Raw genomic sequence first — 72,089 nt, forward strand, 5'->3', positions numbered from 1 at the left:
GGCCCATTCCCACTGGGCCACATAACAGATAAAAAAAATCTCTTTCTCCAGATATTTTTCCATTCAAAGTGGATGGTAGATACAGATAAAAAAAAAATATCTACCACAGATATTTGCCACAGATACTTTTATCTGTGGCAGCTATTTTTTTTATCTGTATCTACCATCCACTTTGAATGGAAAATATCTGGAGAAAGAGATTTTTTTATCTGTTATCTGGCCCAGTGGGAATGGGCCTTTAGTCTCCTCTTTGCTGTCGCAATAGTAATGAGTGATGGACGAAGGGAGATTACTTGCTTTGGGATCTGGCTTTCAGCAGTATAAAACCTGCCATGGCCATCTTAGATTTCTCCTTGGCCTCGATTCAGATATTCAAAACAAATTATTCTGTGCTTTTATGAAGGCACACATTTCCTGATATTATATTGTATTGTCAGTGATTTATTTTGTGAAATGTTTCTGTTCAGTCAATTTGTTTTGTGAAATACTGCCGTCAACCAATTGATGTTTTAAAAGAGGTTTTAAACTTCATAGCCACCAATAGTACTGCATGTCCCTTAAGCACAATATTAGTATAGAAAGATATTTTGTGGTGAATTGCTTAAAAGCTTATGCAAGTGAAAACACAACGCAAATAACAGGGTCTATTTCTTATTTGCCAATTGTGACTTTCTTTAGAATAGATCAAATTTTCATGTACAAGAGAAGTGATTAGCACAAGTAGCCTTTTCAAAGAAATGTCCAGTTTCTTTATTCAAAAAGAACAATTAAGATCAATACAAGGCAAACTGTACTTTCACATCTTAAAACAAAATATTAAACAAATATTTAAGGAAATCAAGTGCTCTAAGTCCAATAAAAAAACGAAATCAACACTCAAGTTACAGAACGGTCAGTTATTTTCAAATCAGAGTACAACATTTGGAGAAAAAGAAAGAATTCAAAGATCACAAAAGATACACTGTACCTTTTAACATCTAGTTACATTTGAACTAGTCAACATCACTTAATCCTAAAAAAGTGTATCTTAGCAGGGCAGAAATAACAAATAATTGCAAAGTACATTCACTTGTGAAACAAAATAATGACCTCTACTGAAGCATGTATGCTTTGTTCTTCACTCTTTTTTCTCTTTCTTGTTTCCCCACTTGGCCATTTTGTTATTGACAGGGGTCTTCATGAATCTGCTCGACTTCATGTAGGCGGCAATCTTGTCCAAAGCCTATTTAACAAAGCAAATGTGTTACTTGTCATAGGCCACATTCTCATAATATAATTCGGTTTAGTCGTGCAAATGGGAGGGGTGAAGTTGCCACATTCTTGCATATTTAATTGATACGTTTGCGCTCACACTGCACTTTGTCATCCGAAACAAGGTATCACTTAGAACAGGGGTGCCCATACTTTTTTGACTGGAGAGCTACTTTTAAAATGACCAGCTCGACATGATACCCCAAAAAAAATTACCTGGGGGGCTTTGGAATAGTAGTGGCACTGGCGGTACATATAACTAAAAAAATGGAAGTCATACAACAACACGCTTGAAATGGGAAATGAAGTGATACAAACACACTTGAAATGGGAAATGGAAGTGATACAAACGCACTTGAAATGGGAAATGGAAGTGAAAGGTTTTTGGGTTCTTTGTAATGCTACTGACTTGAAAGTGGGGGTTTTCCTACTTTATAAGCAGTGAAGGGAGCTGACAGGCAAGTCAAGTCACCTTAATTCAAGTGACAGATGCCAAAATGAGGGGTTTTGTGATTTTGGTTTATAATCGTTTCCCTTTATATTAGGGGCATCAGGCATGTTATATGGTCTACCTGCACAGCCTTTGTGATACTGGTAGATCACGATCTACCTTTTGTACACCCCTGGCTTAGAAGAACATGTCTGTCCACGGGACAAACATGTACAGTATGTATGTATCCAAGCTGCATAATAATGCCTCCTTCAACTCACAATGTAATCGCAGGAACCCCGCAAAATTGCGGCGCAGGCGTTAGCCTATTTATCTCGGTCGGAAACGGGCGATCAAAAAATAAAACCAGCGGCGGCCGGCGGGACTCGCCCCGCAAAATCCTGCAATAAATCAGACAGATGATATAGAGCTTATACTTAGTTTAGCAAGATATGAATGTATATTCAACGTCTCTCTCCCTGTCTCTCCTCTCGCCCTCCCTCTCTGCTCTCCCTTTCTCCTCGCGTAACCTCGCATCACCAGGCTTTCTCCGCACGTAAAACATCTCCATTTGGCACATGATTTGGCACAGAGAGCAAGAGAGAGAAAGCGAGCGAGGGTGAGAGAACCACAAATCTGCCTATGGCTATATTATATTAGGCATAGCCTATATAGGATACATACAATATTTCTCCTCACTCCAGTGGCTCTTTCCTTTTATCTGACTGTGAGCAACTCCTCACAAAATAAACTATGCGCGATCGAGGGAGCGGTGATCAGAAATGAAATCATTCACTGAGGGGACGGCCATGGGCCGTAGGCTAATGGTCAGAAATCTAATGGGAGCGGACGGTCGGGAGGGGGATTTAACTTATTATATATAACTATGGATTTAACCCGCACATGTCTCTATAATCTACCACAATGTTTCATTGCCTGTATTTGAGACGGATGCATTCACACCAACAGTGAAGCGTTTGCTGTAGCGAATCGAAACCAGATTTGCATTTGTTTCTTTGATTCGAAAAAAATACGGATGCGTCTTCACACATGCCCAAACGTTGTGTATTTTCCGACAATACGTTACAGGATTCGTTTTAATTGCAATAAAACGTGCCTGTGTGAATGTCGCCAAAGTTAGCTGTACAACCACCACAACGTGGTGTGAATTCTCTTTACCATCCACCCTTGCATCGATAGAGATACTGATATCGTACACATCCCCTTAACCCATTTAGACCTGCTGCTACCTATACATTGTTTTACCTCTAAGGCCGGGAGCGACGTCTGTGTCACATTAGTATTTGCTATATATATAGCAACAACATTTATTTTACATTTTTTGAATGCAAATTTTAAGGTTTTCAGAAACCTTAGGTCAGGTTTTAGGAGGCGTTTTTAGAATCGGCCTTAGGTCTAAATGGGTACACATTTTATGTGCATTTGAGGAGCACCTTCTAGACGTGACAGAGCGCAGAAGGCAGGTCCAGCTCTGGCATTAGCCTGTGTCTTTGTGTCATGGAGTTCATTTTGTCATTAATGTTGATACTGTATGTTTTGATGAAAAACCATGACTGATGTGACTTTGATATGATGCTGCTGTAAATAAGGAGTAATTCCTTTAAAAGCTGTTGTCAAGACCTGTACTTTGGATGAGCAGAACTTGGGTCATTACATTATTATTATTAGCCAACATTTACACCAGGTTCGGTCAGGTATGCATAATGTATAGGTAACTACTCTTGGACAGACCGGGTTAGGTTAGCATGGGATATGAACAGAACCATTTGCACATCTATACTATAATTTTGCGAATGTCTGTCTGAGTGAGTGTCTGTCACAGCGTTTCTCCTCACTGGCTGGAGAAATTGATCTGAAATCGCATCACCATTAGCATATGAACACACCTGACATAACTGTGAAGCCCGTTTGTCACTTTCACAAATCATATGCTGTATATTAGCATTTTCATGGTGTAACTACTATCTATTCTGCATCTAGCATGAGGCATATCTATTCTGCATCTAGCATGGGGCAACATGTTTAACCAGCTCTGTGTGTGTGTGTGTGTGTGTGTGTGTGTGTGTGTGTGGGGGGGGGGGGGGGGCAGGGGTGGGGGGGTGTTGGCTGGCCCTCTTTCAGATGTTGTCATGTAGATCGGTACACAGTATCTCTGTAGCCTTTAAACGAAACGGGTATTTCTTAAATTGATGCTCCTACATATTATCATGCAAGCACCAGAAAGTTACTTTCCATCCCTCATATACTGTGTGCACAGTGCACACCCCATAACCCACACACTGCACATCATTTCGGAGCTCATATCTTTGAACGGGTAAGGACTAGTTCAGTATAAATATAGGAACACTACTGTACACTGCTCTTTAGAATAACATTTGTACACTGCTCTTTTACATATGTAAATGGTCAGTAAAATATTTTCCTGTCAAGTTCCATTTGGATCATTATTGCATCCAAACTTTTGTGTTTCTGAATTCCCAGTCAGGCAGACAAAATGTCAGCAACAAAATGTCGGATCAATACAAAATGTATGGTCTCTGGCCTAACTAAACAATAGTTATAAATCTCTTTGTTCAGAATGCCTTTATTTGTTGTGCATGTTTCGTGGTGAAAATGAGTTTATAATTGACAATTAAATAATACTATTTTACATAAATCAAGCACATTTGTTGGTCTAGGTACTTACTGTGTGTCAGGACTAATGTCCCCAAGTTCCCAAAAGAAAATTCTCCATTTATCCTTTATCTAAGAATGTGATAGGATCTAGACTGTATAGATCTAGACTGGATAGATCATTTTGTGAATATAAATGCAGAGAGTTTCAGGGCACCAGACGCATACCACTTAGGCATTGATGCCTGACAGTGTTGCCGGTTCGATTCCCGATCCGGACGACCTTTGCCCCATGTCACTCCCCATCTCTCCCCAAATTTCCTGTCAGTCTACTTTCCTATCAAATAAAGGCATAAAAGCCCCAAAACTAATATTTTAAAAAATATATATTTAAGTTTCTAATGAGTGGAGTTCTAGATTTTCCACATTCAAACAAGGTCTAAAGTGTAGTCATTTCTATTTTCCTCAGCGAAACACCTGTATGTGTCTCATCGAGAATGTCTCACCTCAAAACGGTCCAAAAGATCTTTGAGGTTTTTGAAGTCATCCAGGCATTTAGGCTCAAACATTCTGTGCTGGTCTAGTAGCTCATACATAACGAAGTCCACAAAAGTGATCTGAGTGAAAACACAAATATGTACATGAAAGAATGTAAAATTAAAACAACAAATGCTAAATCAAGACTTTAAACACGATTCATCCATGACAGGAAACCTTCCATTGGGTTTAGAAAATAAAGCACCTTGTCACCCGCAAACCACTTCCGTTCTCCCAAAAACTCAGAGAACTGTTTCAGCACGCCAGGCAGCTTCTCCATGTACTTTGGCTTAATCGTGTCCTGGTATCAAAGAAAGTGGGGTCAGCAATGATGCAGTTCCATAGCAAAGAAAAGATAATGCTCAGGTGTGAACAACTTCTAAGATTTTGTCTTACAAAGTCAGTGTAGCACAACATGACAAAGCCATTACGGAAGTCCATCGCCTGGTTCTCCAAGATGTCCACTCGCACCTTCTCGTCCTCACTTTCTCCACCTATCATTGAATGAGTTGAAAGTAATGCTCAATGAAGAGAATGAAATCCTAATTCTAAAAGCTTATGCACAATGGACAATTTAGTGTGTTGCATATAATTGTTTGAATGTGTGAAATAGCCTTTGTGCATCACATTCCCCATGTGTGCCACTGCCTAGACATACAGTGTAAAGTTTAGGTCCCTCATCTGTGGGAACAACGTGTACCCTTGTGAGATGAAGATCAAATCCAACCCACTCACCCACCCTTTTCCCTATCAGCGTTTCCTTTGTCCGGGTCAATAATAGAATAAACTAGAGCGGAAAGACTAGTCCCCTCTTCTGTGACAATTACCAGCAACACACACAGTGTAGACAGCTTGTAGAATTCTCAACATAGATTACTTACAGAGATTGTTCTTGCGAGCAACATATCTGATGATGGCATTGCTCTGAACTATCTTCCTATCACCATCCTCAAGATAGGGCAGCTATGGTCAAAATAAAACAACAGAAGATTATTAGTCATTGGCAGGACCACCTTTCAACTGTAATCAATACAAAAAAGGTAGATTGTCTTACATTTGGGAAGTCCATCCCAAGTTTCTTCTTCTCGTCAAACCAGCAACTTTTATCATAATTTGGAGCTGTGTGTGAGACAAAAGCATTGCACAAAGTAGTAGCTTCATTCATGACAATATACAGTATATCATCCAATGAAGTATTTTTGGTAGTGTGATAAGTTTTATGTACCTTCACCACAGACATAGAACTTGTCTTCATATTTTGTGCCACTGTACTCCAGCAGCAAACGGATAGGCTGGGCAAGCTGTATACAGGAGAAACTGGTTAGTTATCCGACATGCTACAATGTACTTTATTGTCCCTGTGGGGAAATGTATCTGGGACTCACATGCTGCAAAGTGCACACAGAGCCCTAGACCTAGGCTATCACCACGCGCCCAGCCTCGGGCGCGTGGTGATTTTCCGATGGCCTTAAAGTCCGAGTCAGGCGGAGAGGCGGCTGTGAGGATGCCGACGCTCGTAGCTCACACACAAGTATGTGTGTGTGACTGTGAGTGTGTGTGTGTGTGTGTGTATGTGTGTCTATATTTTATACAGTCTATGGTGTGTGTGTGTGTGTGTGTGTGTGTGTGTGTGTGTGTGCGCGCCTCAAATCACAACCACAAATTATACGCAACACATATTAAGCATTATTTAAATTGTAAGTAAGGTAGGTAGTAGGCAGAAAACCTGCATTAGGGAATCATCTGCCAGAGGGCAAAGCCCGAGTTATATTTTTGTGCTTGACACAGCACGCAACTTGGTATAAGTCAGCGCCATACTCAGCTTGAAGAATTATAAAAGGATCATCAGACAATATTGAATATTCTCTGAACAGACTCCTCAAACATTGACCAGATGGTCTGGTGTTCATTCATTCCACCCCACCTTCATGACAAGCAAGCTTACATTTTAACTTTCTGCATACTGCACACAGTGATACTGCAAACAATGCTGGCATAGCCAAACCTGACTATGCTTATAAGTCTGGTCTGGCCAAATAAAAGCATAATCCTCTGATTCATCCCATGCACAAAAAGCCTATGTAAAACGTAGGCTATAATATCTGATTTAAATGAGAACTCAAACAAAAAAGGGACTTTCCAGCTAAAGATGTTAATTATTCAAAAGTGAACACCAAGGCTCTTTGTAGGAGCATTCATGGTTGACTGGCTGAATCATCAGGACCACTGATTTGATATCCCCACTGATCTCCTCAGTTCCCCCTCACATTTAAAATGAGATTGCCATCATCACCACTGCACAAAACTCAATTTCAGTTATAGTTTGACTTGAAGGAACTGGGTGGAATGGGAGAGCTTGCATAATGGCCCTGTGCTGTGGCACACATTCTATTGTTTGCTAAAAAAAAAAGAACCTCATGTCCAATTTGAAATTATGTAGGATCAACACTTTAAGTAAAAACAATAACCATTTTAAAGGGAGGAATACGTCGTTAATTTCATTACCTCAGAAAACACTATTAGAATTTCTGCTCGAATCATGTGCGGGGTCGATTTTTACTGTCTGGTCTACTGTAAAGAATACCATTTTGTTCAGAGCGAGCTATAATTATACACGTTGTGTGCACACATCTACACCTAACACAAACTCAATCTACAAAAGATTTTAAAGTCTTTATCACTGAAGCTAGCCATTGAACGAACGAACACGTGTACGCAAACCACCGGCGTTTCGCTGTTGCATAACTACTCTTTCTTTCTTTGATAGCATTCATCAAATCACAAAGCGCACAGATTAGGTTTATTCCCAAAGAATCTAGCAAGTTTGCGGAAATTATGCCAATATCTTGACTTTGTCAATAATGCAAATCGCATTCCTTACCCCACGAATATCCCAGTAAGCCAGTTTCATTGTCATCTTGGAGCAAACAGCAAATTGTTCAGTCCAAACACAGAAAGAGAATAGTTCCAATCCACAACCTGCAGCCTGCAGACAGAGAGCAGAGAGCCACGGTTCCAGCATCAGCCAATGAGCCCTATTCGCTCACGGCCCGCCCCGCCCACTCAGCAAATTTCCCATCAACTTCCTGGTGCTGACGTCAGTTTAGAAGGGGAAATGAATACAGAAAAACAAATCATTATTTCGAACGGTAAAGTAAATTATAATGCTTTGTGCCTTTTACTATCTTGTGTTCTTGATCATGTTAGCCGTATTTTATACTTTACTATTCGGAAATTGCATTAAATTTGCGATTTCTGTGTTAACTCTATGGGCTTTAGCAGGGTTTTACCCTTCAAAACGTGACTTCAGCACCAGGGGGATGCTGAGTGGGCGGGCCGTGAATAGGGCTAATGAGGGAAGCCTGATAAGCAGTCAGCAATGGTGGGCGTGTATGGTCTGGCGAAACACAGATTATTAAACATTTATTGTAATCCGCCATACTTAAAGGGATATTCCACTTTCAACAGGGAAACAATTTATGGGCTTCTCTCCACATACACACCCATTGTAACTTCAAACTTCATTTTAACCATGATAGATTCATTAAAAACACCCATTATTTTTTCTGGTGACTCATACTACCCTCCAATATGTGATCAGGCTGTGTTTTATCCATAACTTTTTTTTTCATTTATTTTTAATAATTATTTTTTGTATTTCATTTTTTTCCATTTTCCCAAATAATTATTAAAAATAAATAAAAAAAAGTTATTGAAAAAACACGGCCTGCTCACGTATTAGGAGGGTAGTATGAGTCACTAGAAAAAACTATGGGTGTTTTTGTCATGGTTAAAATGGAGTTTGAAGTTACAATGGGTGTGTATGTGGAGAGAGGACCAAAAGCTTTTTTCCATGTTGAAAGTGGAATATCCCTAAGTAAGTAATTAATTTTCTTGCAAATTTCTGCACATAATAACTGCCGCACAATTTACACCACCCCCGCAATATATACATAAAAACGTGCAGCTCAGCCGGGAATAGGTTGCTATTACTTTTCCTTCCGATCCGCGTTACCATGGCGACGTAACTTGCAAAAAACGATGCCCAAAAACCTTGGCGCCACATTACTCTGGCATACTTTTGCCTAGCAACGTGATTTAAACTTTAAAACGCTCACACGACTTTGGACTTTTTCTGGCCAATAGGGATGAGCTGTAATTGATTAAGCCCCACCCCCTCTGTATTCCTATTGGCTGGGCTTTAAACAGCCATAACTCCACACGTTACCGGTCTCAAATTCGGTCAAGAGTGAGTCCCAACGGCTAACCGCTAATGCTAACCACTACTTCCGCTAATGCTAAGCTAAAAATGTTAATGCTAATGTTAAACATGCTAATGCTAACAAATGCTATGCTAATATTAGAAATGCTAATGCTAGCTAATGGTAAAAATGCTAATGTTAAAATGCTAATGCTAATTTTAGAAATGCTAATGCTAAAAATACTAATGCTAATGCTAGCTAATGTTAAAAATGCTAATGATAATGCTAAAAATGCTAAAGCTAATGCTAAATGCTAATGCTAGCTAATGCTAAAAATGCTAATGTAAAAAATTCTAATGCTAATGCTGATGTTAATGTTAATGCTAAAAATGCTAATGCTAACACCAACCGCTACACAATGTTGCACACTTAGCGAGCTGCAGGCACACTTAAAATTACACTTAAAATGTAATTGAAATTTTCTTTTCTAGTAGTTTGATCTAAACCCCTGTTTTGCTGCCTGTGCAAATACTTCAAAGTTGGTCAACTGTTGTTCGGCCGCTGACTTGAAAACATAATCTTTGGCACAAGATTTGCCAGTTCAAGGGTAGCTGAGCTGAACTTTGAACTCAAATTCCTTGAACTTGATGTTGAAAGTGTCCAGTAATAAAGGTTCAAATGTGAAAGCTCTTGGACTTGAAAGCTCAAAAAGTGTAATTTTGTCAGGCTAAAGCAAGTGATGATGATAAATAAATACATTATTTGAGTTGTTACTGGGGGGAGGTTAATAAATATTGTAATCATTTGCGAACATGCATTCCACTGATTTGTGCAGATTTTAGTATTATTGGAGATTTTTTTGTTATTTCAGTGAATGCAGCTATAGGCTACTTGCATTCAGTATAAAAGCTGGGCCTACTAGAGTTTATTTTGTAAACTACTCACGCACACTGACCCTGGTCAAGTGGCACAATATAATGAAGCAGATAATGAATACAATGTAGCCTCTGTTCATACTCAGCTTCTGTTGGTGTCCACTGTCCAGTGATGAGACCGTAGTTGGCATATCCACAATCAACAGTCTAACCAACCATCCTCTGCGGGCAATATTGCCCACCTCCCCTCCCTCTCTCCCTGTTCTCCCTCTTTTACACCCATATTCCTTTAAAATAACCAATAATATCACAATGACACGTAGGCCTATACATAATTGTAATTTGACTTTAAATAACATTCATGCAGACCTGCTAATATACAATAGAAATGACTTGGAAGAGATTTTTATTTTTTAAACATGTTACAAAACAATACATCACCAAGAGCACAACAAAAATCAATGGAGAATATAGGCTAATACTTTTGAACAGCATTAAGAATTTATAATTAACGCCAAACAACAAAACAAAACTGTGTAAAGAGAGTGATCCTTTATCTTTGAGATGTCATGTCTCAGGAACGGTAGGAAGATCTTGCAGTGTCCCCCCGGTTGTGACAGTGGTTGAACTTGTTTATTGATTGAAACAAGGATTAACAAATCATGCATGCCTTATTCACTGTGCTAAGTATGGATCAAAATGGTTTTGATAGTTGACATCAATATGTGTAGTTGACATATTGAACTCCAATGATGCATAAAACACAATGATGCTGCCAATCAGATACACAGGGCACAGGGTTCAGACATCAACAATATGATAAAGTTACTTATTCAATTACTACCAATAGTTTTGAGCCAATAGTAGCAGCATTGCACAACAAACAAACAGTAAAGTGGCTGTATGCCACGCAATTATAACGCCATAAACACAGTGAAAGAATAATGACATAATGACCAGAAGTGGGCAGGCTAATATCAATGGAACCAGTTTTGAACACTATTCAAATATTGTGTACAACTTTTCAATATACAGAAGGCTTGATTATTTTACTGTAGGCCTATATTAGGATGTCAAGTAGCCTTGGCCTACAACAGCTGTTGGCAGGATGATATAGTGAGTATTGTACCTGACTTTAACTGACAATAGTTGCAGCCAGTGGTTTTAAAGTAACAATACCACAACGTAGAAATACTCTGGTACAATAGAATCAAGAGTTTACTTGAGTCTTAAGTTACTTTCCACCACTGGTTGCAGCTTATTTATGCTTCCTGATTATCTTTGCGTTGAGGTCTGTCATTTTTATTAAAATGGGGTGAAGGTAGGATAACAATATATGGAATCACCCTGAAAGGTCCACTTTGTACAGAAACACAGATGGGTTGTGGTCATTTACCAAGATCATGATAGCTTTGAAATAAACCGATTGAGACATGAACATTGTGACACTAAGAATGAATAAAACCAAAGATACAAAACAAAATGAAGACCATGGGTGGCATATAAACCTAATAAAATTGAGGCTATATCCTCTCTTATCGCTCACACTAGTGACTTTCACAGTCTTTTGTAACAGTTTCTTCAAAGATTTCCTTCCAAAGGTGAGATACCTCAATATACCTAGCAGGTACCCAGCGTGGCCCAGTGTATATTGCACTGGAGAAATAGGCACAAAGTATTTGGAGACAGGCTAGTAATGTAATGTAATGTGTAATGTAACTATTTCTGCAGGAATCTCCAAATTTGGGAAAATGTACTGTAAGGCCAAGCCACCTCCTTCTAGAATAAAATAAATGTGTAAAAAAGTTAAATATTAAAGTAAAAAAGTAAAAAAGGTAAGTTAAAAAAAATGTTGACTATGGAATTAAAAGATAGATCTGTGTCTGTCTTTTATGTATGCACACACCCCAGGTCGGAGTAGACTGAAAGTTTCGCTAGTCCCTAGCATGTCGCAGGGACTTAAAGGGATATTACACTTTCAAAGTCATTTTATCGTCTAATCAGGCTTTTATGAACACCCTGAACAGTTTTTAATTTGCTTGATTCAATATTTAGATATTTGATGTAAATGTTACCAGGCCCGACACGCCCAGGCCCTCTCCACATACACACCCATTGTAACTTCAAACTCCATTTTAACCATGATAGATTCATTAAAAACACCCGTTGTTTTTTCTGTTGACTCATACTACCCTCCTAATACGTGAGCAGGCCGTGTTTTTTCGATAACCTTTTTCATTAATTTTTAATAATTATTTGGGAAAATGAAAAATATTTAATACAAAAATGGATTATTAAAAATAAATGAAAAAAGTTATCGAAAAAACACGGCCTGCTCACGTATTAGGAGGGTAGTTTGAGTCACCAGAAAAAATAATGGTTGTTTTTAATGAATTTATCATGGTTAAAATGGAGTTTGAAGTTACAATGGGTGTGTATGTGGAGAGGGCCTGGGCGTGTCGGGCCTGGTAACATTTACATCAAATATCTAAATATTGAATCAAGCAAATTAAAAACTGTTCAGGGTGTTCATAAAAGCCTGATTAGACGATAAAATGACTTTGAAAGTGTAATATCCCTTTAACCCCAATCCAATCATTGATGCGGAGTGCAGGCAGCCATTGGGTAACATTAGCCTTTGGTATGACTCGGCCAGGGATTGATCCCAGTCTCAGGGAGGACACTCTGCCACTGGTGGCCTCCAAGTACATTATACCTAGTTTCCCCTCACAATAACCCAAACAATACATGGGTACCCTGCTGCTAGTTCTATATACTGTGGGCACTATTTTCATCCATGCCTAACTCTTTTCTCCATTTTTTACTATTTTGTAAAATATATATATATATATATATATATATATATATATATATATATATATATATATATATATATATATATATCAAATAAAGGGAATGCGCATGCCTAAAGTGAATAGCAAATCGAGTGGCAAAGTGAGTTTAATGTTATTTAATGCAATCAGATTTCTAGGATGTATGGGCTGTCAAGGCCATAAAGTAGTTTTCTTTTGCCACTCAGTAGGCGTTCCGACATAACTTCGTGTATGATGATGATGTCACGCACATACCCTCTATAGCTGATCTACAAGCTCACAACATGTCGATGTAGACCGGCTATTTTTTTTATGTTTTCAAAATAGTAAAAAAGGCAAAGAAGTTTAGGGATAGGGAGTAAGGCATGAATATAGCTCTGTATGTTTACAAATCCTTCCAAAGTTGAGTTGTTTAAAATAAGGAATTTATGTTTCATTAAATTAATTTTGTCATTGGTGAGGTAGCTTTACTTTTCTACCTGTGCAGCTCCCATATACAGACTCTCCTCTTCCTCGATGGTCCCTAGCTCATCTGTGCGGATGGCTTGTGTGATTAAATTCAACTCCTCACACAATGTCTCGTAGCGGTACGCCACGCGGATGTCAGGGACATTGGTGCGCCTGATGTCGTTGCTCTCATGGCCCTCTTTGATGTAGTGTGGACCAAGCCAGTAGCTCTTAAACTGTTGGAGAAGAGATGATAAATCTATATTTGAATACACACACAATAGATAGTCAATTAAAGCTGCAAAGTAATAGACTACTAGAGCATGGCCTGTCACAGAATGCTTAGGCTGTGATAAGGAACATATTCAAGAAAATAATCATTTCATTTCCCTGACAAAGAAATAAAATTGATCAGATCTCCAGAATGGTTGTAGAATAGTAGAATAAAATCTTACAGTGGGAAGGGGTTGTTAGTGTGAGATTGGGAAGAAAAATCTGAGCTTTGTGTGCAACTTGACAGGTGCAGAGTGGAAGAATACCATGAATACCAATAGCATGAATAAAAGACAAATAAGCTGCACAATTTGCTACTTAGTGTAGCAGTTTAGTGGACAAGGTTTGCTTAGATTTCACCAGGCTACTAAACATGTATCAGCATAATTTGTCATAACCGCTAGTGACCGATCCCTAAACATTCTGTGACAAGCCGTTGTTCTATTAGTATATATGATGTGAGGCTGTATTTGTAATGCTGTACCCTATGAGAGAATCCGCTCATTAGCACACTGTTCCTAGCCAGTTCACACATGTCACAGGAGCTCAGCTTCCACACCTGGGCTGCAATGCTGTACTCTTCCATCAAGGGCTCCTGCAATGTAATGTTAACGTCACACCCACTACTGAATATAAATATACTGTAGGTGTGTTATTTACATTTAGAGTAGCCAATTATTTTTACTCTCCTTTTCTCCCCAATATAGTCGTTATACCAATTCCTTCCTTCCTACACATTTCTGTGTTGCCACTGCTGTTGTACTCTACTGGCTCACCTGCCAGTGAGGAGCTCCCACCAGGAGGACGTAGCTGTCTCCATCTTATTCCTCCAATAAAGTGAATGGCAAATTGTGTGGCAAATGAGTTTAACATCGTTTAATGCAATCAGATAGGTCTTTTCTGTTTGGATGTATAGGATGTCAAGGCCAGAAAGTAGTTTTTTGCCACTCAGTAGGCGTTCCCGCATAACCTTCGGGTATGATGATGATGTCACGCACATACCCTATATTCAACACCCCCCACTGACTGGAGTCACCTCAATCTGTAGGAGTATGTGCAGTTACAAAGATCACCCTCCCCGCCGGGCTTCCATGGCCAATTATGTTTGTGTAGATGCTCAGCTGAGCCGGATTCTGTTCTACGAGTTGTTAACACACAAATTGCTTGTTTTACTAAGTTAATCGATATCATATCCATCTAATAAATGATCTACATGATATTAATAATAATAATGTATATTCATAATAGTGAGTGAAGTGAGTGCACGAGCCTTGGTGAAGTGAAACTGCAGGGGATCATCAGTCGACAGGGAGACCATGAGGCCTCTGGACAGATACTCTGGGAGCGGGTTGCGGTGGTAGCTGAGGAACAGGCTGTTGTTGCTGAGGGGGGACATGGCGATGCCAATCTGGGCCAGGTAGTACAGATATTGTAGTACAGGAGCCTGGAGGTAAGGAAGACGGTGTTACATTATCACACTCGTCATACAGTGGGTTTATATCCTACAAAGCGTTTGCAAAATGAGGTTAGAGATTTTGTTTTTAATGAAAAGGAAAAATGAATCATTCCTTTTACCACACCCTAAACCGAAATTTCTATTTTTGAGAAAGTCTGATAAATTCTGAAAAATGTGCTTACTTTTACTTTGTTTCATGTGAGTATATTTTGATGCGATACCTTTGTACCTTTAAGCGCCATTCCTACTGGGCACTAAAACTATAAAGATAACTATAACTATATCATTCACCATTGTATTCTTTTATAGTCGGTGCCTTAGCCTTTACTCAAGTACATTTTGAATACAGGCCTTTTACTTAGAGTACAGTATTTCTATAATGTGGTATTGCTGCTTTTACTTAAGTAAAAGCAAAAAAGTGATTCTTCCCACCACTGCCTTTTCCTGGTTTCTGAATAGAATAATTGGAGTTATGGCCCTATATTCATATTTCGACACAATATCCTGGAGTAATACGTTCTCCTTTGTGTGGTAGAACTAAAGCAGCTCTTGTGAAGGTGAGGTCATACCTTCCTGAGAAGCAGGCCGTGGGAGATGTTCTCTGATAGCATAAAACCTGACACCAGGTGATGAATTGGCCCCGCCTCCCCACAGTGTGGACGCAGCACAAGAGTATTGAAACCCCGCTTCCTGAGATTAGGGGTAACAGAGGTAATACAGAGTGAGTATAGGAACTTGCAAGAAAAGTCTTGAAAGTTAATGTCAACGTTTTAATTTTTTTATTTTTCTGGAGGACAGTTTGGTACAGTTAGGGAAAGTTTCATGGCTGTCTCCCACGTACCAATAAAGTGCCCCCAAGCCTGTGATGTCAAACCAGTGTAAAGTTAGCTACATAGTTACATAGTCAGTGTGGTTGCCTATAGGCCAGGGCAACACACTATTGTTCTCTTCCAACTTTATAGAGTAACACTTTATAGAGTAAACCCTTTATATATTATAGAGTAAACCCCAAAGGTCCATTGAGTTCAAAGGAGGAGTGGTGCAAGCTTGCGGATTGGTCAAGCTTCACATAGCATTTTGGCTATTTAGACTATAAATAGGCAACCACACCTTTCCCAGTATTGCATCTTTCTAGTTTCAAAGTGTCATAACTTCACAAACAGTACAATAGATAGTTAAAGGTACTGTAAGTGATATGTTTTTGTTAAACACAATGTGTTTGTTAAAGCTCTATATTCTGATAGTAATCATTGCTCTAAAGTGTTTGTTCAGTCTCCCCATCTTTCCAGCACTCAAATAAACAGAAAATAAATGCTCAGGTGGGTCACCAATTTCATTAGAGAACCCATTTTCAGCTTCAAATGTAGTATAGTGTGATGTGAATAAATATGCTTTTGAACAATTAGTATAAAGGTTGAGAATAAAGTATTCCACAAGGTAATTTCATGATTTATGGTCAATTGAGCAGTTATAGTTATGTCTGCACAATATGGCAACAGATGTGTCACTTTCCATTAAAGAAGAAGGTCTTAATTTATGAATTTGTAACTCTGAGAGTGTGAATGTACATACCTACGCAGGTGATTCAGCACAGTCATGTTGGCATACATGTAGTAGAGGTAATAAGAGTATGGTGGGTTGTCGTCCCCCGTCCAGTTGCCTGGTAGAGGACTGTCCAGGTTGAAGATATGGTGCTCTGGTTTGGACTCATCGTCCACGCTATCAAAGCCCACTACCTGAATGGACAACAAAGAATTATGAATAGAATACAGCAGATTTAGGGTACATGACTGATACAGTATTCCAATGCAATTAGAGCAAAGAGTTCCTCACATGCTGAAGGAAGAGGTGCAGCTCTGGGTGGCTGCCTGGGTTGACTGTGACCTCAAACAGGGGCATGAAGATATTCTCCAACATCTCCTGGAAGTTACACAGCTGCTTTTTGTTGTGATAGACATCACTGTGAAGAGGGTGTAATTAATGACAAAGATTTTACATTTTAATGATGTTCGTTTCACATACGGTAAATCAAATTGATTCATTACTATTAACCGGGCTGCAAGGTGTAGAACAGAGAGCAAAGGACAAACGTGCAAATAAAATCTGGCTTCAAAGGTGATTGAAATTTATAACGAGGGCTACTCACAAAAGTCTTGGCACTTGCACAAGCCAGCGAACGTTGTCCGAGTAGACTCGATGTTTGACAGCCCATTTGGCCAGTTTGTCCCACTCATCTCTGCAGCGTCCATAGATGGACAGCCTGAGCTCCACATTCTGGTATTTGCTCTCCTCCAGGTCAAACATAACTTCCTGAAATGCAGTTAGAAACTATGGTCAGCAGAGGGCGCAAGTACCATACAAATTAGCTGAACATCAACACTGCAAATCCCAGGTTATGGAGTATTTATATTTAACTAAAATACAAAACTCTCAAATAACTTGTACTGACTGACTGAAGTCTGTGAAAAGAGAGTGTTTATGTTATTATATGCATTCGGCGACCACCTTGACAATGTGACCGAAGTATTTCCCCTCAACATGGTTGTCAGTTTTGATGAAGATCTCTCTCAGTATCGACTCTCCAATGGGGTTGTATTTGGCATTGAACTTGTCAAATCGATGAAAAGTGTTGCGGTCCTGTGAAGACATAGTCGCTGTGATTCACTACATTATTCTCTTGTGTACTGATGCCCCAGACAGTCACATTAAATCCCTACCTGTCATTTCGGCAGGGCATTATTGCTTAAAAATGGAACAGCTCCAGTAAATGGGACACACGTTTACCCATTTGTAGTGGTGTTTCACTCACTGCGTGCATGTCAAGCGTGTCCACACTCAGGTCAAAGGCGGTGAGGTTCATGCTATCGAACACCTCCATGAGTGTCTGGCCCTTGCCTCTCTCCACGTGGACAATCTCTGCAGGATACTTCTTCATGGCCCTTTTAATGAAACGCAGCAGGTGCTTCTGGTTCATGCAGGACGAGGCATGGATATGTGTGTCAACCTAGAAACCAACCCAGACCAAAAGAGTTCAGTGGCATCCCTAATATGGGCATGGGCATGTTATGTAATTATAGGCAGAAAATAATAATAACAATAATAATATTTTTCTCCAAAAACTACAACTGGGTAGAAGAAGTTCTTAATTATTCAATATAACACATTCTTGTAAGTATATAAATTCCCATACTTACAAGATATACAAATTCTTTATAATTAGACTCAGTATAAATGACTAATGAGTTCACCTTCCGGATGTTGTAGAAGTCTCGATGTGGGACTTTCTTCTGTGCTGCCAGCTCTTTCATCTCATTCAGCAGGATGTGCATCTGGAACTTGGAGCTGAGGTACTGTAGTCGACGATAGCAGAAGGATTTCCTGTGGCAGCGGGCAACAAAATCATTCATAGAAAACAGCATCCTTAACCTTTGATTCTTATGCAGGCCACAATGCATTGTGTATAGGGAACTCTACACCAAACTCTGGTCTACAAACTATAAAGGGTTTAAGAGGTTAAATAACTGATGTGCAATCTACATTGTGCTGTATACACATTTCAATATCCTTTTGTTAATTACCCTCAGTTTATATTGAATCTACACTTTGCTGCAATGTTCCTATCTTTATTATCTTTATTATTAAAAGTTATTATTATTATTATGAGTGGAAACTCACACTGGTCCATTGATGATGAGGGCCATCATTACATTCATGTCAGCGATGTATTCCTGTAAATCTGGATAAGGCATGTCCAGTTCTGTGCTCCTGAAACCAACACAAAGCTTTAGCAGAAGACACATTTTTGGTAACAAATCACAGATGAACTGAGCCCAACCACTACACTCCTAGCATCCTAGCGTTTTGGGGTATACTATAAGTACAGTACATCATGCATGCCTTCATCAAATGGTATGAAATTACACCATCATTTGTTTAATTTGGTATTTGTTGCAGGTTGCAGCACAAGTTGCATTGTGATATAGGCCTATGGGTGTGTTATGCGTGAATGTGGGCTCCTGAATGCAGCAGGACAGTACAGATACAATTTATCAATCAATCAACTAACCAACCAACCAATGATAAAGTACTGTATCTCACTTATCCATTGTGCTCCTTTCAGTGTACACATGCACCACACCATTCACCATCTTGCAGCCATATCCCGTGTCAGGTGGCATGCTGGCAGGGTCTTGGTTCTCATAGGGATGCGTAGCAGAAACAGGTGGGTGCACGGTGGCAGCTGAGAGAAGACAGAATGTCACACCATGTGTGATGGGATTGAGATCACATTTGTAGAGTCATTGTCACCACAGCCGGTACATAGAGACAATCTGTTGATGGGTGTGTGTACCAGATGGGTTGTAAAATCTAGTGGGGACTGATGTCTTAATATTTGGACACTGCAACCAGACCTATTGTTTATCCTATGCTGTGGTGAAGAGTACAACACAAAGTGCCTGCCAGTGGCCATCATTTGTTGATCTGTGTGCCCTGGGGTGCCTTGACAGCAATCCAGGGGTGCCACGAGATAATTTGATAATAGTTGGAATTCATTTGGACACGAAAGAAATATATTTAGTATCATTTTAAACTTGAAATACGTTATTTTCAGTCAGTTCTAACCAAAATGTCTATTATCTCAACGTTTTCCTTGCAACACAATTGCTAAAATATGCTATATAAATATAAGGTGCTGGGAGTGAAAATTATGAATATAATGTAGGGGTGCCTCGGATGAAAGATAGGGGTGCCTTGAACTCAAAAAGTTTGGGAACCCCTGCCCTAACCACATGAAGCCTAACGTCCCTATTAAGCGTTAACTTGTGATGCTAACTTCAGCAAAATGATTTGGCATAGAGGGAAATACAAGGAGACCTAGTATAGAGCCCTGTATGTAGTCTAATATATAGTGGTTAAATGAACACTACACCGACTTCCTACCTTATATCCACTTATTACTTAAGGGTGGCATGTCTATAATGTCCACAATACCTATTCATGTTCTCTGTATTGCCACAGCAAAATTATTATTTGTATTGTGTAATATACACATTGTGTATATTCTCATGTATGTGTATGAGTGAGTGCATGTGAATGTGCATGTGCATGCGCATACTAGCAGTGCCGGTGGATTCTTTGAGCTCCTCATCATAGAGACCCATGTCTGCAGGTCTCTCACTGAGCTCCTCAAGGCAGCGGGCAGTGGTCCTGCAGAAGTTCTGCAGTGACACACCAATATATTTTTCTCTTATGAAGAGGGCCTTCACCACACACTTGGCCGCATCCAGCAGGTCTGTGAAGGGAACCTTTTGAAGGAGAGAAAGATTGCAAAGATGACAGGCCATGCTTTTATTTTTTTAAGTAGCCTATTGTTTTTGGATGGACAAACTGAAGCAACGCTTCGTTGTAGTAGACCAGTTGATGTCTGAGGAAGGTCTATTAGACCGGAACGTTGCTTCATAATTAAACGTGACTCTTTAATTAAACATAACTCTTGACCGTGCAAGTGGCAGTATGCACTATGCAGGCTTATCTTTTATTGTTGAAATCGTCTACTTGTTTTAGCCCACTCACCTGCTTTTAAACTTCTTAATCTAGGTGTGCGAAAGTCTTTCTACACAATATAAACAGAACTGAGAAGGGTTTTTCTTGAGAAAGGTGACTGCAAGGATGTCTTACCCCACATTTTTCCTCCCCAGAGATGCTAACTCGCTGGTACTCCCCCTCTGGCTCTCTCTCCCGCAGGTCAGGATATTGGCTCTCCTCTTTCATGTATCTAATAATAAATACAGCATATAATTTAGATACAAACAAATTATTCCTTCCTGAGCTGGTAGTTCTTTAGATATACAGTAGACGACATAACAAACAAGTGCAGTGGTTTCTGTGTAAGGCAAAGTGTAGGTCTTTGCTTACTCTAGGTCTGTAGCGCTGTCGGTTTTCAGTAACTCCTGTTTAACTCGTAGAAGGATATCAGGCTCAAACCTGAGGGCGGAAGGGAAGAGTTCACTTCAGGGTCACCAACATTTGTTTTAGTATCAATCCTTGGAGAACGCAGAGTTCAAGCTGAGGTCGCAAAGGTTGAAATATTACTTAGCTCCCCTCATTGACTCAGAGTCCTGTCCGTTCTCACTTACTTGATGTCCTGGCTTATCTGTCTCTCCAGACGGTGCCGTTTCTCCTCGAGCTGTTCGATGGGGCTGTCCTCTGGGAACTCATAGGGGGCAGTGCGCATCTCACTCTCAGTGAGGCTGCGTGAGAACAGCTCCTAAGCACAAAACACAGAGTACAGCACATTCAACATGTCTGTCAATATTTACAGACTCTGAGGGAGAAAGAAATATCTTTATTCACTTGGCAGTCGAGCACAATAGACCTTTTTCACAGCAGACATTTTGGTATGTCCTGAAGCCAACTGTTGGAGACACCTAAATGAAACAGAGCCCCAGTCTGTTTCATTTAGGCGTCTCCAGTTAACATGCTGGCACACAGAAACACTTACACGAAACAGACACAGAATGTTATCTTCAGCTCTATTTAACCATCTATGACCCTGTTGGGTGGTTAATGGCTGATTTATCCTGTGTGCATAACAGGTGTATAGTCAAACCTAGCTCAACCTCAGAGTTTAATTAGTTTTACCAGGCCAGGTGTGACTGCCGCCTCAGTTAAACTAATGGACTCTGGGCCAGCGTGACTACTTAAATCAGCCATCACACACCCTACAGACACAGTCGAAGCGTCTGCTAAGGTCTATGGTCAAGCACTCACCTCGGCAATCTCTTTGTACTTCCCGTCCATGGATGTGCGCAGGTCAATGGATTGTTTTAGGGATACTGGGATGCCAGGCAAGGAATGCTGGGAAGTGAGCAGGTGGCGGCCACCACGGAGATCAACTAAAGATTGAAAATTGAGAAAAGAAAGAAAAACAAGGTAAACTAGAAGCAGTGCTCTTCCGAGCACAGGTCTCCACCAGACTGTGCGTCCTGGTGGTGCAATCCTGCAAACTTTGGAAGCTAATATTAGCCAATCAGGATGGCATATGAAATATCATACGGATCGGACTTGATCACATGACTATAGAGATACTGTGTACCGATTTGCGTGATTTTTGGATAAAATCTCAAGGAGTAATATCCAAAAATGTGTTTTACATAAGTCGGCCCAAAGGTGGCGCTATAAAAGGCTTATGTGAAAAATGCAGGGCAAAGGTTTATCCTTAGCTTCTAGGGAGTGCGCTTACAAAGTTTGAAACTGATCGGTGGAGTTATAGGTAAAACCACAAATCGGCCTGTTATAGCGCCACCATGAGGCTGATTAAAAAATGTCTTCCTCGGCCTAGTGGGAACGTGTGTGCGCGATTTCATGATAATTGCACTTTGCGTTTGTGATTTGAGGCATTTTGTTCAAAACGTCTCGATCCCACAAACTTTGGAAGCCAATCTTAGCCAATCAGGATGGAATATGCAAAATCGGACAGATCCGTGTCGATCACATGACTGTCGAGATACTGCCTACCGATTTGTAGGATTTTTGGACAAAATCTGTAAGAGTAGTGCACAGAAATGTGTTTTGCAAACATCGGCCACTAGGTGGCGCTAGAAAAGGCCCATTTGAAAAATTTAGGGCAGAGGTTCTAGATTGGCTTCCAGGGAATGTGTGTGCTCACTTTGGCAGCGACTGGGCCAACAGCGACTGAGATTAGGCGCTCACAAACTGCGAGGACGCACGCACGGACGGACGGACGGACGGACGCACGGACGGACGGACGCACGGACGGACGGACGCACGGACGGACGGACGGACGGACGGAGGGGAAAACATACTCTCCCTCAGCCTTCGGCTGGTGGAGACAAAAAGGAGAGAATGATCAGTTTTAAAGGTTTTTCCACTGATGATAGCCCTATTTGAGTTGTTATGGACAATGAAAAATGGCACAGGGCCTCAGTATGCCGTTTCGCTTGTCACGTCCGACTCTCACTATCTCTTAAACCAAACAGAATTGAGTAATACTTTATAGTTTGCCATTTGTATGAGATGGTGTGCAGACTGCAGAATCAGATCAGTTCATTCTTCTTTCTGGTCAAGTGCCCCCTTGACTGTAAATTAACTTATCAACCTCGACAAACAATAAGTGATGGGTGATTTATACTTAGTTGTGTGCCAGTGTCGTGCACTGAAAATAGCCTAATTGCTATTTTCAGTCCGTAATGCTCTCTTGCAACAATGTATAAGTCAGGCTTCAGTCTCTCCATTTACCCAAACGACAGAGAGGGCTGAATCACAGGAACACAAGTCTAGACAGAAATATTAATCGGCTGAAGTAGCTCAATCATCTATGATTTAATCACTGTGTTTTCTCCTCCACGGTTCCTCACTCTGCCAGTACTATCCCCCTTCCAAAACACAGATGCTTGTTATTCCCTCTTCAGTCCGATGGTCCACTCTCAGCTTGTTGTTCTTCTCTCAGTCAGTAGGCTTGTACACAGTTCTGGACGTCTGACCTCAGCGGCAGTTTATGCCTCAAGACACAATGGACCATTCAGGTGGAGTGACCATTAGCACACGATACACCGGGCAATACCCTCCATTGTTGCCAATGCAAGACTCAAGTTTACAAGATACAATCCCTGTTCTCATGCAAGCGGCGGAAAAACAGAGTAGGCTTCTTTTTTCGTATTCTTTTTTTTCTGACTCAGACTTCTGGGTTCCCTGGGAGCTCAAATCTTTACTGCAGAGCCTACGTAGTTGCAGTATCGTTGGCTGGGCTCCACATTTGGACCTGTGTGCAGTAGCTCAACCTGTTAGTGAGTGAGCAAAAGTGCCCAGTCGTGACGTCGTTCAATTCAGTTCAGGAGCTATGCAGCATGTTATGTCTTTTCTGTCTCTCTGTACTACAAGTATGATGATGCAGAAATGTCCCAAAACCATCCTAAGGAGGCTCTATCCAAGGGCAGCTGTGAGTGGATGCAAGGGGAAAGGAAAAGGTTGTTAAATATGAAAACAGGGAGGTCAGTCGCTGCTCGGCCAACTACAACAGAGACAGAGACAGAATGTCTTCACCCCTCTGTTCCTCCCGGGAGTATATTTAGCTGTCCATGTGCAGCAATATTAATCTTTGCCTTGAAACTACACGCCTGCCTCTGAAATATTCATCCTCCTGCTGAATATTTGATCTCCTTTGTGCTAGAATGTCTGAGGGCCTGCTGCCCACCAGTGTTCATCTATCATACACACATGCTCATTGCTCACACAACTATGCACACGAACACGCTCGCACAAACACACACATTCACACACGGTCATGCAAAGAGAGACAGCATGTGGTACCTGTGAAATAAAAACAAAACAGTTTGTTGTGTAACTGCTCTAATGTGCTTGATAGAAATTATGTTTTGCTTCATTAAGAGCTTGATGTAACAGAGGGCTTCTGCATCTCCGCTGTGGGTGCATGAGCAAAGGTGAGTGGGGAGGACTAATTAGTGTGGGCCAATTAGGACTAGATAGCAAACCTGATTAGGACAGCACTAACAAGACACCTCAGATAGTTGCGTTATGAAGTAGAGGAGAGGTGATGGTGTAATCATGTAATCAGTGGTTAGACAACGAGGGGCCGTGACACACAGTTTCCCAAACAATTTATGCGTCCAGGTCACGAGTAAAAAATACCTTAATTTTGTATTTCCTACATTTTGTTTATTTCATTTATTATTATTTCTAAAGATTTTCAAAAATGTCGCCACGAAAAATTCACTTTTTCATAGAAAATCATAACTTTGAAAATGATAATTTTAAGAAAATCGTGATCTAATTTACAACCCCACGTTGCAACGCAGCTATTTTCACTAGTTTGGGTCCTGGGGATTCATCAAATCTCTTTTGTGTCTCGAGCTAAAACGGATGGGTTGACTGCTCTCTGTCGAGGTGCCAACTTGTCTCTTGTGCACTCATGGCCATGTATGGCCTACTGAATGTGCGCCAGCAGGGCGCTGCCTGTTATTTATATCAGGTTGCACTTGTTGATGGTGACGTCACCAAGAATGCTGGTACCTGGTTGGCTACTGTCCTATCAATAAAGGCATAAAAGCCCCAAAACAAATCTTAAAAAAAGAAAAAAAAAAAAAAAAAAGAACGCTGGTCCCTGATTGGCTGCGCGGACATTGACGGACATTGACGCCGCATACAAATTCACCGAACGCAGTACTTGCACACTCTGCTAGCGCAAGTAAATATACAATGGCAGCGGACAACAAACATTTTAGCATTTCAGAAAACTGAGTGAAAATGATAATACATTCTAGTAGCCTATCAGGTAAATCTCAATCTCTGTTTGACCTTTCATGTTCAGCATACAAGAGATTCTGCAATGTTATTACAAACCCTGAAGCCAAACCAAAGTGGATAATGCAATGAAATGAAGAAAGATGAGCCTGTTCCAATCCTAGAGTTTGATTTGCGCTGTGATGAAACAGAATGTTAACATGTGCTGGGGGTCAAAAGGAAATCATCAATAAATAGAGTGAATCTACACACTGCTAAAGAAAAGGGCTCAGACAAAACAAATGTATATGGTACCTAACTAAAATGTGAAAGCAAGACAAAATACAACAAAAAACAAAACACATCATGCTTTCTTTACCCTTACTGTAATCTAGTAAAACACAAATGCCACACAAAGATATTTGCCATGCTACACAGTAAAACTCCAGTGTTAATTAACTCAACACTCCAGATTTGTACAGTATAGGAGCAGACATATTGGTACTGTAAGTTATGACTGTCCACTGTCCAGGTCCAATCATATCAATGTGTCTCCATAGCAGTAGACAGTGGTGTGGAGGGCAGGAAGCAACCAGCTGCAAAGACATCCAAGCTGGGCCAAGACGAGCCAAGCCAAGCAAAGCAAAGCCCACTGGGCCTGAAGCTAATCCCCTAATGGCTGCTATATTTGGATCAGCTGCATCTACAGTTATATAATCACTCCTCCCTGAGGACTGAAACACACCACTAACAAATTTATTCGGGCATTCAATTCATTCATACACATATATACAGTATATGTAAGTTATTACTGATCTGGTGATACGAATAGAATAGTGGTATAATGTTATAATTCACCACAAGAACATAACCGCTAAGGGCGGTTAGACTGAGTCAGTCGACTGTAACATTGCACACCGGGCCGTGCAAGCTCACTATGTGTTGCATCGCTTTGTAAGCTTGTAGATCAGCTATTTGTGTTGCGCAAAACCATCGTCCAAGTATAAATTAAGCAACTTGTAACTTCCCCTGTGGATTTCAATCAGGCCGAACCAAAAGCTGATGCACAATGTGCCAGTTTCATAATGACAACAAACAAACAGGATGCCATAGCTTTGCTGCTCAACACTGTACTGACTGTCACTGGGTGTCAAAAGGAGGTCAGACGGTATCATCTTCCCAAGTGACCTCCAATCCATGCATATTTCAGCAGCAACACAGAGTAGCGAGTTCTCCCTCCGGTCTTTCTCTGTGGGGGAGCGGATAGTGTGCATGTCTGTGATCACCAGAAGGATATGAAAACAAGTGGAAAAATAATCTGAAACCTGCTAGGAAAGGCAAAGGGTTGCAATAGGTCAAAGGCCAAGAGACTTCCTGTGGAATCATATTCATCCACTGTGCTCCTTTTTGCCCTTGATCCTATATCAATAATGACTTTTAATGGCTGCATGGATCAGAGCTTCCGTAGTGCAGGAGATTATTCTATACTGCAATGTAATATATGTGCTGTTATGCATTGCACACATTAAGGCAGTGTATGTTTGTTAAAATGTGTGTTAAACTAACACACATTCTGATATTAACTGGGGGTCTACTCTACTGTACCTGTCAGCTCTTAAGACAACAGCTGTGGTGAAACTGACACTCACTCTACAAATTGGGGATTTTCTTGTGCACTCCCACATCTTTCAATGCCATCACATGCACACAGTGAGACATTCTGCCTTCTCTCAGTTGCCACCGTGCACCCACCTGTTTCAGGTTGATATACCAATTTTATCCATTCAGGATACAGATCAAACAAGTGAAATTGGAAGTGATGAAACCAACAGACAGTATAATATTGGAACTGATAAATTATCTGAGTGGGGTTCTCTCTCCTGATCACAAAGATCTGTTTACTAAAGAGCTGGAGAGATGGGGACGCAGTTACTGGACAAATAGCTACATAAATCGAGGGCCAAAATGCAAAACCTCTGCAAATTTTATGATTTTTGCATTTCACTTGAAATGGGTACTATAAGGCTATGCTGCATATGGTCAGTCTGTCTGCAAGATCGTTCTGCCCCTCATTTTGCAGAAAATGTCATGTGACTAGAAATAGTTGAAAATTAGTTAGTTTACACTGTAAACTAACTTACCAGAGAGTCTCTTTTCTCAGTGTTTTGAGATTAGGTAAACTTACCAAATTAACACGAGAGGCAACAGATAAGGGACAACCAGATATGTATACACTAGTCCATCTAGACAGCTATATCAGTTGCTTTCTGAAAATAAATATATGAAGATTATGTAAGATGAGAAAAGTGATCTATAACTGCTGAAAAATCTGCTTTCTGGTTATTGAATATATAAATATGTATAACATATTTATTGCTTATGAGAATGCCAGAATATAACATAGTTATATAACATAGTATTTTAAATGATCTGTTGCCCTGTCTTTAAGAGGTCTCTCTTTTGTTCCTGCCTCTGTCTCAATCTCTCTTATTCTGCATTTCTATTTCAGTCATAATTAAGCCATGCCATGCTTGAAGTTAGTGTTAATGCTTCCAAGACAGGTCTGTGAAAGCTACATCCATTTACAGGGGAGTTTTATCTACATCACAGTGGGAGGGCTGGGAAATGGAAAATATGAACAATTACCACATTCTTCTGAAATTCATTTCACTACCAAGCGGGCCAGAGAAGCAAAGCTTGCCTGTCCTTGGACAGAACATCTGGACAGGCTCCCACAACAATTACCGGAATCAGAATGTTTTTTTTATTGCCAGGCATGTTTGCACATACAAGGATACACGGAAGCATACTGTTAAATATTACTCAGAATATAAAGATAAGTAAATACATACAGTAGTAACTATGTACAATGTGCAATATAAAATAGAAGCTGGTATAACATTGCATGTTGAAAGTACACAGAGGGGAATATAGCATACTGCCCTTTAGCATCAAACAAAGATAACAACTACTGACACAGATCTAAATGTCCGGATGTTTACATTCCATCTTTCATGAGACAGGGTTCATGACATACAGTAGAGTAGTAGTAGGCCTACTACTACACCACAATCTCACTTCCATGCCATAGTGGCTGCTGACTATGATGTCAGAAGACAAACACTTGTGGGACTGCTGGAGAACATATACACAGAGCGAGCACTGCATACAGAACGCAGCCTCATCTCAACCCCACTGCCACTCCAAGAGATGCTTACACCTCTGTCAATCCACATGGGCTCTGCAGTCTGCATCAAACAGCTGACATCACAGAAGTATGTACAGTAGAGTATACAAGCAAAAGAGAGCAACCAGCCTAGGATGCTATAAATGCACGTCTACTCTACAAACAAACTAAAGCTGGAATCCTGGACAAAAATAAATCCTTCATGTGTTCCCTTTATTGTCTCCTTGTGCTGTTATGTCTTCCATGAATAATAAACAACAGACAGCAATCATTAAAATAATCCCTCTGTCCACACTGCCTCTGGATATTACTCCCTCTCAGATTTCACAAATACCGATGTTAAATGCATGCCAATATATGATTCATCGATCTGCACTCCAACTCTGTGCACAGTCACCCATCCCAGACTGAGGAGAAGGCAAGTTAGTGGGGACAGTCAATACACACTTATTTGTCACCACAAAGCCCCTTGGACATTGACACAAAGCAGTAAAAGCCCAGGGACAAAGAGGTAGAGGTAGAGGGAGCGGGGGTTTAAAGGGAAGGCGACATGGGGAGAGGTGAAGTATCATTTTGGGTTTTCTTTTCCAACTAGCCCTTACCCGTTCAAAGATATGAGCTCCAAAATGATGTGCAGTGTGTGGGTTATGGGATGTGCACTGTGCACACAGTATATGAGGGATGGAAAGTAACTTTAACTGGTGCTTGCATGATGTAGGAGCATCAATGTAAGAAACCCGTTTTGTTTAATGGCTACAGAGATACTGTCCCCCCCCCCCCCCCCCCCCCAGCCCGCCCGCCCGCCCACCCGCCTGCACACACACCCGCCTGCCTGCACACACACACACACACACACACACACACACACACACACACACACACACAGAGCTGGTTAAACATTTTGCCTCAAGCTAGATGCAGAATAGATGTGCCTCATGCTAGATGCCGAATAGATAGTAGATACAGCATAAAAATGCTAATATACAGCATACGATTTGTGAAAGTGACAAACGGCCTTCACAGTTATGTCAGGTGTGTTCATATGCTGATGGTGATGCGATTTCAGATCAATTGCTCCAGCCACCGAGGAGAAACGCTGGGACAGACAGACAGACATTTGCAAAATTATAGTATAGATGTGATGTGAGTCATGGAGCATGCATCGCTCTCTCCTCAAAGCCTGCCTTCCCCTGCAGCTAGAGGGGCTGGAGGAGAGAGTCTGTACATGCAGAGAGAGATGGAACATGGCAAACAGCAAAACTGCCCAAGACGGTGTCTGCTGTCCTTTCCAGATGGGATAACATGATGGTGGCAGGGAGGGAGAGTGGAAAGCCAAGAAAACAAGAGAAGGAGAGAAACAACACATAACACTCAAGTCAAAAGACAAAACAAAGCTCTCACGCGCACACACTCACGCACACGCGCACACACTCACGCACGCACGCACACACACACACACACACACACACACACACGCACATACACGCGCACACACACACACACGCACACACACACACGCACGTGCACATGCATGTACATGTATGTCCACTGTGCCCTTAAGCTGTCATACATACACAGTGCTGGTCCAGTAGATCCATGCATTCAACCTCACATCTCAGTGAATAATAACAATCCCTCCCACCCCACTGTGTGTCTGCCTCCTGTTCAGGCCAGCTGTCGATGCTGTGTGTGGCTGGGCTGCACTCTGCAGCTGATCCTCCTCATTTAAATGCCTCTGACATCTATCTGGAATGTACCACGAGGGGCAGAGGGGCATGTCACTTGCAGTGGTGGATCTTCCGCAAGTCTGCTAAAAACTTTGTCATATGACAGTGGCACTTGCCGCAAAGGACTGATTTCCGAGCAAAAAAAGCTATTTAAATGAGCCACATACTGCAGATTAGTGTCAGTTTTTTTCATGGCCCCCCTCTCCTCTGTTTTTCCTCTTACTCCTTCCTGTGTTTCGCTAAAGGGAGCATGTGTATGGGAGGTTTGTTCATCTCTATGTGTGCTTGTGCATGTTTTCTCCTGCTGGGAGGTCTGAGGGAGATGATTGTCCACTAAATGAGACCCCTGCCATCATCTCTCACATGAATAAAATTAAATGGTCAGCATGTTGTCTGGTGCAACAATCTCAGCTGGAATATGCTTTCCCATACAGTGGTGACACTAGTCTTTGTGTATATGCATAATGAAAAAAAGTAAATGAACAATGGCTATTTTGGCCTCAGCATTGCTTTTGATGCAATGCATCCTCATTTCGCTATCACAAGCACTTACAAATTGAAGATTCTTTTTGCGACAAGCACAGTCGTCAAAGTTCCCTGGTTGAATGTCTATGACTGTAATAATAATAATTTGATTTGTTCTGTCCCAACACATTTTCTGCATGTTTAATGATCACATGATAACTGCTGCCAGTTCACTGATGACTTTGATTTGGCTCAGAATGCTCTCTGGTGATTGAATTGAGACCCAGGGAGAATCTCCAACACATGCCTATAGTCAAGAGGATGAGAGAGGACTAAATCAGACTTGTCTACCTAGATTATTGTCATTACAGAATGTTGAACAAGCTGATGCCTGAATTTCCATGATTGTTTCCATAATTACCGTAATGATAATCTCATAACACATTTTAAAGCCTTTTATCCTCTGTGTCCTATAATACATTTTGGCACGTTGGCTATGGTGTGTGCGGCCACTTTTCTGTATTTTTAAGACATCTTCTGACATTTTAAAGCCTTGTCATACAATGTTATTTTCCTTGCCATCTACAAGCATTTACAGTATATGTATATTGCATATGTATTAAACAAATGAAGTGATAATTATTTTCTGTGGAACCAACTGGAGCAATACAGTTTCAACAGCACTCACAGCATTTCAAGAAAACCTTGGAGCACTAGAGGTAAACAAGCAACTCAATTCAAAAGCAAATGATCTCCCTAACATTCAGAGTTAATTTATTATCCTTTTCCTAAACCATCTAAATACAAACTCATTGGGACTAAATGACTAATCAAATTGTTATGACCCAGAAAATGGTAGACCATAGACCAAACAATGTTTCTGTTACATTATGTGTTTGTCAGTCCAATCTAGCTGAATTTACTTATAAGAGGCTCCCTCTCATGGTCAAAACACTGTATCACATACAGACTCTCTTCTGTGTCACACACAGACTCGCTTCAAATTAACCAAACTACAGCATGGTACTGTACTTATATTATTAGTAATTAAAAAAATAAGACTAATTTCATGCAACAGGCTTTAGTCTCACACACCAAAGGCCCAATGGCAGTCATTAAAAAGGACATAGCAACACTCTAGCACAAAAAATGCAACAAAACTTCAACCACAAGTCACGTGAATATATGGACAGGTAGAAAAGACATCTTTAAAGCAACATGCATCGTACCTCTTATGCCTTTTCTTTGTATGGGACAAGCCACAACTATTGAGAACCAGGCTTTGTCTGTCCACTGGTAGCTGTGGTGTGATTGCAGTACAGCAGCGTTGGGAGACAACAGCGTTCTAAAGACACAGGGTGGGTCCCTATGTACTGTATATCTTCTACCTCACCTCTGACCTCTCCATTAAAACCTGAGTAGCAGCAGGGCAAGATATGGTCCCACCCATGGGGGTAGAAGTCCACTGTAGCAAGCCCTCAGCCCCACATGAGTAATGGAGGGTGAGACTGCGAAAGAGACTATATACAACATGAGATAGATATAGTAATGACTGGAGTAATGACTAGGGGTTATCAGCAATTTAGGCACATCTGTTTGCAAATGGCTGGGTGGGAATACTAATTCTCTGTCAATCATTCGTTACAAATGAATGATTGACACACTCGTTCCTAAAAAAGTGCATTTACAACCACCTAGTTTCACAAATGGTTCCATAACACAGAACAAAATCAGCCTGGTACTGTACTTTGTAAAGTAGATAGTATAGGCTAGTAGCAGGTTTTGTAAGGTTTATATGGACTGGATCCTTTTAAATGGTAAACTTTTGGCAGTGATTTGTTTTAAATGGATAACTGTACTGTATATCTTTTTGGAATATAGCTCAAGTAGAAATTACGCTTCTACAGTACTTGTGGATGAATTCCACTGGACAGAAAGGGCACAAAAGATTATCCACTGGAACGCTGTCACATCATTACAATATGGTCATGTCAAACATGCCGACAAGTGTATGCATGTCATGATGATAAGGAAGATAATAAGATATGACCAAACAGGGTGTAAACTGTATATGGCCAAAGTGCAAAGGGTCTTTTGAAACCGCCAATCGGCATACCATAGTAAATGGCTATCATCGATACCTTGTTCTGGCATCGCCTTACTGGAAATGGGATCACACACTACAACAAGGCCCATATTTTATTTATGAAAAGCCTGCAGGATCTAAGCACAGAACACAGGGATTTCCAAAGAGCCAAATTTGGTATCATTACAATGCATTATAATTGTTGATTTTGTGTCACCCACAAAATTGTACCAAAATCTGTATGCATAGACAGCCATCATAGACAGAGAACTTGCGATTTATTGTGGATCTACGGGTGTTCAAACACGTGAAAAGAAACACCATGAGCAATACTCTCGGCTAAGTGGTGAGTGGGTGTTGTGTTAAATGGCAGAACTGCAATTTTCTCAACAAGAAGCAGTGATTCACCCTTAAAGCCAATCCCACCTGTCTGGTTCAATTTATGCACCCTGCACTGACCTGCTTCACATAGACATATCCTCGTGCACGTAATGATGCTACATGGACACAAAGGGCTGTCTAATGGAGAGCGACACAAAGGGCTGTCTGATGGAGAGAGAGCAGCTGTGTCCTCATTCTCTCCGAACTTGGCCAGTCTGGTGGATCTTGACAACCTTATGTCAAGAAGAAAGTTGTGAAGGAGTCAAACTGAGGCAATGTTGAAAGCTACAGTACCCCCACTCTCCTTTGTACCATTATCACGCAAATGCTGCACTAGTGCTCATATACTGTAACAGCGCAGTCTTGAGTAAAATATGTATTTTGTATTTATTAATATAGACTGAAGCAAAGGTTGAAAAGAACAAAGCAGGGGAGGGACAGGTCATACAACAGACACACTCTAATCGATTGACTGACAGAGTGCAGACAGATCAGTGTGAAATGGAGGAATAGAGGCATTGGGTTCTTTTTAAAACAGTCTACTCTAATAGACCCTAGCAGTTCCAAGCTACTAACCAATTTGGACATGAATTAAATGGACTAATGAAATGGAAGTGTGAGAGGATCAGTAATTCATAAGCATATAATGAATGTCTCCGACAGTAACAAGGACAGTCACACATTTATCAAAGTTCATTGAGGGTTTCAGCACATGACACTGGTAATTATACTAACAGTCCATCTACCACAATATACACATATTTTGCCTACATTTAGTTTTGCTAGAAAGTAATGAGTTAACAAATATACACATAGTGTACTTGTACACTATGTACATATTTTAGTGATAAAAAACAACAAATGAGTAATAAAATGTCATCTCTGCTTTCTCAAGATGGATTACTGACTTGTTTTAACAAACTAAATATGACCCGAGTCTGACTCTTAGCTCTTGTGGTTCTTGTGCAGACCAAGCTTTAACCAGCTAGGCCCAGGGTAATGGTGTGTAGGTTGGGGCAGTAAGAGGGCTGTATCCTAACATCTTTATGTATGTATGCCTATATGCATGTAGGGGGGATGGGACAAATCTGTCAGAGATGATATAGCTAAGATTAGCAGCTAGCACCATCCCGCTCAGCCACCCTTCAAATCTGTCTCTGTGGAGCGTCCCTTTGTATCTCTCTGTAATAGTTACTGTCAGCTGTGAGCAGTGACAGCAGTGTAATCACAGAAAGGCAGAACATTTCAACCATGACTTAAAAAGGAAAGGATTTTCCAAACTGGTCTCTCTATTTTGGCAGTACTACTGTATGTATAGTATCATGTCATAGCACCGTAGATATATTTCATATGGTATTACCTACTGGTTTGAGTGATTGCTGATAATAACTATGTTTTATTTATTCTAAGGCTATGGTTTACATCATTCTAATATGACAATCACATTTTAAAAGATATGAAAGCCTGCAACTGTATATACAGTACAGTAGTGTGTACTTTTCCTCCATTACACATTGAGGAGTGGGTTGGAACTGCAGATCTGCAGCCTCAGCAACTTCCCTCGTTTCATAAGACAAAAACGACTCTGCTCTGCCATGAACGTGTCACCTGACCAGAATATGAAGAGCATTAACAGAGGATTGATGTAGGCCTGTTTTCTCTGAGCAATGTGTCCTGAATGAGATGAGAGAGAGAACAACGCCTCATGAATTGTAGCAGAGAGTGGCGTTTAATTGTGTTTCACCATGGTGACATTCTACCTTCAAAAGGACCCTACTCTTTGTAGTAGTGATGAAAGGGGCATTTGGTGTGCATGCTGTACATCAGGGTCTACACACTGAGGCTAATCCTCTCATTCAGGAAGGAAATAAAGGCTCGGTCAATCACTCACGTAGTCATAAGGTACTGACATATTTCTCTCTGGAGACAGATCAACACGTTCGATCTCAGCAAAATAAAGCATTTGTACGTTTGCCACAATAAATGATGGTGTAAATTCATTTTGAACCACTTTAACCCTCACATTTTGGGCATGTGATTCAAAACAAATTACCTTTTCTTAAATGACAGATCTACAAGCTTGCGATGTGGCACATTGTGAGCTTTTAGCTATTTGGATCTATTTTTTAAATAGTAAGTGGTAAGTAAGTGGTTTTAAATAGTAGTGGTAAAGCACTAGACTGCATAAAGTGCTAGTAATTAAGAAAGTGATGAGGGATGTGTAATACCAAAGTGCATTTGACATGAAACTGCAGGGAACACAAGGTACAGCGCAAATGCTGCAATCCCTACGCAGAGCATGCCACACCTCCTCAAATCAACAGGTTAGGATTTACCCAAAACTATTCAGGGGCAAACGTATATTCACACTTGGGTCTATGATTCTTTTCCAGATCTTTGTGTCACTGGTCTTATGGCAATTGCTAAATATGCATCAATAACACAACATAATTAAAATCATTTAGTGATGCACATGCAATGGCATGGTAGTCATAGTTGTGGTTATTGTAGAACATTTTATTATGAACATTCACTTTCACATGCAGCACCACTATGAGTGATACACATTCTTGCATTAAGAGCTTAGGCTCTATTTTGCCATGTTGTTTTTTAATGGCTTGTAGAGCTGCTATTTTAGGGACAAAACAATGTTGTGACACATGCACAATTCTCAATCTCCAGCCCCACTTACCTGGGCTGGCCGTGTACTGTAGGCTGCCCCTCTTCCTGAAGGGTGACTGGACCTTGGGTTTGGCCCCAGACCCAGGCGCCGCCCCGGGGGTCAGGTTGGAGGACATGATCCCCCGTCTGCGGTTCAGCGGGGCACGGACAGGAAAGGGTAGGAAAGCTATGAGTGTGAGTGAGAGCTGCAGGAGATGGGAGAGTGTTAGGGAGAGGAGACAAGAGAGGAGGGGGAGTTGGAGGAAAGGACAGAGTGAAATAAGGAGCAGTGAGAGAAGGAGAGAGAGAGAGAGAGAACGCTGAGAAGATGTGGTAGAGGACAGAGAGACAGAGGAGGGATGGCAGGAGATGAAGAGACAAGAGAAATGCAGCGCAGATGCTGGGTAGCTAGAGGCGGTTTGACTGCAGTGAGGGCTGCATGTGTGAGTGTTTGTATGCATGCATGCGTGTGTGTGTGTGTGTGTGTGTGTGTGTGTGTGTGTGTGTGTGTGTGTGTGTGTGTGTGTGTGTGTGTGTGTGTGTGTGTGTGTGTGAGGGATTTCCAAAGCGGTTGGTCCAGCATGGGTCTACGCTGCAGAGCATCGCTGTGCTTTCATGCTGCAGTGTTAGGAGGCTCCGCCCCCCTATAGGCATCCATGCCTGAGCTGCTGCAGTGCTGACAGAGGCCAGGAGGGGCGGAACAGAGGTGCTGCCACCCCATCCCATCCCAACCCTACCATGCATGCTTGTACAGACTAACGCATGCATGGCATGCACTCACGCTCGCACAGCACAGCATCACCAAGCCCCAGCCCACTGGTTCTCAAGGTCAGGTCCGGGGACCACCAGCACCAGGGGGTCTGTAACTCTGAGAGGTGTACAAAATAAATACAATTAAAACTGATAATTATTTTCAGTGTAGATTCAAGATGAAAGAATAAATACAAATATTTCCATTACCACGGCCCTGGTGGTCCCCGGGCCTGAGGTTTAGAAAAGCTTGAGTCTAGCTTACTCCGTTGCCATAACAACCACAAACCTGACAGAGAAGGAACAGTAGCAGTAGTAGTAGTAGTAGTAATACAGTAGCACAAGAGTCATACTTAACCTCTTACCCCAATATATGTATACATATGTATATGGATGGTAAGTTATTAATATTTAGTAATAAGAGTGTAAAAGCTACAGCATATGGTGTATTGTTGTAGCTAATTGATATATAACACTATGCTAAATTATATGGATGATTTGTTACTAAGGATAATTAGTGAAACTTCTTTAACTTCCTTTTGCTCTCTTCCTGCTTGGTTAGTCTCATGATTAGTTAATTTAATTTATCTATTGTTTTCAGTTTTGTTAAACCAGTTTTTGAAACCAAGTTATTTTCTTTGGTTGTTTGTTGTTCTTTAAACTTATCAGCCTCAACTGTATGTAGGCCTATCTATTCAAGTTTTATTAAACAGAATAAAATAAATATGTCATGACGATATGACTTGATGTACATATAACCACTTACTGTAAATGCACTATACAACAAATCTCTTTGCCGTAAATAACCAATCTACAAGCCCTTAGAGCTGCTATTTTGGGTGAGTGTTACCTCCAGAACAGGGATGCTTGGGGCTCAAGTGGTAAAGGACAGTTCCAGGGAGTCTCACATAGTTTTAATTTTTTGTAATAGAACTGTATGGGCCACAGACTGTGTGGCACTAATAAATCCAACTGTATCTCGACAAATTTCATTTAGTACCTTATTATGTGCATTGTGCAGTCTCAGGGCTACAATAATGGGTGGCATTTCTGATTGAAAACTATTGAAGCAACTGTTAAACGTAAAAAGGTTACTAAGTTATAGGTAAAGCAATGTTATCAGTCATTCTGGTTGCTGGTTCAGAGAGAAAAATCAAACCTCGGTTCGAAGTGAATCGGTGAATTTTTATTCTATGTGTTCTAGAGCTATGAAATCTGTGTTCTAGATCTATACATTTTGTGTTCTAGATCTATACTTTCTATGTGTTTTAGTTCTATATTTTTATGAATTCTTAATGAATGAATGATTTTGTCTGGAGGGCCAAATTGTCATGTGAAGCTTGACCAATCCTCAATACTGCATGCACGGGACATGACAAGGACACGGGACTCCTTGGAAGCCTATGGGACAGACTTTACGGGACAGACAAAGCCACTCCTTGGAAGCAGCGTGCCTTTCACCACTTCAAAAATAATAATAACATGAAATCCTCTTCAAAGTATTGATTTACACAATGATTCACATTGATAGTGAGCTCTCATTCCAGACATCCAGTCCATAAATGTGGATGACAGCATATTATGCAGTCTCTCCAAAAGTGTCATCTTGCCTCGCTTGTTAGCTCCCTTGGTTTTACATAACAATGGTCTTCTGAATACAGCCTGGCATCCAGCCAGCTGAAAAACACAACAGTCTGATGGAACTGCGCCTGCTCAGTGCTGCAAAGGGGGTCAGCCAACCTCATTTCTACCTCAACCTCAGATCTATGCACTGCTGGAGCTTGTGGAGGATAGATTACATATTAGAAGGAACAAATAGTTCTAAATCCAGCATGGTATGCTTTAAGATTCAGATTGTTTCATTCCTATTGTGTTAAATGAATGCAACACAAATCCCAAACTAAATGGTAAAACAAGCTCTGTAGGGAGGGGCAGATGTGTTAAATGGCTCAATTGTCTGATGATAACACTACCATCCAACCAGGAGAGAGAACTCATACAGGAAGTGAAATTGGAAGTGATGAAACAAAGAAATGTGCAGACGAATGTGGAACTGGGACACACATTTTAAATGGAAAGAAATGTTATGGGTTCTCTCTCAAGATTGAATGAAATTGGCAACCCACCTGATAATGTATTTTATGTTTACTAAAGATCTGGAGAGATGGGAATACCCCCTGTTACTGAACAAACACAAAATAACCACCTTTAGCCTGGTATAGGTGAACAGGCGAGGCTGGTATCCAGCTATAGTGGGGAAACCCTTCTTGCATGAAAAGACAGATCATGCTGCAGGAAAGCATACAACATGGTGCTAGCGTCCTCTTGTGGTAACTTCAAGAACTAAAGCAATAGAGAGACACCATAAAACCAGAATGCAATTTTAAAGATAGAGAAGGAAAAAAACAGATTTCAAGGATTTCTGCCATAGATTTTCATATTGTAGTTTATAGATTTTGCACTTCAATAAACACTGGGTGTCCAATTTGTGATACTATTGTGAGTCGTGACAAGGCACAGAATTCCAAACAGCTCTGAAGAAAGAAGGGCAATGTTTTGGCGTGGCCCATCAGGAAGGAACACATGCCTCTGCTTATGCAATACCTGGCTGTTGTACCCATTGTACCTGTTGTCATGGCAGTACCCATTATCATAGGACTTGTATACCATCTCCATACATGGGCAAAGCACTTGAGATATACTTGTAGGAGCAGTGTCCAAAAATGTGTTTTGCAAAAATCAGCCTCATAGTGGCGGTAGAAGAGGACCATGTGAGAAATCAGGCTGAGAAATCAGGCTGGAAGTTGTGAATTGCCATCCAAGGAGTGTGTGTGCAAAGTTTGACATCGATAGGGGCAACGGTTCCGGAGATAAGAGTAGGGCCAAAAGTGTGACGTGACAGACTGATGGACTGACGGAGGGACAGTTGGAGGTTTTCATAGTAACTTGCGACCTAATGGTCGCAATGACAAAGGCACTTAACTATACTGTACTGTGTATCACCACATACTGATGAAAAGAGAAATGACAGTCATGTAGAAGTGCATAGTCATGGAAGCATATTTGTCTTCTTTGGCAAGAACTTTAAGGTTTGTGGAGTTCATGTGATTTCATGATACTATTCTGGTAACCCTTGATCTTTGTGTGTAAATACTACGCCATGGTATCACCAGTCTGTGCGTCATGCGTGTGAGTCTACTTATTTAAGGTGCATTGGGACTAAACCACCAAAGCTCCTCACCGAGGGCAAACCACTGACCAGCTAAAGTAATGGAGCTGTTAATTACATTACTTAGTATCCATAACACATGCTGTTTCAGCAGCATTACACTTTCACTTTCTGTGCCAAAGGGTAATGTCATTAGACATCAAAAGATGGTGGATTTATATGAATTACAGCAAATGGACAGTAGTAGTTGCACGCTAATACAGTGCAGTTAGTGTAACAGGATAGCTCTCTATTGTCTCACTACCTGAAGGCAACATTTATTGTTATCGTCACCATACTGTTGTTTATTGATGGAAAATGCTGCAGCTGTACACACATTTAATACCCGCTTAGAATAGATATTTACAAAATAATAAAAGCCCAGATTCAGTACACTTTTTTCACTTTGGTCTGTCTTAATTAGTGTCCAGACAATAGTACTAGTTCGACTTTATTCCATCCATCCATCTTCCAGGGCCTCCTAGATAAACCTTATTTTTTTGTGGCGCTACTCCTCCCACAGTTTTTGTGGCACGCACTTGGGCCATATGTCAAATCGACCGGCTTCATCGGGAATCGATTCCTTGCATTTAGCTAAGAGATACGTTATATAGTTTAATTTATATAAATGTATTCGTGAATTAATATTCTCCATTGACTTTAATTAAAAATGAAACTTTTCCCAAATATGGAGATGACTGACATCATATATGTCTGACATCATAGACCACATGAGACACATTGTCCATATATGGACATTCCAAGATATGGACGTAATATTATATTGATGACATCATGGATCTCCATATATGGGCATAAAAGGGACAAGGACGGAATGGTTAACACTGCTCGAATAGGCAAAAGGACTGACAGATGCAGAGATATTTACAAGTGTGACTCGCCTCAAGGCAACCACACTTGCAATTTCCAATTTCATCTTTATAGTTGGTTCTTTGTTTTTCATTTTTTACTCTTTTATAGATACCGTCTCACTAGAGAGGCAATGTGAAATAAAAATAAAAATATTATATTGTGAAGTATGATGCACTGTCTACCCTGATAATAACAATAAAAATACCATACGTTTCTCCCAATGTTTCACTACTTGCTCACAGCCCACAGGAGACTGCCATGATGTGTTAACCCCGCATCCCTCCTGGCTCCCAGGGTTGATCTAAGGCTCTGGAGGTAATCTTGTCAACAGATCAGAGATGTTGGAGCCGTTCACAAGGCCTGGCTACTCCCCCCAGAGCCTAATGGGATTGGGCCACTGCCACTAGAGTGGCTGCCATCATTAGTCCGCTTGGAACAGTTTGAGGATTTAAAGTTCTCAAGCAAACATTTACTGTCCTGTAGATGCTTAGGCAGAGTGACGTGAGAGTGATGCTCGATATCTTAGGAGCGGACAACGCTGGGTTCAGCAGACAAGGCGATATGGATATAAGAATGTGGGGCTGAGCCATGGCTCACGTAGATGCAATAATGTTCTCATCATGAGTGAATTTATGAATGTTTATTTTGAACATTAAAAAGACAATAAATACAAAAAAGTATATTGTTTTCTAATCCTGTAAACAATGTATAGCACATTAACTGGGATTTTAAAACCTCCAGACATATTTGGGTTATTGCAGATATTACCAGTAAGACTCCCTAATCGGGAGATAAGCGACCGTCAGGTCGCATACACAAACTTTAGAGGGCAATGGTAGCCAATCAGGAGGGAATATGGGAAATGGGACAGATCCATGTTGATGACATGACTTTAGAGATACTGTGTACCGCTTTGCGTGATTTTAGGGCAAAATCTGTAGGAGCAGTGTCCAAAAATGTGTTTTGCAAGATTCGGCCTCATGGTGGCGCTAGAAGAGTGAGGGGCCATGTGAGACATTTGGCAGCCAAGGAGTGTGTGTGCAAAGTTTGGCATGGATTGGGGAAACGGTGGCAGAGATATGAGAAGGACAAAAGTGTGACGTCAGACTGACAGACAGACAAACTGACTGACAGCCGGTGGAGGTTTTGATAGTAAATGCGATCTGACGGTCGCAACAAACTTGCCCAATATGTAGAATGCCAACTCTTTAACATTTTCTATTGTCAGAGAGCATTGAACACTAACTTTCAAACACAGCAAAGACTTAAAGTAAACAGATTTGTCCAGTGGATGTATTAGTAAACTGCTGTTCAGATTCCATGCATAATTTATTTTTCTGTATTTATAATCCCTCACTTGTCACTACAACTGTGAGTATTTTTATTTTACCTGCACCTTCACCTTCCTCTCAATCCTCTAGTCTAGATACCTTCTGAGCCTATTAGACCATGACGTCATCGACTGACTTGTCTTATGAATGGGGGAGCAACTAAAGCTCTGTTAAACCCGTTGGCCCTCCAAACACCAAATGGCAAATGCCAACTCAAGAATTGCATGGCCACAAAAGAATAAATAAAACCACATTGGTCATCAACAGCAGCTTATAAACTACATTCTGACAACTTCAAGACCAAATCTAATCCAATTATGCCCATACTGTACTGTATGTACTTGACTATTACTGTATTATTGCTGACTATTACTGACTATTATGGCCCTGGTCTACAGTATCTGTTGTCAATTTAAAGAGATTAATTTGATCATTCAGGTACTGTTTAATGCTTACAGCTTACCTCATCGCTGCTGGGTGTGGTCTGGCGGATAAGCTTAATTACACAATTGTTTCTTCATCCTCACCATCACCAGCCTAGGAAGTTGTGACACTTAACTGATACACAATAGGTATTGATGAACTGGCAAGTGTTTTACATCCTATATCAGTTACACATGCACATGCCAAAAGCCCAAAACATCATCAGTTACAACTGATGTTGCTTCAGTGACTCCATATTAAGCAGCTTTTCAGGATCAAGGCATGTTTTTGTTCATGTTTCCCCAAGAATTAATGCTATCTGTGTGTGGACAATAATATAAGGTATAATTTGTATAATTAAAAATACAACAGGGTATTTTTAGGTCAAATGCTGCCCTCTGTGTAGAAAAGACATCCTGCCAATAAACTACAAGGTTTTTGGGCAGAATTTCCTCCTCCTCCGATAGGACTACTACTACAGTACATCCTTAAGCCCATGACCACCTAATTCCAACATGGTTTGGGATGGCTCAGGGCAGAAGACAGGGTTAACAAATATAATGGGATTTGTAATTAAGATAGTCAAGGGGACTGTGACTCAAGTTTTGTCTAACTACTTCTCCAAAATGAGTGACGCCCACAACACTAGAGGGAGTAACCATGATCTGGTACCACCCACATTTAGAACAAACATCAGTAGACCACAAGGGAAGGTCAACGTAATTTTCCCATGTCTTTTAAGTTGATGTTTATTTTGAAAATATTGGCAAAAAATGAATAAAGTGTAAAACAAATAACAATGAATGCCATACTCTTATTATGAATACATTGTGTTACTGTTTATATATGTTGATGAGATGTATTATTGTGTAAATTATTACTATACAGTATATAATATGTTGATTAAAGGAGCTATAGTCAACTTTTTCTTAAAAAACGGACACTAAAATAAAAATGTTTCGAAAACATTTATACAAAAGATTAAGCTTCATATATGTGTTTCTATTAAAAAATGACCACAAAAAGTATAAAATAATGGTAAAATAATCATTTTGGTAATTGTCGGGCAGTCGGGCCGACAATGTTTACATCCGATGTAAACAAAGTCGGCCTGACAATGGCCAAAATGATTATTTTATACTTTTTGTGGTCATTTTTGAATAGAAACACATATATGAAGCTTAATCTTTTTTATAAAATATTTTCGAAACATTTTTATTTTAGTGTCCGTTTTTCAAGAAAAGGTTGACTAGCTCCTTTAAGTGTATCCTTTTAGCCTTAATGTCTTACTGCACCACATTCTGCTTACATTTCTGACCAATAAAGCATTCAATCAATCAATATATTTATCAATATATAATTTAATTATAATAAGGTCTAACACTTGCACAGGGATGAAGACCCACTGACCTCAATCCATAGTGTAACTCTGGAAGATTACCTCTGTACAGTTCAAAGATCACCCATTCAATCATGCCACAACACACTTGCTGTACATAACACAACCAATGCGAACAAACATTCAAACAGCCATTCACACACAAACAATATATATCTTTTGTTATGATTCCATTCGGCTGAACACTAGTGAGATTTAATTACAAAGATTAAATTAGTTTATTCTCACATTTGGATACTGTTTTTGAGTTGAGCCCCGCCCCCACCCCCAAGCAAGAACCATGGTAAAGTGGCAGTTGCTTTTATTAGCCGGCACCACCTGGGATTTAAACGTCTTAAACTTAAGAAGTTTAGAGGATCTTAATGCCTCTCTCCCTGCTATGTCCATGTGACCGAGATGTGAAGAATACACTGAGGTTTCAGTGAGACCAGAATGCCAGTTGAAATGTCACTTTTTCCCAAATGTACCTGCACCTTAGTGCATGCATGCGTATATACAAGTACACACAAATACACACAGCCATACACATACAAATATATTATGAAACGAAATACCAAATGGGCTAAAGTAATAACATTTCTATATAACACTTGTAGAATTCATCTTGCTACCACATGAACACCCTGACTTGTAATAGATTGATTTCAGATCATCACAAAACAGTTCGACTTTTCCCTTTTTTTACAACCTTCACTGCTGTCCTTATTAGGCTAATTGGATTGACTGACCAATCAGGAAGAACCACCTCCTAAGACAGGGGTTTTAAGAGAGGGAATTAGAGAGTGGATGCTAGTGCTGGATGAAGTGCTGAAATGCATTGACCCTTAAGCGTTCAACTAATTGACAAAGGTCTAAGAAGTCAGGAAGAGCTCAAGCGCCTCCCTCACAATCCCTTTCCGCTTGGACAATCGCCTTAGTTGCGTCCAGTTTCTCCCTAGCAGTCACACAGAACCGTCAAAATTTCGTTTCTCGAGGATCTCGAGGATCTTGAGGAAGAAAGAATGGGGGCTGGAGCAAGCGCCGAGGACCAGAAATCTAAGGAATTGGAAAAACAACTCAAGGAGGATGCTGACAAGGATTCAAAGACAGTCAAGCTATTATTGCTTGGTAAGTAAGAATCATTATATGAAGTGCCTTGGGGGCACAAACACCTTTACATCAAGACAGCACAACCACCAGTATACAAAGGTGGTTAGGTTCACAGATTTCAATTTCACTATCATACAGACCACACTGTGTAGCTTTATAGCCTTTTTCTTGAGTGTGAGGTTTACGCAGAGTTGAACAGTAATCTCACTGCAGTAGAAGCTGTTCAGTAAACACCTCTAAGATTAATGCACAGGTGAAAGACCTGAATTAGAGTTGTGTGAAGCTACTATTCGGAGTGTTTTTCCTCAGATTCCCAAGAGCCGAACCAGTTATTGCATGGCTCAGAAGAGAGACAACTGTTCGACAAAGACAATTATCATCACAAAAAAGAAAAAATGTTATTGCACTCACTGGTCACTGTAGGATGTGCACCCAAGAACTATTCCTGGAGTCTGGGATATAGGCCATCTCAGGTGGTGTAAAATCATGACACATCTACTCACTGCATAGTAAAAAGTGGATGATTCTCAGGGCATTTAGACTAGAGGCCCTATATGTAAAAGTCCTGTATACGATATTCCTCTATTAGTTAAGTTTGTTAGAACACAAAAGATAAAACGGTCAGTTTAAGTTTGTACAATGGAAGTGAAAGGACTTAACAGGCATGAGAGAGAAAGGCCAGCAGAGGAATTGAGGGTGTGTAAGTCACCAACTTAAAACAAATCTGTTAAGCTTACTCAATGTCCTATCTATTAGCCCTCTAAACTATCTCTCCTGTAGGAAAACAACACATCTATAAAATAATTAAACTTATTATATAGCTAACTTGATCCTTGACCTATGATCTATATCTAATAATACATTATTCTCAGCATCTTTACACGTGTTTAAGACATTGAAACCTTTTTTTTAGGTAAATTATTCTCCATATATTTACACAATGGTTTAAGGCCCTGAAAATCTCTCAGAGAAAGATTCTTCATCCCTTAAGACGGGGTTTAAGGAGGCTCAACGGTGGATGAAAGGGCTGAACAGTGACTTCACCCTTGAAGTCTACTTGATCAGCTAAGAGAGAAATAGCTATGATTAAAGGATGGGTTCAAGCGTCGGACATACAGGGAAATCCAACTTCCTCAACAGTTATAAATATGGTGGTAAATTGTTTATGCATCTGAGGAAACACATTAAGGTCACAAACCACTTTTATTCTACCTATGAGGGTGGATTCTGCCAATGCATTTCAATGGGAATGTAGCGGTTTGCTGGCATTTGCGGATTTCTGCAAAAACGCTCCATTCCCATGGACAGAATCCACCCTCATAGGCAGAATAAAAGTGTGGTGTGACTGTGCCCTTAACGCACTAAGCACATCTTAGTGAAACAGTGGTTGATGAAAATTCAATGATCTTGAAACGATGTCAATAATACAGTTGCAACCGCAAAGTGTGAAGGCTGACTTCTCAAATCTAATGTAAGCACATTGATACTTAAGAGATCACAGCTCGCTGTCTAAATTAATCAGTGCAGAGCAGCGATGATATGCCAATCTTATTACCTAACAGGTTTAGTCCATATCCACTAGGTGGTGTGTCCTCCTTTGATTCTTCCAGTGATGGAAATACCAAAGTAGCAATACCATAATGTAAAAAGTGTAAAGTCCTGCATTAAAGGTTTGACTTGAGTAAAAGCACAAAAGTAGCAAACTATGCTTGTAATAAAGTAAAAGTGCAAAAGGTTTTTTTTATTTAATTTTATTTACTTCCCGAAAATAGCTGATATTGTGTTTTGTAAGTTGTAATATTAGGTATTATAAGTATATAACAGGGATCAAGTGGTTAATGTATGATATATATACAGTATATAATTTAAAGTAACTAGTAACTCAAGCTATCAAATACCTAGTGGAGTAAAATGTACAATATTTGCCTCTGAGATGTAGAAGTATAAAGTATAAAAATAATAGACATAATCAAGTAAATGAAATTACCTAAAAGTTTTACTTGAGTACAGTACTTGAGAGTAAATGTACCAAGTTACTTTCCACCACTGGATTCTTCAAATGTTACATAAGTTACGTATACCTAATGTGATCTAAATCAAAACGCCCATGTGCAATACGCTTTCACTTCATATACAGTACCTTCAACAAAAGAAAGGCAAACAATGGATAGCTGTTGGCTTTTATCACATTAGAAGTTTACTGCTGTGTGCTGTGTTGCAGAGTCAAAAAGTGAAGCTTTCAGTGCTTAACAAACAAGCAAAAGCTTATATAAAATGAAAGTAGACATGCAAGAATTAAAACAACAAGTGTAACAATGGAAATAAACAATCCTATAAAGGAATTGTTTATATGACAACTGCATGCTGTGTAGGTGTTCTAATATGCTTTAGAATTGTGTGTCAAATGAATATGTTATGGTCAAATAAATATAGCAAGATGGCAAAGCACCACAATCCTGTGGTAACAAAGTATCTACTGTATAATTGCATTTGTAGATTATGGCTGTTTGCAAGATAGAGATACAGTAAATCAGTTTGGACCAGGATATTAAAAGCAGAGAAGAGTGCCACCTTGTGGGCTTCCATAGACAATAGATACGGATTGAACGCATTCCTTGACATGGAGGTCTAAGTGTAGTCAGGTTTTTAATTTGCAACACTACTACAAAGGTGATATCACTAATTCTTCTGCCCTTTCTGCTTGAAAGTGTTATCATACTTCACATTACCTACAGTACACTGGACTGAAAAACCTGAATGCACTCTGAGCTCCAGGGAACTTGAGCTAGAGCAATACCAAGCGAAATTATGGATCAGCAAAGGGCTATTCAAAAATAACTCTTCACACTGCTGTGGCCAAAACCAGTGAATGACACAATCATGTTACCACTTTAAAATTTAGCAGAAAATAAGCCCATTACTGTACCCCAGTAGAGCCAAAGCTATAATACTTTCTACTGAGTAGTGAGCCAATGGCAGAGGACTGTCTGAGCCAAGAGGAAGATCAACCAATTAGTGTGCAGAGAGACAGAAAGCTCAGCGTGCCTTAGAGGCTAGTGAGTCCTGGGCATCAATCATTGGTTGTCCCGTGACATGGGGAACACCCAGGGGTGTCCCCATAGCATCGCAAGATCTTACATGCTATTGCCGTTGCCTGCAATAAAATTGGGTCGTTTTATTTTAATAATTGTAATCAAAATCCAAATATATTCATGTTAAAAAGCCATATTCCATTCTTGTTTTGGAGGAACATTCCTCTGAAATAGTTTGCATTATCTTGGTACATTGTGTTGCTTTTTATGGTTTTAAGGGCTCTAAACATTTGTTCTCTCTACCAGGTGCTGGTGAGTCAGGGAAGAGCACCATTGTAAAACAAATGAAGTAAGTAAAACTATAACGGACTATATGATTTATCATGTTGCACATACACCATGTCAGTTCCCAGGAATTCCCTCAGAGGCAAATCCCTCTGAGCTCACTCTGACTAGGCTAAAAATGCCCCCACAACTGTCTGTTTCGCAAACATCCATGTGCTGCGATTTGTCAGCACTTGCTTTAGTGCACTGTGACTGCTGCATATAGTTGGCTCTCAAAGTCTCAAATAATGTTGGCTAGAAGAATAAATGGAGTCATATGGAAACATGCCACAGGTTGGTACAGCAAAATCATTTACCTCGCGTGTAGGTTTGGTTATATTTGTACACAAGTGCACACACACACACACACACACACACACACACACACACACACACACACACACACACACACACACACACACACACACACACACACACACACACACACACACACACACACACACACACACACACACACACACACACACACACACACGTAATGAATAAGAGATATACCTTCCACTGACATGGGATTCCCCTCCCCAACTTGTTTTCCTTCTGCAAAAGGATTCTCCATCAGGGTGGTTATACAAAAGAAGAACAACTGGAGTTCAGAGCCGTCATCTATGGAAACATCCTGCAGTCTGCTCTGGCTATCATCCGAGGCATGGAGATGCTGGGGATAGACTTTGGCTCTGGCTCTGGACAGGTCTTGTGATGCATATATATGCATATATACACACACCAGATTTAACATTTTAATAATAAACTATGTGACTCCCAGAGTATTAATGCCATTCCTTTTGCTCTATGCATGTACTGTATGTGTACAATCACAGGAAGATGCACAGAAGCTGCAGAACTTGTCAGACTCCATTGAGGAAGGCACAATGCCCCAGGAGCTGGGTGACGTCATCAAGAAGCTGTGGAAGGACTCTGGCGTGCAGGCCTCCTTTGAGAGAGCAGCTGAGTTCCAGCTCAACGACTCGGCTGGCTAGTGAGTGCACCACACAGCCTCCTCATCACTTAAAAAATACTTGCAATTTAGGAACTTCCAATCAACTCCCAACATTAGTATTAGTCCGTGCACCACTGGTTTAGAGTCGCTACAGTATAATCGACAAATACAAATATTATTGATTTTATTTTATGCTACGGAGACCACTACAATCATCTTCTAATTTGACATCTACAGCTACCTGAATGAAATGGACAGAATCTGCCAATCAGACTACATGCCCACTGAGCAAGACGTGCTGCGATCTCGAGTCAAGACAACTGGTATCATTGAAGAACAGTTCTCCTGCAAAGAATTGCACTTCAGGTTAGTCTTGCTAATGACCAACTAGTCAAACTGTACCAGTGACTCCAAAGAATACAAGAACACTCGCCTCAAAACACACATGCCCGGCTCAAATCCAGCGACCTCAGGGTGGTCGGACAAACATATTTCTGGCCACCAAAGTCCACTCGCCTCAGCCTCAGACAAAAATGGGTTTGAGTGTATTTAAGGGGCGAGCGTTCCGGTTACCACACAGTCTGGCTAGACACATGTAAACTGGACAAGCTGTATCTCGATGTCCAATATGGCTCTGGCTGAGTTTTCTTTTGTCCCTCATGAATAGGATGTTTGATGTGGGTGGTCAGAGATCAGAGAGAAAGAAGTGGATCCATTGTTTCGAGGGTGTGACCTGCATCATCTTCTGCGGAGCACTCAGCGCATATGACATGGTGCTTGTAGAGGACGATGAAGTGGTAAGTAGGCATGACCAACCTCAAGCCACACTACTACCGCACAATAAAGCACAGTCTAGAAACATACATTGTCATTGAATCCACTTTTTTTCTTACCTTTTCAGAACCGCATGCACGAGTCCCTCCATCTATTCAACAGTATCTGCAACCACAGATTCTTTGCAACGACCTCCATCGTGCTTTTCCTCAACAAGAAGGATCTCTTCCTGGAGAAGATCAAGAAAGTCCACCTGAGCATCTGCTTCCCAGACTATGATGGTGAGTCCCACTGACAAGGCTAGCTAAAAACAAACAAATCGTCACAAATGTTCTGAATATGGGAAAAGAGCCCATGTTCCTATGTATCTAATTAAGTTATTTAGCCACAAGCTCTTGTTAATACTTTTCATTGGTTCAATATTTTTTAAACCAACAGACAGACTCAATGCAACGTGTTGTGAGCTTGTAGATTGTTTTTGCCACTTTTGTGTGACACTGTAGTATGACAAAGTAGGACATTCATTTACAAAGAAAAAGTTTAAATGTGGAGATACAAGCAATGATATAAGATCCATCAGCCTTGGTAAGGGCCTGGAAGGACCAAATCTTTAAGTACTTGTTTTAGGTCAGTTTTACAGCTTCTGTGCTGAGTGATGTACGTATTTGGGTGATAATTACAGGTTGGTGGAATGGTTAAGAGGTCGCTTAGAGAATGTGACCATAACTGTCAGTCATGAAGCAACAGTCACAAGTTAGTGAGTTGCGCAAGAGTTTCCTACAACAAAGCCGTTTTACCAAAGCAGAAGGTTCATACTACAGACTGATATAACTCAAGTATCGGTAATATTATACACTACAGTACTGTACATGAGACATATGGCATATTACAACTGCCCATTCTCTGAGGACAGAATATGACTAGCTGTTGAATACATTTAAATGAGGCCCAATGACTTTTTCATGGTCCCTTTGCAAACCTTAAAACATGACGACAGCATCAAACTCTCCTCCATGTGACGCGGTTCCCTGTGACAAAGCATTTTTTTTACTTAAGTAAATAATGTCGATATTCAACTGCTTTCAAAACGAGCCCCAGGGCTCTTCTACTAAATTAAAATGAAAGGTCATGCTCACCTTGACAATTATAATTTCTGTGTAGGTCCCAACACATATGAGGATGCCAGCAACTACATTAAGGGCCAGTTTGAAGAACTGAACATGAAGAAGGGCGTGAAAGAAATCTATTCCCACTTGACCTGTGCCACGGACACAGAGAACGTCCAGATTGTGTTCAACGCCGTGACAGACATCATCATCAAAGAAAACCTTAAAGATTGCGGTCTTTTCTAAGCAGCTCTCGAGTGAACATAAAAGGTACAGTACAACACAGAACTGCCACGTGCCGCTATTAGTGTGTGTCCCTCCCAGGGAGCTTGTTGATACAATGAAATAAGGTCCAGCTGTGGCCAAGGAGAGACAGACTCCTGGTAATTCAATTTAATCCACGTAGGATACCTTGCCTCCCCATGTTGCCAAGCAACAACTCTTGTCCGTGAGTCGAAAGCAATAGTTGCTGTTATTATTTACGGTTGACACAATCCAAATAAGTATCGTCACTTTTGCATAAGGCTCTCTGTCACCGGCATGTAAGGATATACACTATACAGTGATAATCAAATGAACATATTACATTAGCCTACATGTACACATATATATATACAGTAAATATATATATATATACAGTATATGCACACACACATGTACATATGCATAAATATACCTGTATTACACAGACACAAAGTGCTTTGTGTATAAGGACTGATGGGTACTGACACCATGGGAAACAAGTCAATGAAGTACTATATAAACATTTGTGTTTATCCTATCTAAATAAAGCAAGAAACTTCCTAAAAAGAGATTTAATCCTTAATTTTTGCTCTACTTTGCAGAACTTCCTGATCTACCTTAACCCCTCACCTCAAATATTGGCAATTACTGAGAAGTGTACGGGTGGAAGAAGCAGAGGGGATCCTCAATTGTTGTTAACGTCAACTGCTTCACTGCCAAGTCCCAGGTCCTCGACTGTTCACTGCACATGGTACCATCACAACAGTAGATCCCTGCCAACGCAGTGCATTTTACATCCAGTTGGCCTGAAACAACTATCAAGTCACAACATTCTTGTTTGGTCAAGCAGCTTCCTAAGAGAAGACAATGTCGGATACATATATATATATTTTTCCTCCTTCAATACAGTATTGTATATGTATGTAAAATATGGTACCATTTATGTCTCACCCCATAAAGCTGCTGGTCTAATGCTGTGTAGCCGATCCTCACCGCTTTCTAAGATGTAACGTTTGATTACTGTATTGCTGGTCCCGTTTAATTTGGAAACCGATCCCTGTCAAATACGAGGAATAACCAGGGAAATTATTAATATATTGAATAGCCACAATTGAAACCTTGTTTTTGTTAATAAGTACTGTAGTCTTGATATGTTAACTGTAAAGAAAGGTCGCTGAGCTGATCTCAGATATTTCCAGTGCTTACTGCCTACAGTATATCCAGATTACAAACCAAATTGTACATGTATCTATTCTAGTGTTAATGTATTTCAATTCACTTACAAGATGTACATGTTAATGTGATCATGAATAACTATAAAGAGGCTCAAACATGGTAGATAAACTTTGTACATAAGAGTAGATCGATGGCTATATCCCTCTATAAGACTAGAGGGATGTTGGTTTATTTTCAAAAGGGATTGTAAATCTATTGAGTCTGTCCTTTCTTATGAAACGTAGAGGCATGAAATAAAGATGCATTAACTCCATTCTGTGCCTATGAGTCCACACACACACACACACACACACACACACACACACACACACACACACACACACACAGCATCAACCTGTATGAATGAGGCATCAACTATATGAATAGTTTGATGCTAAATATTCACTGGCTTATTTTCCTATTGTTTATTCATTAAGAGTGAAACTAAAGCTGGACCTGTTTTGGAGATCTGGGGTTCACACACACACACACACACACACACACACACACACACACACACACACACACACACACACACACACACACACACACACACACACACACACACACACACACACACACACACACACACACACACACACACACACACACACACACACACACACACACACACACACACACACACAGCATCAACCTGTATGAATGAGGCATCAACTATATGAATAGTTTGATGCTAAATATTCACTGGCTTATTTTCCTATTGTTTATTCATTAAGAGTGAAACTAAAGCTGGACCTGTTTTGGAGATCTGGGGTTCTTTGACCAGCACTGCTGGCTGGCATCAGTCAGGTCCTCAGCTGTAGCTGAAAGGTGCATTCATGGGCATCTATTGTACAGTATAGCATTGTTCCTATTCTGCAAGCCCTGTTTCTCTGCTCCAGTGGGGGTGAGGCATTTATCTTTCATTAGTCACAGACCATAAGGTTTATATTGTCACCGTCAGGCAGAAACCTTGTATCTTCAAGTTTCAAATTTGTACGTTATTTTTCCGTAAAGTAAAGCCCTGCTTCATCATACAAGACTGTCGCACAAAACTGGTGAAAATAGCGCAACGCCTTGCGGTGCGAGGTGTTGTGTGCTTGTAGATCAGCTATTTTCACTATCTTTCTTTTTTTTAAACGATAAACACAAAACGAAAGGTTTTAGACATACACGGTTTCCACGCAACAACGATGATATAGGATACGGCTGATATGGGCTGCCCACGGTAACTGATTTGGCATGCAACAGTAACAAAATGCAGGACGAGCACAGCGTAGTGTTGTCATTTAATCGTGTTAAGAGATGAACATTACAACTGCACAAATGAGAAATGTACAAGACACTGTTACTCCTGCGTAACGCCTCAACGCTGTTAGGTTTTCTGTGGAAGGAAGTGATCAAACAAAGCCAAACCACAGTTCTTACAAAAGACCAATGGCTCTGAGCCATGGAACAATAACACAGCATCCCACTGTAGCAAACTACTATTTGACTTCCTTGTTTGGTCTGTTTATGTTTCTTTACTGAAATCCACAGGATTAAGAACACATTTACCTAGAGTAAAATAAGTAATAACACATCAAATTTACTTTCAGGCATGAAATATTATTCATCTTTTGCAATGTCCAGAGGAACGATCACTTAACACTTAACAGTGAGAGTTCTTTCCTTAATGAAACATTACAAATTGTGCTGCAGTGAGGTGTCCTACTCCTAAATACAAAAATATTGTTCAATACAAAGTGGTCCAATTACAATAAAAACTAGAAAGGGGTGCACAGTAGAGCACACATCTCTGCCAGGAGCCATGCCCTAATTATAATAGCAATGTGTGCAGTTACATTTCTACTTACAGCCATGAAAGAGTAGCATGGATGTGATTACTAGTTGTACATCGTCTCTACCGTCTTCCTCTTGGGATGACGTGATCACATCACCAAAAACATGTTATTTTCAAATCCAGCATGCTCGTTTGGCAACTCTACAAGGCGAGACTGTATTAGAATATATTACTTTTGGTGCAAACTTTACTTAACATTGGCACTCTAAACTCTGTAAAAGGGTCTTCTAAAGAGTGACCTACTGACAGCTCGGATTGAGCTGAATGTGCAGACATTAAAGGCCCACTTCACCTCTGGGACAACCCTATCTTATTTTATTCTTGTTTGGGACACGATCAACACAATCCTGAGTTATTTTTTGTGTTCAATCTGTGTTTTTAGATATTTTAGTATTTCAGCATGTACTAGTGATGCATTTTGCATCATCAGTGATGCGTTTTGCATCATATGATGCAAAATGCATCACTAGTACATGCTTAAATACTAAAATATCTCAAAAAACAGATTGAACACAAAAAATAACTCAGGATTGTGTTGATCGTATCGCAAACAACAATAAAATAAGATAGGGTTGTCCCAGAGGTGAAGTGGCCCTTTAAGATTCTCACAAGTTGGACGTTTTGGGGTATGCGTATGTTGACTGTTGTCACATTTATAAATGTATATCTTTGTGTTAATCATACGTTGGCTTGTACCGGTGAACGCGCTTGTACGCAATTGGCTAGTTACGGTACATCCCATAAGTTGGAGTGATAGAGCTTTTTAATTGGAACACTTATAGAGAGACAGTTGCTCTTCAATTATATATAAAAAATACAAAGTGGTCATTGACTGATTATAAATGGTACGTGTGAACTCATGCATGATCTGGCAGAGATAATTACGAAGTACACAGCTTTGTTGCACTGCTAAAATGTATTTTGTTTAAATTTAGGCAAAGAAACTAAACAAAAAATTCATGAGGCTCTTTCTTACTGAATGAAAAGAATAGTACACGCACATCCGTGGCCCAGGTGCTAGACAAGCAGAATCATGAAGGACAAGTAGAGTCTGCACACTGGTTACGCTCCATAAAGTTTATTACTCGTCAACGTTTCGATCAATGGATCTTCATCAGGACAAACTTTTGTCCTGATGAAGATCCATTGATCGAAACGTTGACGAGTAATAAACTTTATGGAGCGTAACCAGTGTGCAGACTCTACTTGTCCTTATTTCTTACTGAAACAGATACAAAACTGGTTAGAGTATGTACACCAAAATGGTCACACTAAATCCAAATTATGGCATTCACACGTTCAATAGTCTATGTAAGTGCAACCCGAATTTCAAATAAAATATAACAAATATTCAATAACAAGAATGTGGTTCAAACTTACAGCTAAGATAAGAACATAAAAAATCTAGTAAAAATTATACATCAGTCAAGGAATTATGAGATGCAGTAATGGGCTTGACAAACAAGCAGTTTGTTTTGGTCCTGGTGCAAATGGTGCATAGTACTGTGACAATCTACGTGAGAGCTTGATTTGAAAATGAAGACAAGGAAATACTTAACCCATTTAGGCCTGAACACATTATGACGCAATATTTTATGCTTTAAATATAAAAGAAATAGCAGATATACAAGCTCACAGCACGCGGTGCAAGCTTGTAGATCTGCTATTTTTGAAAAATCGTGAAAATTAGAATTTTGACCCGATTCTATAAGTGTCTTTTGAATCCTAAGGTTTTTTGAAAAACCTATGTTTCTATATGTCAGCAATCTGGCCAGCCATCGTCAAAGAAAAGGTCCTTTTCACTTAACTGGAGCTCAGTTAGTCTGTTCTTGAGAGACTACTATGTCAGTGGTTCTCAAACCTTTTCATGTGAAGGACCCCCAAAATGATATTTATTTGGCCACAGACCCGCATCTCAAAATATTTAGTTCCAGGGACCACCCAGAAGCAAAATTTGAGTTACAACTGTTCACTTTGAAAATACATATATTCAAAGATTTGCACACATTTTCATGACTTTTTCAAAAATATCAGATCTACAAGCTCGCAGCGCGGCACTGTGAGCTTGTATATCTGCTATTTTTCACTGGTTAAAGCATTCAATAATTCTAGGCCTAAATTAAACAGCGAGACCTGTGGACCACAAGGACCATAAATATGACTCCTGATGAAATCACAGTGATGTTGTCCCCCCCCCCCCCCCACCCTAGTTCATCCCAACACTCTTTGCATTGCATGGTAAAATATGTTAAGAAAAGAAAAAAAAAGGAAAAAAGGAAAGAAGATTGACGTAAATTAGTCCCAAAGTGTAGAGTTAAGGTCCAGCATGCAGCATGGTCACCTTTGCTTGCCTCAGTCATTAGCCACAGCTGTTTCCCAAATCATCTACTGCAGACAAGACATACCGGCTCAGGAGTCCTAATTCGCGTGCCCCCCAACATCTACAGTGCAGGGGAAAAAAGAAGAAAAAAATAACAAAAAAAAAAACATGGTTAATAACCAAACAAACCTTTTATGTCCTAAAAACCTTTCAGGAAATGGAAGACCTGTGTTCCAATGGATCCAGTGTAGTTATTATTAAGTAACAAGCTCTTCTTGATACTTTTAATTGGTTAAATATTTATAAAACCCAGACAGACTAAACCACTTTCAACCTATTTTGAGCATGTCACTATAGAAGAACATTTTCTGAATTGTTAAAAGATAGAAGAAATAGCAGATCTACAGTATAAGCTCATATAAGTACAATGCATCAACATGTCATCAACGGCTATCTAGATCAGTGGTTCTCAACCTTTCCTTTACATTTTTCATAGCATGAAAATGGTTGGGAATCACTGATCTACATAACATAACATAATGTGAACAAGTAACCAACATATATCTGCATAGTATAAATAGCATCTATCAAAATAGGCAACAAGAAGTGATACAAGGAATGAGGAAGGAAGGAGTGCAAGGGGGTGAGGAGGGGTCTGAACTGAAGAAGTGTGTTCATACTGCAGAAGGGTGCCATCAGGACATGATAAAGTTAAATGTATATAACTACTCTAGACTGTACAACAGTACAGTTTAGCTGATTACAGTCTGTTTAGGTGCCAGCAGTCTATTGATATTTTACAAATTTGTTTCCTATTATATTCCTATCATTTTATCTATTTGTATTTTACCTCATTTTATTATCTTATTCCCATTGCTATGCACACTCAAAGCTCAAAGTAAAAACAATAATGATGAGCCCTTGAACATTGAAAAGTAAATTCCATTCCTAAGGTATACTACCAATAGTGTTCATCTTATATCAAAACTTCAGGTTAACAAGCAAGTTCACAGGGAAGCATATTTTGGAACCAAATGGACCCGCCGTATTTGTACACTCTTTGGAGTTAAATTAATTGCTGTGGAAATGCTGACATTGAAGGCGCTAACCTGCAGGGCTTGGAGCCTCAATACAGCCCACATTCTTTCAGGTTGATCTTGATGATGACGTCAGTGACAGCATCGAAGACAAACTGCACGTTCTTGGTGTCAGTGGCACAGGTGAAGTGGGTGTAGATCTCCTTGGTGTCCTTTCTTCTGTTCAAGTCTTCAAACTGGCACTGGATGTAAGCTGCAGCCTCTTCGTAATTATTAGCACCTAAAGTACAGCAACAGGGTTCAATTAGAAAAATGAAATGCCACTGCAGAACTGCGATGAAAACTAAATAATGGCAAAACTGTCTGATCAAGTGTAAGAACAGTTTTCTTTAAATACTTCAATACATGACCGTGCCAATTTTGGCCTACTAACGCAAGCATGTGGCATAAATATTGAAATACTACATTTTGACTACTGTAGATACAACTGAGCTAAGTCATTTAGTGGCACATTACCAAGCAACTTTAAATAAAATGATATGTGTATGGTGTACAAACTGTGGACGCTGAAACATGCCAAAGTTTTGTTGGATATAAAAATAACAATAACAATAATTGGTGCCATTACTAATAATTCACCATATACCATTACTCAAAAATGAGTTGGCTCAATATTTTTCACTTTCTGCAATAAAACCCACAACAATAAAATACAACTAGAAAGATGCAATTGGAAATTGCAAGTGTGGTTGCCGAGACACGAATTTCACAAATTAATTTCGTCTTACCATTTGAATTTTCCTCATTCAAGTCAAAGGTAGTCGGGGATCCACATGCCCTAAAGCTCAAGGAATAGGGTTGAACCTGTGATGTTCTGCCGCACTTTTTATTTCTGTTTTATCTATTAGTTTGGTCATTAAGGTCCACAGAATGAGAGGCCTGCTCTGCCGGAAACATCGCGAAAAAAAGTTATGGCCATTTGTATATTCACTGTCCCATTGACTCCACTACACAGGAAAGGAAATATATTATAAAAAAGAAAAATTCTGCTTTAAGTAGCATGTGAGGGGTCAAAATGGAGAGTTTTCATGATTGTGAATCCATTGCAAGCATTTGTTTTGCACAAAAAACATTCCTTGGGCAAGAAAACTAACCAACAAAAGTGTGAAAAGTGATGAGTCATCACTTTTCACAGTCATCACAGTGATGAGTCATCACTTTTGACACTTTTGTTGGTTTGTTTTCTAGCCCAAGGAATGTTTTTTGTGCAAAACAAATGCTTGCAATGGATTCAGAATCATGAAAACCCTCCATTTTGACCCCTCACGTGCTACTTAAAGCAGATCTTTTCTTGTTTATAATATATTTCCTTTCCTGTGTAGTGGAGTCAATGGGACAGTGAATATACAAATGGCCATAACCTTTTTTCGCGATGTTTCCGGCAGAGCAGGCCTCTCATTCTGTGGACCTTAGTGACCAAACTAAAAGATAAAACAGAAATAAAAAGTGCGGCAGAACATCACAGGTCCCCTCCCATTTTGAGGGACTGGATCCCCGACTAAAGGGGAAAGTTAATTCAATAATACATTAACTCATACAGTGCCATCCGGCCACAAGGGGTGCTAGAGTGCCAGAAATTTCTCCATTGACCTTCTTTATAGCTTTCGTCGACCCTCTCCCAACTGGCCTGTGTTTTCACTCCGGTTCAATCCTATGGGTGTCCAGAGGAGGAAGCTAGCTGACACGTAGCCAAAATGCTAACCCATTTAGAAGCCCGATCTAAAGCTATTTCAGCCGCAAAAAACTTTCTCATTGGGTCTGGGGACACAATCCGGAGAAAATCCTGTCTAAAGATGTGATTTATTATTGGAGTGGGCGGCGCGATTCGGCCGTTAGCGCGAATACGGCCCGTGGATGGCCGAGTCTAAGTCCCGGCCAAGGATGGACGTCTAGACCGGGGCTTTGTTGAGGCCTCCGATAAAATAATTCATTTTATTAAATATCCCGGACATGTTCGGGATAGGCACCCTGGAATACGTCGCGCCGCCTACAATGAACATTTGGTGAACATTGGGGGGGGTCTAAACTTTATTTTAAACCATTTTCAATGGAATAAATCGTCGGAGCATCTAGCGTCTCTCGTTGGTGAGCGCTGGGCGAGCCGGGACCACCCACGTTGCTCCAAGCAGCTCGGGGTAAGTAAAATAGCAAATAAAAATTTGTTTTTGATCCCGAATATCCCGAACTAGTTCGGGATAGGCACTAAAAGGGTTAATGGCCATATATGAGATGTGTCTGTCAGTCCTTGTCCCTTTTATGCCCATATATGGAGATCCCTGATGTCATCAATATTAAGCCCACATCTTGGAAAGCCCATAAATGGACGTAGTGTGTAAGTCTCATGTCGTCTATGATGTCAGCCATCTCCATATTTGGGAAAAGTTACATTTTTAATTAAAGTCAATGAAGAAAATTAATTCATGAATAAATGTATATAAAATAAACTATATCTAACGTATCTCTAAGCAAAATAGCACGCATGCGTGTCCCGATCAAACCGGTTGATTTGACATATGACCCAAGTGCGTGCCACCAAAATTGTGGGAGGGGTAGCGTGGCAAAAAAAAGTTTACTTGGGAGACGATGGAATATGGAAGATGAAATAAAGTCGTATAAGTACTATAGTCTGGTTGCCCTGCAGGGGCAACCACACTAATAAAATAATTATAATAATTCAGAATAGCTCCTTTGAAATACAAATAATACACCAGCTTGATGTATGTCAGTGTCTCACTAGAATATTCAGGGTAGCAGATGGTAAGTGGACTCCTGCTGATTTTCTCTTCAAACAGGTCTTTCTTGTTGAGGAAGAGGATAATGGAAGTTTCCGTGAACCACTTATTATTGCAGATGGAGTCAAAAAGCTTCATGCTCTCGTGCATGCGGTTCTGCGGGGGGGAAAAAAGAATAAAGTACAAGTAAAATAAGTGTACACACCATAAACAAATGCACTGCAGAACTGACAAAACTATAACTATACAATCCGGTCAAATACATAAATCGACCTTCAATAATCTGAGAACAAACATTATACGTAATGTAACATCATCAAACCCCAGAAATAATCTACAGTAATGTATCATTGTCCTCAGATACATCATTATTTTACTCGGCAGTCATCAGAGGTTTGTGTTCCCGTCATGTAAAACAGATGTTAAACAAAGAACACTTCATTACAGAGAAATGGTGGCATGGAATGAATTGCCTATTTTTGTTGGTTTATGAACGTAATACTATGAGTTTTAAGAAAAGTTTTAAATTGTATTTGTTCACACAAGAAGTGATATAATACTATAATATTTATATATGTTGTACTGCTGTGTTGTATGAATGGTATATGTACTGATGTAAAATATATTGTTGATGATATGCGTTGAGACCCAGGAAAGGTAGCTGCTGTGACTGTACAGTAAGCTAATGGGGATCTAATAAGTAAATCAAATCAAAATCAAATCTCCATCCCTTACCATCTCCTCATCCTCAGCCAAGACAAGGTCATAGTCACTGAGAGCTACACAGAAGATGATGGCCGTCACGCCCTCGAAGCAGTGAATCCACTTCTTTCTCTCTGAACGCTGGCCTCCCACATCAAACATCCTGCAAACGGAGACATATGCACGCAATTACTGTGCCATGCAAATGCACAGCGAATGTGGTCATTTGAACATAATGAGGCAGAGGGTCCTGTAAAATCTAGGCCAAGAGAATACAATTCACAAAGCCCTACATAACAGGCCACTGGCCTCACTCTGTTACAGTTAACTCCGTAATATCACTGTCGCATAGGCTGCCTCCGCACCCCACCTGGGGCCCTCTCAGACAGACCGAAGATACAGTATATGGAGCTATTCAGCTGAGAGAGGAATGGGAGAATGGTATGAGCTCCTGCATCAATTCAGTGAACACCTAATTCAGAGCAACCGAGCAGTTTTAATAGATGAGTCAATTTAAGTTAATATGTCATCTGGGGAGTGTTTGCAGGTAAAGATTCCATTAGATGGCAATTCATAAAAAATAAAAAAAGCAGTTGTCTGAGAGTGAAGGAACCAATGAATGCAAATGCCTTCTTGTGCACAGCAAGTTTCATATTGTTTTGTAAATGATTTGATTTATAATTACAGAGAAACTCTCATAGTACTTCCCTCATATTCTTTTTATATTTCATATTATTTAAGCTTGAATGTATTTTAAGCCCCCCCACCTTCATTTGCGAGACAGGCATCAGTTATTGGCACAGAGTCAGTCAAAGCCATTTTACGAGAGGACTACTAGATGTGTGGGGAAAAACAGATGATAAGTTTACTAACTTGAAATACAGCTCTTTGAAGGTGAAGTGGGTCTCTACAATGCCAGTGGTCTTGACACGCGTACGCAGCACATCCTGCTGGGTTGGAACATAGCTTGGCTCAGCGATCCTGTCCAAGTCGTTCAGATAGCTGAGGGACAGATACATCGGATATGTAAGGCAGTGGTTCTCAAAGTAAATATTTTTTTAACCACTTTAACTCTATACTTTGGCCTTTCGAAAATAGCTGGTGTACTGTACGTACAAGCTCACAATATGGTGGCATGGAATTATGTTTTTTTATGAAAGTAATACTATGAAATTTGTTATGTTATGCAATCAGACTGTTTCGACTGCCAATCTCCCAGTCAAAAAAAAAATAGTCGACTGCCAGTCTACTATAGGCAATATTCGGCCGATCAGATTTGACTATACAAATCCTTAGTCGGGGACAGGCCTAAAATGTAATGGAGGTTTGCAGAGAGAGGGCTTCCCTTTTTAGTTAGTTTAGTGGGTAGAGAGGCCTTCTGGTAATCAGAAGGTCACTGCTCACTGGTTCGCCTTTTCGACGCTGGTCTATGTGTCAAAGTGTCCCTGAGTAAGACACTTAACCCATAATGAAGATAACAAATAAACACACAAACGAACACTTTGCATCTATATCAAAATCTTCCCTATTTGAACAACAAAGTAATGGAAATAAATGTCACAGTAAGTGTCAGTATATTATAACTGTTAATTATGTAAACTAAGCTTGCAATACACAAACATACACACAAAATGGGTTTCTAAAACTAAAAGTAAATACGTACTTCACAAGTGAAGTAGGAATGTTTCATTAATGAGACAATCGTGCAGTTTCTCCAAATCACAGAAACACAACGGTAATTCAATGTTCAAATAACTGTTGATTCAGGAGATGTCAAAACACTGAAAGATAATGAAATATTCTTTGGACAATCAGGTCTAGTGAACTGGGCAACATAGTTCTGGAAACGGATAGCTAAGGATTGCAGAAGGATACTAAATATGGGTTTGTATTTTGATGGACGATAAACACTGGCTGCTAGTGAAAACAGAGCATATCAACTACAGACCAACTACACTGGTCCCTCTAGTCTGGAAGAAGTGTGGAAAACTGCAACTACAACCATGACACGTCCACTGTTTTCAAAACAAAGGTATGTCCTTCACACTAACCTATTGTACAGTACTTTCTTTTGGGGCACTTGTGATATAAACATGACGGAAAGCCAAAAACATTAGACTTTATCTATCTTCATTTAAGTGGCAACAGACAACCGACTAAATTCAGCAGATTGAAGAACATCTGTACATATTGTATATACAGTACTTGACTGTTTTAAGATTTTACACCTCAATTAATCTAATTTAATATATTATCGTGTTCTTAGCTGTATTGTGAAAACCATACCTAAAGCCTAAAGAAAAACACCACCGCCATTTCGCAACTGCTCAGTTTCACTCCTCTTTCTTTTCAGGAATGTCATTGCTTGCAAAGTGATGTTCTAAACAAGCTGCCACAAGAAAAAAAGAGCAAGACTCATCTTGTCTGCCTCCTTTTCTTGTACACAGGTTTTGTTCATGCGTGTGGAAAGCTGGGCCTGGCCTTCCAATGAAAACTGTCACCTTCTATATGATGATGAAAATCGGAGCATTCGTTTTGAAGGCTGGTGATGCAAATCTAAACTTGTTTATTTCTCCTCCTAATGCGTGTTGTGGGTAAATGCTACGGTAACAAAGGCATAAACGTAGGGGAGGGAAAAGAGGAGTCCTCACTATGAAGCAGAGTCATTAAGCTGGTACTCTCGGGATCGACCGAAGCAGTCTTGAACTCCAGCATCCATCCACAGTCTACGTATGACTCCAGTCAGCTCCGATGACACCACCCCCTCCTCAGCCGAGCTCGCCAGAGAAAAGAGTTGGCGGGCATCGTCCTGGCAACAACAATCACAATAGCCTTTTAAAAACAAGTGCCCCTCGCAAGGACACATCCCTACCCTACTGTTAAGTCTGTCATTGTTGTTTTTGTGTGTGTCAATCTATTTCAGGGGGAATTGTAAAGTACATTTAAGCTTTCTGAGAGCAGATGGGTCTTTGAATGTGCAGCAATATTTACTCTCAGAATATAGAGTTTATATCACTTGCCCTACCTTTAAGGTTGCATGTATGTACAGAAGAAGCATGTATTCTAGTGCTAGTTTGACCATTTCAAATAGTCTTTCATCTTAAAATAACATCAATATGAATTATTACTCTAGCCTTCCTTGACTTTACCAGCCATATGGGTGTTAGGGTTATGTCTGATTTATACTTGGTTGTGTGCCATGTCGCGCACCGAAAATGGCAGAGCTACAAGCTCGCAACATGTCGCGCTGCGAGCTTGCAACACCAATTGCGCTTGCAGATCGGCTATTTTTGGTGCGTGACACATAAACCACCAACTTCTGGAAATTGCATTGGCGTTTTCCGGAAGTTGGGGTTTACGAGGCTACCACTGACCGGCACACAACTAAATATAGAAAGCCAAGAGTTAGCCAAGAGAAAGATATGATGGGCTCTTATGGAATCCAAATGACTGAGAACTTTAATCCATGTGTTCCATGCTATTTGATGTAGTTTGAGAATTAACGTACCGCCCGGGAAGAATCTTCAAACTCTATCTTTAGCCGGCCCATTGCCCTGATGATGGCAATAATGGACTGGATGGTGTTGCTGTACACCACAACTTTGTACTGTTTGCACTCTTCTTCTGAGTAGCCATCTTCATGGATGATTCTGAAAAGGCAGAGAAAAGAAAATTCATATTACACCTATACTGACAGGCCCAATATTGGGATGTCAGGTTTAAGATGGTTAACAGTCTAAGGATGTAAAGAGCCAAACAAGGAACATGCTGGAGAGTTGGAACTTTTCCTAACAACTGTTATTAATGCTGGAATTTTGCACTTCACTGGGTATGCAGCACGCTTAATGTGGGAATCTGGGGGAATCTATTGAGGCTTTGCCAGGCTACGGCTGGCCTCTGTGCCCATTGTTTGTTCGGTTATGCAAAAAGAGCACTTCCCCCTCTGCCTAGTGCAAAGCTAGCTCCAGTTCTGCATCAGTGTTGAACTCGGCCTGTAATGGAAATTCTTCCTGAACCAATATCCTCCGACAAGAAAGCCACACTTGGAACAGAAACGCATGATTGCAAAATTAGGGTCAGTGTTTCCAAAAACAAATGCAAGAGTTGGATAGAGTGCTATTTAAGCTGTTGCCATGTTCTTTGACAAGTTGAGACTTACTTCATCTGCTTCACTATTGTGCTTTTCCCAGATTCTCCAGCACCTGAAAAAGAGGAAAAACTATCACATATTAGAAATGACAGCAGCCATTGGTCATGCCATCTACAAGAACAGGGTTTGTCTGGTTCTACTTTGAGGGGACAGACATACTGTACTTACTATACAATCACAGCCCATCCTGCAATGTGCATGATGTCATGAAACAGAACCTCAGACAACAAGTCTACACCAAAAATACATTTTTATTACAATTATTTATCTCTTAGTTGCACCAACTTGTGAAGCTCTTTTGTAATAGAACCATGGTGTTATTGTCACGCGTCCTTGAGCAAGACACACAACCATTAACTGCTCCCAATGAGTGAATGTAATGCACCTTGTGAAGTACCTTGGGTAAAGATGGGATACAAAATGTACCATTTAGGCAAGTATTTATAAAGGTCGCCGTTTCCATTTGGCTCTAGGATACATAGACGTCACCACACTAGTCGACATGCCCACAAGCAGCCAGCCTGTACACAATAGTTTAGTTTTCTACAACATCCACGCAGGCGTTAACGAAATAAATATTATGAGCTGGCGTTCCTGATGTGGGTGTGTCAGCAATATTCCGCTGACATTGTGCAAGTTTGACTAATGCTTTAGTGTCTGTGACAGCCACACGTAGCATATCTATTCTGTTTCACTTCCCCTTTATTTGGAGAACTGCACAGCTGGCAAAATACAATGCAATAACAGTCAGCCAGTGGTCCCTAGGTGGTACCAATCAAAACAGACTAGAAACTGTGTGAAAACATGAAATCAAGTAACACTTCATGTCTATATGGCCAATGTGAAATACTGCATTCCCACACACTATGTGTGTGTGTGTGTGTGTGTGTGTGTGTGTGTGTGTGTGTGTGTGTGTGTGTGTGTGTGTGTGTGTGTGCGCGAGTGTCTGCATGCGCACGTGTGCGTAGGCCTGTCACAATAATACATAATCGTCTAATCACAGTTATTTTACATAATCGCAATTATTTTGTCATAATCGTCGTTGAAAAACCTTCGTGTATTTTCAAACATTTTCAGAAATTATGCGACACGTTGTGAGCTTGTAGATCGGCTATTTCCACTATCAATGTTCTTTTTTAAGTATAAAGTTGTCAAATATGTCAGTAATTTCTTTGTATATTTACTAAATATACAAAGAAATGACTGACAGAAATGTAAAAACAATTAAATCGTTAATTGCAATTAATCGTCATGTAAAATGTTATATTCGTGACAGCCCTACGTGTGCGTGTGTGTGCTTGTGATATATATATATACCGTATATGTATATATATATATATGCTCATTTATTTTTGAGTACACACACTTTGTTTATATGCCATACTCTTCTGTTTTGATAGTTATTATTATTTCTGTTAACTACAATACATAGCTTGTACAAAAACATTTTCATCCACTCTTTTACGCGTTAAACCTGGCATGTGACGAATAAAGTGAAGATAAATTGTGGTTGAACTTGGTGACAAACCAACAGGTGACTTAATCCAACTGGCTCTTGCAGGTGATCGTCATTTAGCCAACACACTGTGGCATTGCGTCATGGGAAAGCACAATGACACAGTTCAACAAAATCAAATGAATTATGCATCATAAGTTGGGTGCAACAACCACATCCCCCTTAGAGATACTGGCCAGATTGCTCAAATTGAGGAACAAGTGTTGACATAAATAAAATGTCAGATCATGTGACTACTAGCAATTGAATCTTGCTATCCGTAAAGTGATTATGTGTTTTATGAACCATTATTGTGGGGTTTAACACTGACTTTTGACTGGCGTAAAGCTTGGTCAAACATTTACAAAAAGAGAAAACAAAAAGAAAAATATATAATAATTACCCCCCCCCCCCCCCCCACACACACCTCCTTGGAGTTCAAATCATGTATGCTCTAGCCCTAGAATGGCTCACATTCAATACATTCATCAAGTACAAATAATTACATAAAAGATGATAGATAAACATATGTGTTACAGTGACATTTGAATGATGTTTTATCATAAACAGTAAACACTGTATTTCCAAGTAGAACAAAGTATCCATTTTCACATGCACCAGCGCACCTTACATTACATTTAGCAGCCAACCAAAGTTAGCCTTTAGAATTGTGGAAGAAATATACAAGGTATTTTTGAGCGGTGGTCACACTGTCTCCTATACGTGGCCGTGTGTGTGGGTATGCGTGCGTGCGTGTCTGTCTGTCTGTCTGTATCCTGCAATACCTTTTTGCACTGGCGCTGTTTTTCAGGCCAGGCACACTCACACTCACACTCACACTCACACTCACACTCACACTCACACTCACACTCACACTCACACACACACACACACACACACACACACACACACAGCCTCCACCGCTCAGTTCACACAAGTGTGATTTTTGTAAGTTTGGGCCCGAACAGAACCCCAGTTCAGAGGGTCATTTGTACATCAATAAATGAAGCATCACATTAGCTCATGCAGGACACAGGAGCCGAATGTTTGTTTCCAATCAAACACTCTTTTAATCCCTCCAGACACTGCTCATTCCCATAACAGTGGGCCTTTTAAATATGTCTCCAACCTACTCTGGATCTCTGCTATTAATTGCAGCCACACACGCAGCTTCAGGCAAACTTGCCCAAGTTTAGTGTCTTGCATGGCTCAATAGTTAAACTGAAATTCACGTTTGCATGGGTCTAGTCTAAAGTAAACTGAAATTCACTGTTTGCATGGCTCTAAATATAAATCTGAATTCAAGTTTTGCAAGGCTCAAGTTAAACTGATTCAATGTTTTGCTTAGGAATCACTCTTGTATACTCATAGCGTTCTGTGATTTAGCTTTGCATGCTGCTTAACTCAAATTAGGGAACAAAGCCATCAAACCGAAGTATAACTGTATTCCATTTTTTTTGCAATAAATGGTTAAATCTATTTATGACATGAGAGTTCCTGGCTGCAATGCATCCAGTGGTCTTATGTGACACTTAATATGTTCAATAAAGTGAGAGAGAGATCGAGAGAGATAGAGAAAGAGAGAGAGAGAGAGAGAGAGAGAGCATGAGAACTCTCTGCCCGCACCTCTAGAGCAGGGGAACATGGGAAGCGAGAGCGAACCAATCATCACAAAGGTCACATCCCCACATTTAGCAGAAAAGGCCCGTTTTGGGGAGCATAGCAGTGCCCATTTTGCCAGACAAATAAATTATGAAAGGCCCACATTTGAAGGGCACACACTTTTTTTGGAAATAAACAAAAATAAGAGAGCAGGTGCGTGAGAGTGAGACACACACACACACACACACACACACACACACACACGCACACGCACACGCACACGCACACACACACACACACACACAGACAGACAGATCATGACAGAAATTATTTTAATAGTAATGGCTGATACAACACAGTAGCTCCTGTAGTGATCGCTTTGTGCCCATATAATATATGGGCACAAAACATATTATCATTCGGGGCATTTTCACTCTTGTATTTTCCCTAGTGTACTGCAGAGAGCACAGCACAGCACATACAGAACGAACATCATATTCTTATTTACTGCCATTTTGAATATGCCGTCTTTCAGGTTTCCCTGACAGAAGTCTCCATAGACTTCCATGTAATTTATAGTGCACGGATCATTCACGCCCATAATTTTTCCCAAAAAAAATCAAAAAGATTTTATTTTTTTAATGCAAATTAGGTCAAAACTCGTCAAACTAGTCATAGGCAGAGTGGACACATTAATATAACTCCTCATACTAGTCATATGCAGCAGATGTCAATGACAATGTTGCACAAACAACTAAAACCCTGTCCACTGCAATTGAACAACTCAGTAGATGTAATTCATCTGGCACTGAGCCTCAGAAGAGTGCCATGGACTGAAAGTCAGCTGTAGTCTACGTGGTGTGCAGGAGCAACCTTTTAACTCCTTTTAACACTCAACATAGTCCCCCAACATAGTCTGTAATAGTCAGAAGTCAGGACAAGTCAGTTTCAGGGCCTTTAATGTGCTAATGTGAGCTGTGACTGGCGTACCAGCATCAGATCTGAGCTGTGTGGGTGATTGGTCTACTTTTGTGGGGGAATACATAAATGCAGACCAACCCTATTCTAGATAAGATGGCTGGCCTTCGGGGGCCACACCGTAGAAAATTGCCTTTCAAAAACTACTGTTGTCCTGGGGATGCATTGCTTAATGTGCCCAATATATCAAGTAACACTGAAATACTAATAAGCCCTCACAAGCCCTACACATCAATTGCACCGCTAATGAAGATGAACGTTACTGGTCTCAAACTAGAAGCCTACAGTATAGGCTATCTTGTTTTGCATGCACACAAAGCATCATTCTCTTTGATTACACAAGAATATAAGCATTTTTCTTGGAAGAAGGAAACACTGGGCTTAGTCACATCTGACGGTTTCCTATAATGCAATGAAGATTATAGCAAGATAAAGAATACACATGGATTTTAATGGAAGACGTTTTGTAGGGGCAGAGTGAGCAAAAGTCATCAGACATTCTCTTATATCCAACAGTTTGCTGTTACTGTATACGGGAGTACATTCTGTCTCAAGAAACAGACTCATATCCATAGCACAGTGTGAGCACGTCATAGGAAGACAATAATCCAACACAAGTGGAGGATTTGCAAAATTGCAAATACAAAATGAGACTCTAGTGTACAAGAGTCTACTCTAGAACTTCAGAGAGGTAGAGGTTAGCATCTGAATTCCTGAATAGATATCAGTGAAGCAGGTTAAGACAACACATGACTTTGGACTTGATGGAACAAATGTCATGTGTGACCAGTGACAACTCCACAGTCATTTCAGAAGACGTGTATGTTACAAGAGTATTTCGAGTAAAAACATAAGAGAAAAACTGATAAGCAGCATAATGCGCCTTTATCGTTAAAATAATCAAACAGGAAACAGTTGTATCACACTGCTGCCTGAGCCAATATTTTTCCACTACCCTTGGAGAAGCAATCCCAGATATCATGCTGTTCAGTGCAACATAGAGCACATAGGGCACAAAAACACCACCTCTCGTTCAGTCTGTTAACAATCTAAGCTAACACAAACACACACCCACTCCCAACGGCTCTCTGGCCTATTAAAAACCATAACTGTACATTTGACAAAGAGAAAATACATAGAACATACATTTGCCTAATTGGGAATCTAAATGCTGAATGCTGCATGAGCATGTCAGATATGGAAAAATTGATATAATTTCCATAAACATGTGGGTTGAGTTTACATTGACAAGGACTGCCTGTTAGGAAGACATATCTACAGTAGACCCACAGCAATTAGCAGCAACCACAGCACTGAGAACAGTACAGCCAATGGAATTTCAAATATGAATTGCTACTGTACTCAACAAATAGCAGCAGCAATAAGAAACGCTACACATTCTCCGCCTTGGGACAGATTATTTTTCCAATCCAGGAACAATCCATGACAAGATCTACTAAATTGAAAATGATTGCAATCATGTCGAAGTTCCTCAATTTAAACAACAATATTATGTTTGGAAAATAATTCAACGATCACGAATTCCTTCCATTGCCAATGGATTACAAATTGGAGAAATGTATCAAAGGCATAAGGCATGCATGACAGAACACAATGTGATGAGATCCCTCTTCTAATATTTACTAATTCCTTCATTCATGGTATTTTTTGGCTGAACCTCAACTTTGGCCTTCTGCCAGTTGTCAGAAAACCAACTTAAAGGAATTTCATCACAGTACCTTCCAAAAACTAAGGGAAAGTCATGAAGTACAACCTCAAACCCAGCATCATTTACCAAACATGTTGAATGGAGGTTCTATTTGAATTGCTATTTGTGGTGAAATGGGAGTTGATTTTCATTGGAAGCGCACTCTGGCTTTCCCGCAGTACTGTGGTTTTGTATTAGGGGCAGCAGCCAAACTCCCCTTGTTTTTTTTCCTCTTCGGTCTCTTGTTCCAGTACAGACAAGAGAGGAAGGCACTGCCTGGAAAATCGGTTTCACTTTAGCCCTGTGGTCAGACCTCGAGAATGAATGTTTCCATTCTTTGAGGATCAATTGGAGGGTGATAATTGAGATGCAGGCAAAAAGAAATCCCAAAGATCATTTGGTTGGCAAACGTATTAACGTACAGTAGGATTCAGTTCATACTGTACCCCTCAAATATCTGTTGGAGACCATCACGCTTCTGTCAGTTAAAGATGAAAACTGCAGGTTTCCACACTAAACATTACACTAACTCACCTGTTTTAGAGATAGACAAACTGTTTTCCAATGGAATGCTTGCATGACTATAACGATGCAGCATAACGTTTGTATATCTCCTGCTTACTGTACACTAACAACAATAGCCTATATACTATGGCTGTATGTTCATATATATATATATATATATATATATATATATATATATATATATATATATATATAATCTGCGACTGAATTAAAACAAAAAGGCCTGAATTATGAGGGTTTCTTCTCTCTCCGACTTCATATCTCAAGCAATCTAAGTTTTAATCTCGCAAATTGTGACTTTGTTTGAAAATGTTGTGGGGAATTAGGAAAACTGGGGAATTAACCAGTTAGATCATGACTACCGTAATTGCCGGACTATAAGCCGCAGCTTTTTTCCCATGTTTTGAACCCTGCGGCTTATAACACGGTGCGGCTTATACAGTATATAGATTTTTACAGCTAACGGCCATCAGGGGCGCTCTAGCAGGAAGGACACCTGCGGTTTA

General features: G+C 40.2%; 4 protein-coding genes across 4 annotated transcripts in view; 1 reads left to right on the forward strand and 3 right to left on the reverse strand.

Annotated features, from left to right (window-relative positions):
* Positions 1–788: 788 nt before the first annotated feature.
* On the reverse strand, positions 789–7,851 carry LOC308290575 (glutathione S-transferase Mu 4-like). The gene is made up of 8 exons (XM_080732479.1): positions 7,734–7,851; positions 6,078–6,153; positions 5,907–5,971; positions 5,734–5,815; positions 5,249–5,346; positions 5,058–5,153; positions 4,822–4,932; positions 789–1,222 (listed from the first exon to the last, which is right to left on the reverse strand). The coding sequence occupies exons 1-8, from the start codon at positions 7,767–7,769 to the stop codon at positions 1,118–1,120; spliced, it is 669 nt and encodes a 222-aa protein (XP_080588605.1). The 5' UTR covers positions 7,770–7,851; the 3' UTR covers positions 789–1,117.
* A 5,379-nt stretch (positions 7,852–13,230) lies between these two features.
* On the reverse strand, positions 13,231–21,755 carry ampd2b (adenosine monophosphate deaminase 2b; the record flags this gene model as incomplete). Its single annotated transcript, XM_080733138.1, has 17 exons — positions 21,711–21,755; positions 21,077–21,207; positions 20,856–20,924; positions 20,619–20,715; positions 20,056–20,245; positions 19,038–19,179; positions 18,615–18,704; positions 18,188–18,317; positions 17,749–17,943; positions 17,445–17,576; positions 17,086–17,249; positions 16,773–16,899; positions 16,512–16,675; positions 15,509–15,629; positions 14,754–14,927; positions 13,968–14,078; positions 13,231–13,446 (listed from the first exon to the last, which is right to left on the reverse strand). Exons 1-17 carry the CDS (start codon positions 21,738–21,740, stop codon positions 13,231–13,233), a joined length of 2,283 nt encoding a protein of 760 aa, XP_080589264.1. The 5' UTR covers positions 21,741–21,755.
* Positions 21,756–44,691: 22,936 nt separating this feature from the next.
* gnat2 (guanine nucleotide binding protein (G protein), alpha transducing activity polypeptide 2) lies at positions 44,692–51,219 on the forward strand (the record flags this gene model as incomplete). The annotated part of the gene is made up of 8 exons (XM_080733547.1): positions 44,692–44,797; positions 48,118–48,160; positions 48,703–48,844; positions 48,975–49,132; positions 49,331–49,459; positions 49,761–49,890; positions 49,995–50,148; positions 51,029–51,219. 8 exons carry the CDS (start codon positions 44,692–44,694, stop codon positions 51,217–51,219), a joined length of 1,053 nt encoding a protein of 350 aa, XP_080589673.1.
* A 5,368-nt stretch (positions 51,220–56,587) lies between these two features.
* gnai3 (guanine nucleotide binding protein (G protein), alpha inhibiting activity polypeptide 3) overlaps positions 56,588–72,089 on the reverse strand; it is a 19,041-nt gene continuing 3,539 nt past the window's right edge. Inside the window, exons 2-9 of the mRNA XM_080734140.1 lie at positions 65,285–65,327; positions 64,634–64,775; positions 63,777–63,934; positions 61,999–62,127; positions 61,159–61,288; positions 60,426–60,579; positions 57,704–57,911; positions 56,588–56,715 (exon numbers count right to left, since the gene is read on the reverse strand). Coding sequence (XP_080590266.1) covers positions 57,721–57,911; positions 60,426–60,579; positions 61,159–61,288; positions 61,999–62,127; positions 63,777–63,934; positions 64,634–64,775; positions 65,285–65,327 — 947 coding nt within the window. The 3' untranslated portion in view covers positions 56,588–56,715; positions 57,704–57,720. The remainder of the gene's footprint in view (positions 56,716–57,703; positions 57,912–60,425; positions 60,580–61,158; positions 61,289–61,998; positions 62,128–63,776; positions 63,935–64,633; positions 64,776–65,284; positions 65,328–72,089) is intronic.

This window comes from Nannobrachium achirus (assembly GCF_963921795.1).
Source record: "Nannobrachium achirus genome assembly, chromosome: 9".
Taxonomy (NCBI): Eukaryota; Metazoa; Chordata; class Actinopteri; order Myctophiformes; family Myctophidae; genus Nannobrachium; species Nannobrachium achirus.

Bases quoted from the DNA above. Each gene is read 5' to 3' on its own strand.
- LOC308290575 (XM_080732479.1), bottom strand. From the start codon at position 7,769: ATGACAATGAAACTGGCTTACTGGGATATTCGTGGG. The intron at 5,816-5,906 runs GTAAGACAATCT...TTTTGACCATAG, and splicing joins TTGGGATGGACTTCCCAAAT to CTGCCCTATCTTGAGGATGG. The intron at 5,347-5,733 runs GTAAGTAATCTA...ATTCAATGATAG, and splicing joins TGCTCGCAAGAACAATCTCT to GTGGAGAAAGTGAGGACGAG.